The sequence below is a fragment of the Ranitomeya variabilis genome, chromosome 4 (genome assembly GCF_051348905.1).
Source record: "Ranitomeya variabilis isolate aRanVar5 chromosome 4, aRanVar5.hap1, whole genome shotgun sequence".
Classification (NCBI taxonomy): Eukaryota; Metazoa; Chordata; class Amphibia; order Anura; family Dendrobatidae; genus Ranitomeya; species Ranitomeya variabilis.
The window spans coordinates 475,366,438-475,438,526 of record NC_135235.1 but is presented as its reverse complement, the minus strand read 5'-3'; positions in this window follow the sequence as shown (position 1 = coordinate 475,438,526).

Here is a 72,089-nt window from a genome sequence, read left to right as displayed (position 1 = left end):
AACACCATATGTTAACCCAATTGCCACCACAGCAGGGCATCAGGATGATCTGTGTAAAGTGCCAGAATTGGCGAATCTAATGTGATGCGCCAATTCTGTGGAGGCTGTGGGCTTATATTTTTTGGCTCAGGATGGGCCAATAACCATGGACCGTCCCAGTCAGAAGCTCGCAGACATTGTCTGTTTTATCACTGCTGGTTTTAAAATATAGGGGGGAACCCATGCCTTTTCTTATTTATTTAAAGCACGCTGTCTCCAGGCACTGGGTGCTGACTACAACTGTCATCAGCGTTGCCTGGGCTCGCTGATCACAGGGAGACAAGGGAAGGATGATGATGACAGTTGCAGTTAGCACCCGGCACCTGATGAATAGAGCAAACGGTACTGCTTTTCCCAGCTGCAAGAGAATTTAATTCTGGTATGTGTAATGATTTTTAGGGTTGATGTCAGCTGCGTAATGTCCCTGGTGTAAGTAATGAGGAGGTGTCTATCAGACACCCCCACTACTAGCCCAGACCTGGCGAGACCCAGCGACTCTGAAGAGCGGTGACAGTAGTAACAATACCGCTCTTCACAGTCGCCGAGCTCAGCGCAAGACCCGGAATATCTGAAGAGCAGTGACGTTACTGATGTCACCGCTCTTCAGAGTCACCGGGTCTCGTGCTGCGCAGCAGAACCAAAATTGGCTGTAGGCAAAGTTTATGGAGCATCAGAATGAGGTTCTATAGCCTTTGGTGGTCTCAATCCCTTCATTATCTACGAGATCCAGTTTTGTAGGTAAAGTAGCGGCTTTTCTTGGTACTGCAACTAAAAGCAATAAATAGGACTGAGCTGTACTGCTGGATACAGCTGTGATTAAATGTTATATAGTCGTGTTACACTCCCCTCACTTCTTGTAACCTACAAGTGTACAAAGATATTATACAGTCACCATGTGACAAGTGGGCCTGTGTAACTTCAAATGCCAGGGCTGAATTTTAGTCCCAGTCCGGCCCTGCGTCCCACTGATGAGTAGTGTTGAGCATCCCGATACCGCAAGTATCGGTTATGGGCCGATATTTGCGGTATCGGAATTCCGATACTGAGTTCCGATATTTTCCATATATCGGATACCGGAATCGGAAGTTCCCAGAATTCAAAGTGCCCGAATTCAGCCAATGAGGACTGATTAGAAGTGTGGGCACATCCTGTTCTGCACGGTGGGCATGGAAGTACTGGCATGGCTGTGATTGGCTGCTGAAATGATGTCATGCTGCAGTTTAAAAGTCGCTGGTGCCATTTTGGGCTCAGTCTGCTGTGAATTCAGTTAGGGACAGAATGCTGTGTTCTGACTGAGGGCCAGTTTAGCGATTTGCGTCATTGTGCTTTACCCAGGCTAATTTAGCAACCGCTGTGTGAGAGCCTTGCTTTTGCCTTGCAGCGCTGTTCACAGCTGTCTGCAAGGTCTCTGTGTGAGTGCACATCGCTCTGTAGTCTGTGTGCAGCCACAGCCAGTTGTATTCAGCTCAGGGTGCGTCACTGCCTCATACCGTTCTATCCATTGTCCTTTTTTGCTATTAGTGCAGCCTGCTGCACTTGTTTTCAAATATTTCCTATTAGTGGCTTTCCACTCGTATCCAGCTACATTGTGGAAAAACACTACATAGGATAACATAGAGGAGGATTTTTTGGCCTTGCAGCGCCGTTTACGGCTGTCTGCACGGTCTCTGTGTGAGTGCACATCGCTCTGTAGTCTGTCCGCAGCCACAGCCGGTTGTAGTCACCTCAGGGTGCCTCACTGCCTCATACCGTTAAATCCATTGTCCTTTTTTGCAATTAGTGCAGCCTGCTTCACATTTTTTCAAATATTTCCTATTAGTGGCTTTCCACCCATATCCAATTTCCAATTGTGGAAAAACTACATAGGATTACATTGAGGAGCTTTTTTTGGCCTTGCAGAGCCGTTTACGGCTGTCTGCACGGTCTCTGTGTGAGTGCACATCGCTCTGTAGTCATTTCTGCAAAAAAAAAAAAAAGTTCACCAAACACACCACTTTACAGTTGTGTAGGCCACATTAGCTCATATTAAAGTCTAGTCCACACTTTAGAAAATTAGTGTTTCTTATACCTGTTAGGAGCTGTTCAGGAATAAGCACACTAAGCCCTTAGTACTTTTCTGCTTATCTTTATCAGTCAACCAAGATGAAAAGGGCAGGGAGTAAGGCACGTGGGCATGGGCGCAGAGCAGGGAGAGGATGTGGGGATTCTGTGCCTGCTGCGGGCACCGGTTACTCATCATCACCCAGTTTCAGCAGGGAACAGTCCTTCATGCGCAGCTTTGTAGGAGATCGCTGTGCACCGCTGCTGCGTAAAGAACAAATTGAAGCCGTTGTCGGATGGATGGAAGCTAACGCATCAACTTCAATTAGTGCCACATCCTCTCAGGCATAGAGCACTGGAGAGCACCCATCTGTCTCTTCACCACCTGCCAAATTGCCCAGGCAGTCAGAGAGCCCAGGACAGGAGCCATCTCTACTTCTGTTCTCTGAATTTCTTGGCTTGGAAACAGGGGGCCAGCCAAGCAGCATTGGAGAAATGGAAGAAGAGGCAGTGTGCAGTGATGCGCAACAGCTTTGTCTCTCTGACTCTGAAGAGGTGGGTGGGCCAGTGCCTCCGGTCACCACACCACAGTACGCATCTGATGATGAGACTCAGGTGCCACTTTCTGGTGCGTACTGTGCTGCCGAGACTACCCAGGAGGAGCAGTTGCTGGCAGAGGGTAGTGTAGATGATGAGGTCCTTGACCCATCGTGGCATAAGGTACAGGAAGATGGTGGGAGCAGCTCTGAGGAAGAGATTCCCCGAATGGGCCAAAGAGGGAGAGGGAGGGGGAAGACTGCGGTTCCTGTTGCCTCCACTTCGGCACCCGTTAGGAGCATGCCTCTTCCAAAAACCAAAACGGGCGCTCCCAAGACTTGCATTGCCTGGTCCTTTTTTGACACAGTTGCAGATGACATTTGCTTAGTCAAATGCAAGGTGTGTCATCAGAAAGTCAAAAGAGGGAAAAATGTCAGCAACCTCAATACCTCAAACATGTGGAAACATGTGCGGACCAACCACACGGTGGAGTTACAAAAACACACTGAAGACCTAGGCCAACCAACAGCGGCACCTACCACCTCTTCAGCTCGTGTTGTTGCCTCTTCCTCCAGCTCACATACAGCTGGTTCGGCTTCCTCACAGGATCGCCATGGAAGAACCTCTGGCACTGTTGTCCAGAGACCCACAGTAATTCCACCCGCAGCACCATGTTCCCAGTCATCCTCACACTCCCAGCCCAGTCTACAGCCATCGGTAGCACAGGCATGGGAGAAAAGGCGGCCATTCTCGGCAAACCACCCCCGAGCACAGGCTCTGAATGCTAGCATTGCAAAACTACTGTCCCTTGAAATGCTGTCATTCAGGCTGGTGGAGACTGACAGCTTCCGTAACTTGATGGCATTGGCAGTCCCACAATACAATGTGCCCATCCGCTTTTATTTCAGCAGGCAAGCCTTCCCTGCCCTGCACAAGCATGTGGAGGGACACATAAAACACACGCTACTGAACGCCGTCAGTAGCAAGGTCCACCTCACCACCGATGCGTGGACCAGTCACCATGGACAGGGGCGATACCTTTCCCCTCACTGCCCATTGATTTAATGTTGTTGAGTCGGGTACAGATCGTGCGAGTGGCACAGGACGTGTTCTGCCAACTCCAAGGATTGCAGGAATCCAGTCTGTACGCATTGACTCCTCCTCATACACAAGTTCCTCAGAATCATCGCTGCAGGAGCCGTCACAGTCCACCTCCACATGGACCCATGAACGTTTACCTGTTACAACCGACATGAGCACAGCTGTGGCGAAATGTCAACAGGCTGTCTTGAAATTAATTTCTTTGGGGAATCGAAGCCACACAACGCAGGAGCTCTGGAATGCCATCAAGCAGGAAAGCGACGTGTGGTTTGTGCCAGCAAATCTCCAGCCAGGCATGGTAGTGTGTGACAATGGCCGAAATCTGGTGGCAGCTCTGGCCCTAGGCAACCTCACTCACATCCCATGTCTGGCACATGTGCTCAACTTGGTCGAGTACCAAGAAACACTGGTGAATTCCATCATCTTCTCCAGTCCAAGTGAGAGCAGTGCTGCTAGTGCTTTACAAAGCAGCTCAGTGCGTCGAGGCAGTGGAGGAAGCTCTGCACAAAGAGGGAGCAGAATCAGTGCCTCAGCACAAGGCAAGACCAGTATGGCCCAACTGTGGCACAGTTTTGTGTGCCCGCCAGGGGCGGACTGGCCCGGGTTGCAGGAATGCATATGCCCCCCGGGCCGGTGCCTGAGCAGGTGCACAGGGCCGCTGGAGGACCGGCAGCGATTTTAATACATAGCGCGCCGAATCCCTCCAGCCGGCCCTTTAAAACTCAGCCAGGTCCTGTGTGCGCGCATTGCCCGAGCTGATAAGTGCCGCGGCCCGCGGCGGCCCACGCTAGTGCGCGAGCACGGCCGCGGTCCTGAGTCCTGCGCGTGCTCGTCGGCTGCCAGTGTCAGCGCGGGCAAGCAGGAGACCACGCGCGCACATGAAGATATTTGAAAAGTCCGGCGCGCATAGGGCGCCTCCACCTGACTGTCTGACGCTGGCCCGCCTGCACCAGCGTCAGAGAAGACTGCTGCTCACCAATGCCTGGAATCGTCTTCACCGCCGACGCTGGACAGGACCCGACCCACCTCAGCTCTTCATCCTCCCGACCTCCCCCCCATCTCAGGGACCTGGGTGAGTCCCAAGATGATTTTTTTAATGTATGTACAGCAGTTGCACTTATATAATGTGTATAGACTGCTATATATACATTATATAGGTGATGCTGCTGTATATAATCACTATACCACCTATATTATGTATGTATAGCAGTCTATATCTTATATAGATGACACTGCTACTGATGCGTATATACGTTATATAGGTGATACTGCAGTGTGTGTGTATATACACACACACACGTATGTATACACATATATGTACATGTATGCACAGCAGTATCACCTATATAACGTATGTACACATCAGTAGCAGTGTCACCTATATAAGATGTAGACTGCTATACATACATTACATAGGTGGTATAGTGATTATATACATCAGTATCACCTATATAATGTATATATAGCAGTCTATACACATGATATAGGCAATACCGCTACTGATGTGTACACTGATGTGTGTATATAGGTGATACTGCTGTGTATATATGTCGTTATATAGGCGATACTGGTGTGTATATACACACACAAACACGTACATATATACACAACAGTATCACCTATATATAACGTATATACACATTGGTAGCAGTATTGCCTATATAATGTATATAATATATATATATATATATATACAGTATAGACTGCTGTATACATGATATATAGGTGATACTATCATTATACAGCAGTAGCAGTATCGCCTATATAATGTGTATCCAACATTTGCAGTATCACCTGTATAATGTATAGACTACTGCATATACTTTGTATAGGTGATACTGCTGTGTAATAGTTGCACTATCTATCTGTGTCTAATTATATATATATATATATATATATATATATATATATGTATATATATGTATATATGTATATATATATATGATTATTTTTTTTTTCAGTTTCATCTATATAATGTGTGTACACCAGTCACAGTATCACATACAATATATAGGTGATACTACAACTATACACATCGGTCGCAGTATCAGCTATATATTGTATATACAGTAGTTTCAATGTAATATATATTCAGCAGTCGTGGTGTCTCCTATGTGATGTGTGCATCATAATCTTTATATATATAATTGTCGCAGCTATTAACCATGTCTGAACAACTTTTTACTATTGATGCTGCCCATGCAGCATCAATAGTAAAAAGATCTAATGTTAAAAATAATAATAATAATAATATTAAAAAAAAATGGTTATTCTCACCTTCCGACGTCGCCCGCTGTCCATGGCAGTGCAAGCGGATGCCAAGGATGCTATGCACGCAGGACCTGGAATGACGTCATGTGACCGTGACGTCATCCCAGGTCCTAAGGGCATAGCAACCCTGGGACCGGAAGCCGCCGCGTGCACCGCAGAGGCGCCAGGACTTAAAGGGGCCTTCGGAACATGAGTATATGTTTATTTTTTATTTTAATTTTTTTTTTTTACCACGCATATAGTGCCCACATTGCTATATACTACGTGGGCTGTGTTACATACTGCGTGGGCTCTGTTATATACTACATCTCTGTGCTATACACTATGTAGCCGGGCAATACACTAAATCGCTATGCTTTATACTACGTAACCTGTGTTATATACTCTATGTGAAGTGTTATATACTACTTCTATGTGTTATATACTACGTGGCTGTGCAATATACAACGTGACTGTGCAATATACAACGTGACTGTGCAATATACTACATGGCTGTGCAATATACTACGTGCTCTGTGCAATATACTACGTGCTCTGTGCAATATACTAAGTGCTCTGTGCAATATACTACGTGGCTGTGCAATATACTACGTGGCTGTGCAATATACTACGTGGCTGTGCAATATACTACGTGGCTGTGCAATATACTACGTGGCTGTGCAACATACTACGTGGCTGTGCAATATACTACGTGGCTGTGCAATATACTACGTGGCTGTGCAATATACAACGTGGCTGTGCAATATACAACGTGACGGTGCAATATACAACGTGACTGTGCAATATACAACGTGACTGTGCAATATACTACATGGCTGTGCAATATACTACGTGCTCTGTGCAATATACTACGTGCTCTGTGCAATATACTACGTGGCTGTGCAATATACTGCGTGGCTGTGCAATATACTGCGTGGCTGTGCAATATACTACGTGGCTGTGCAATATACTACGTGGCTGTGCAATATACTACGTGGCTGTGCAATATACTACGTGGCTGTGCAATATACTACGTGGCTGTGCAATATACTACGTGGCTGTGCAATATACTACGTGGCTGTGCAATATACTACGTGGCTGTGCTATATACTGCGTGCGCTGTGCTGTTATATTCTACTTGGCTCTGTTATATACTACGCAGCTATGTTATATACTTCGCCGGTTGTGTTATATACTACGTGACTGTGCAATATAGTACGTGGGCTGTGCTATATACTACCTACATATTCTAGAATACCAGATACGTTAGAATCGGGCCACCATCTAGTATAGTATAATGCTGTCCTAATTACCGTATATTGTAGAGATGTGTGTGTGTGTATGTATATATGTATATATATATATATATAGAGAGAGAGAGAGGAGAGATGTTTGTATAGTGTAGAGATGTTTGTATAGTGTAGAGATGTTTATATAGTGTAGAGATGTTTATATAGTATGGCGCTATGTATATAGTGTGGAATTCACACTATATATACACTGCTGCCACATCTCTACACTATATAATATATACACTGCTCTATATTCCTTAACACGGTATATAATATGCCGCTGTGTATTTAATAGATTGTAGTATACCGTATAAACTCGTGTATAAGCCGAGTTTTTCAGCATATTTTTTTTTGTGTGAAAACACCCCCCTCGGCTTATATACGAGTCGTTGTCCCAAAAAAATGGTGGGGGCTGTGGCTAAAGCCTGGGCCGCTGCTAAGGAGAAATGAATATTCACTGCGCTGGCAGTGAATATTCATTTCTCTTATAGCGTTCACAGCCACAGCCTTCCAGCACACATCCCACTTACCTTCCCTGCACACCCTCGCTGCATCTCGTTCCGGCGCCAGCAGTTCCTCAGGCCGAGCGATCACGTGTCTTCCGCTCATTAAGGTAATGAGTATTCACCCCTCTCCATTCCCATAGGCGTGGGTAAATATTTATTACCTTAATGAGTGGGGGACACGTGATCACCCGGCTACAGGAGCTGCTGGCACCAGAACGAGATGCTGCGCGAGGGCATGCAGGGAAGGTAAGTAGGATGTGTTTTTTTTTTTTTTTTATCGGAACCATGCATACATGAACAATGAAGGAGCCATGCATACAAGGACGGGGATAAGGAGCCATACAAGGACGGGGATAAGGAGCCATGCATACAAAAATGGGAATAAGAGGCCCATGCATACAAGGACGGGGATAAGGAGCCATGCATACAAAAATGGGAATAAGAGGCGAGGGAGCCATGCATAACAAGGACGGGGATAAGGAGCCATACATATAAGGACGGGGAAGCCATGCAGTCAAGGATGGGGATGAGGAGCTATGCATACAAGGATGGGGATAAGGAGCCATGCATACAAGGACAGGGACGGGGGAGCCATGCATACAAGGATGGGGATAAGGAGCCATGCATACAAGGATGGGGATAAGGAGCCATGCATACAAGGACGGGGATGTGGGGACAATGCATACCTGGCTTATACTCGACTCAATAAGCTTTCCCAGTTTTTTAAGGCAAAATTAGGTGCCTCGGCATATACTTGGGTCGACTTATACTCAAGTATATACGGTATATTGTGGAGCTGTGTATGCTTCTACTGTCCTGCATAAATGGTGTAATTCTCAGTATCTATTCTTATTATGTATGTGTGTATCTGTCTATCTATCACTCCGATTAATTGTGAGAAAAGTAGCGTACTCTTTATTGGCCCATGTGGCAACATTTCGGATCCATAACTGAACATTTCTCTGATATGGAAGTGAAATGTTGCCACATGGACTAATAAAGAGTATAAAAAAAAAACTGTTCCATTTTCTTCCACAAAAGTAGTCTGATTCTCCTCTCACTTGCTGTCCGTGTGCAGTAGTTTTTTTTTTTTCTCAGCAGATGTTGCAGTCTGATACACGGCGAGTCAGACCATTGAGGAGATGGAGAAATTAATTTCTCCATCTCCTCCACACCTGTGCTGCGATGGCATTGGAGCACTGACACTCGGATCACGCTCACAGCAGAGCAAGAGCCAAGTATCATTGGCAGATCACATCGGATGCCATATGCTGCTGTGATTCCACCCTAATGAGCACCTGTATTAAAGGGAACCTGTAACCCCCCAGGTGTTTTTAATTAAAAGAGCCACTTGTGCAGCACTACTGCTGCATTCCGTGAAGGTGGCTCTTTTAGTTCGGGTCCCTTCCAACGCTGAAATACTGTAATCGTTTTTAGAATTTGCCTGTCATACCTGTAGTTTGTCAGGGGGGCATGTCCTTTCCCCCCTGACACAAATGCCTTCCAGCCATCACTCAGTACTCTGCGTGCCGGGCGCCGCCTCCTCTTCCTTCATTAGCGTCCCTGGCGCCTGCGCTGTAAGTTTTTTTCGGGCATGTGCAGTTTGTGCTGCCCTTCAAACATACAGCGCAGGCGCCGGGGATGCTAATGAAGGAAGAGGAGGTGGCGCCCGGCTCCGGAGCAGAGACTGCTGGGCGGCAGGAGGAGCGCTGGTCCCCTGTGAGGGAGATGGCACCTCTGCTGTGACTCCTCTGCAGAGTGGTCACTGGGCGCTGTCCTCCTCAGTCCTCTACCATCCTCTGGGCTCTCCTCGTCCCCAGGGTGTCCCCGGCGCCTGCCTGCGGTGTAATGAGCACCATGTACATGGACCTGTGGTCGATCATGCGCACTGCGGCGCCATTCACATGTGGCTCTTCAAATAACGCCTTTAAGAGGAGTGTTGAGGGGCAGGACAAAGCATAGCAAAATTCACTGATCGGGGATGGGGAGTGTTATAGTATGTGGGCTGGTGGGATTTGTGTGGCAGGGCTGTTTTTTTTGTCCCAGTCCGGCCCTGTCTGTGTGTGATTATACAGTGTGTGTGCGTGTCATTATACAGTGTGTGTGTGTGTCATTATACAGTGGGGCTGTGTCTGTCATTATACAGTGGGGTTGTGTGTGTGTCATTATACAGTGTGTGTGCGTGTCATTATACAGTGAGGCTGTGCGTGTCATTATATAGTGGGGCTGTGCCTGTCATTATACAGTGGGGCTGTGCGTGTCATTATACAGTGGGGCTGTGCGTGTCATTATACAGTGGGGCTGTGCCTGTCATTATACAGTGGGGCTGTGCCTGTCATTATACAGTGGGGCTGTGCGTGTCATTATACAGTGGGGTTGTGTGTGTGTCATTATACAGTGGGGCTGTGCCTGTCATTATACAGTGGGGCTGTGCCTGTCATTATACAGTGGGGCTGTGCGTGTCATTATACAGTGGGGCTGTGCGTGTCATTATACAGTGGGGCTGTGCCTGTCATTATACAGTGGGGCTGTGCGTGTCATTATACAGTGGGGTTGTGTGTGTGTCATTATACAGTGGGGCTGTGCCTGTCATTATACAGTGGGGCTGTGCCTGTCATTATACAGTGGGGCTGTGCCTGTCATTATACAGTGGGGCTGTGCGTGTCATTATACAGTGGGGTTGTGTGTGTGTCATTATACAGTGTGTGTGCGTGTCATTATACAGTGAGGCTGTGCGTGTCATTAATTATACAGTGGGGCAGTGTGTGTGTCATTAATTATACAGTAGGGTTGTGCGTGTGTGTCATTATACAGTGTGTGTGCGTGTCATTATACAGTGAGGCTGTGCGTGTCATTAATTATACAGTGAGGCTGTGCGTGTCATTAATTATACAGTGAGGCTGTGCGTGTCATTAATTATACAGTAGGGTTGTGCGTGTGTGTCATTATACAGTGTGTGTGCCTGTCATTATACAGTGGGGCAGTGTGTGTGTCATTATACAGTGGGGCTGTGCCTGTCATTATACAGTGAGGCTGTGCGTGTCATTATACAGTGAGGCTGTGCGTGTCATTATACAGTGGGGCTGTGCGTGTCATTATACAGTGAGGCTGTGCGTGTTATTTTACAGTGAGGCTGTGCGTGTCATTATACAGTGGGGCTGTGCGTGTCATTATACAGTGAGGCTGTGCGTGTCATACAGTGGGGCTGTGTGTGTCATTATACAGTGAGGCTGTGCGTGTCATTATACAGTGGGGCTGTGCGTGTCATTATACAGTGGGGCAGTGTGTGTGTCATTAATTATACAGTAGGGTTGTGCGTGTGTGTCATTATACAGTGGGGCTGTGCCTGTCATTATACAGTGGGGTTGTGTGTGTGACTGTCATTATAGAGTAGGACTGTGTGTGTCAATAAATATATATATATTCGCATGCTTGCAGTAACAAGACCGCCTGTTCCCGGTGACGGCACCAGAGAATCCTCTGTGCACACGATATGAGGATTCACACATAGTGACTGTAGACATGTAAGATCCGACAACCCCTTTAAGGATGGGCCGCGACTCATGGGCCACTGCTGTGTGCTTGCCCCCCAGGCTAAAATTTGCCAGCCAGCCCCTGGTGCCCGCCACACATGTCTACACCATCACAGACGGCTCCAGTCAGCAGGAGGCAATGTTTCCGTCAGATGGTGACAGACTACATGTCTTGCCCTCTTACTGTACTCCCAGACGGCTCTTCCCCCTTCAAATTTTGGGTCTCTAAGCTGGATACATGGCCAGAGCTAAGTCAGTATGCATTGGAGGTGCTGGCTTGCCCTGCTGCTAGTGTATTATCGGAACGCGTCTTTAGTGCCGCAGGTGGTGTACTAACAGACCGTCGCATGTGACTATCCTCCGATAACGTTGACCGGCTTACTTTTCTGAAAATGAACAAGGCCTGGATCTTGCAGGAATTTGCCTCTCCTCTTCCAGATTAAATAATTGGTTGTCTACAGTATCCAGGTCTCCTGTTGTGTTCATGTTTCTACCACCTGAACTGTAATCCCTGGGCTCCAACACCGCCAGTTGATGCTCAGAAGTGCCGTCTGCACAGTCAAAACACATGACCCAGTGTTATTGGGTTTCAGTAATGTCAGCTGATCCCCAGCTGTGTAGCCGGCAATGTGTCCTGCGACCGCCACGCTGACACAACTACTGACATTTAAGGGAACCTGTCCCCCCAGGCGTTTATTACTGAAAGAGCCACCTTGAGCAGCAGTAATGCTGCACAAGGAAAAGGTAGCTCTTTTAGTTTAGCTCCTTGCACACGCAGAACTCAACACTTTCCTTCGTAATGGGACGCAGCACAGCCATCATTCCTACCCCCTTGGTGCCGTGCGCCGCCTCCTCAGCGTTGTTTGAATCTGTCCCATAGCCAGCGCTGTTATGTTATCCCTTGGCCATGCGCACTTACCGCTGCCCATTTTCTGATATCATTTGTTGTCAGGCTGCCTGCGCCTGTGCGGACGCGCTGCTCGAGATTCCACCTCGCAGTCTCTTCTGATTTAATCACACTGCGGGCCTGGGATCTATGGGCATGCGCAGTGCATATCTTCACCTCAGGCTCTCACTCATCTCCCTCCGCCTTCTTCAGACTGTGCGCCGTCAGCTGATTCCTAATAGCATGCCATGGCCATGACGCTGCACAGTCTGAAGAAGCCGGAAGGAGGGGAGTGAGAGGCAAAGATATGCAATGCACATGCCCATGGATCCCAGGCCCGCAGTGTGATTACATTAGACAACACTGCGAGGTGGGATCTCGGGCAGCGCGGCCGCACAGGCGCAGCCAGCCAGACAACAAATGATGTCAGAAGATGGGCAGCGCTAACTGCGCATGGTCAAGGGACAACATAACAGCGCAGGCTACGGGACAGATTCAAACAACACTGAGGAGGCGGCGCACGGCACCAAGGGGGTAGGAATGACGGCTGTGCTGCGCCCCATTACGAAGGTAAATCCCACCTCCGGGACAGTCTCACGGTATCAGGGGACACATTTTATAAGTGTTTAGTTCTGCGTTTGCAAGGAGCATAATTAAAAGAGCCACCTTTTCCTTTTGCATCCTTAGTGCTCCACAAGATGGCTCTTTCAGCTACAAACGCCTTGGGGGGGGGGGGTTAAAGGTTCCCTTTCAACTTCCTCCAATCAGGCTTCAGCCTACACTCTGTTCCTCTGCTCCTCCTTGATTCCCTGGGCTTCAACACCGCCAGTTGCTGCTCGGAAGTGCTGTCTGCACAGTCAACAGTTGCTCCTCTGTTATTGGGGTTCAGTAACGCCAGCTGCTCCCCTGCTGTGTTGCGGCAATACCTCCAGCCTGCTCCTCCTGCTGTCCCTGGGCTCCAACACCGCCAGTTGCTGCTCGGAAGTGCTGTCTGCACAGTCAACAGTTGCTCCTCTGTTATTGGGGTTCAGTAACGCCAGCTGCTCCCCTGCTGTGTTGCGGCAATACCTCCAGCCTGCTCCTCCTGCTGTCCCTGGGCTTCAACACCGCCAGTTGCTGCTCGGAAGTGCTGTCTGCACAGTCAACAGTTGCTCCTCTGTTATTGGGGTTCAGTAACACCAGCTGCTCCCCTGCTGTGTTGCGGCAATACCTCCAGCCTGCTCCTCCTGCTGTCCCTGGGCCTCAACACCGCCAGTTGCTGCTCGAAAGTGCTGTCTGCACAGTCAACAGTTGCTCCTCTGTTATTGGGGTTCAGTAATGCCAGCTGCTCCCCTGCTGTGTTGCGGCAATACCTCCAGCCTGCTCCTCCTGCTGTCCCTGGGCTTCAACACCGCCAGTTGCTGCTTGGAAGTGCTGTCTGCACAGTCAACAGTTGCTCCTCTGTTATTGGGGTTCAGTAACCCCAGCTGCTCCCCTGCTGTGTTGCGGCAATACCTCCAGCCTGCTCCTCCTGCTGTCCCTGGGCTTCAACACACCCAGTTGCTGCCCGGAAGTGCTGTCTGCACAGTCAACAGTTGCTCCTCTGTTATTGGGGTTCAGTAACGCCAGCTGCTCCCCTACTGTGTTGCGGCAATGTGTCCTGCGACCGCCACGCTGTCGCTGACACAACTACTGAAATTTAAGGGAATCTGTCCCCCCCAGGCGTTTGTTACTGAAAGAGCCACCTTGTGCAGCAGTAATGCTGCACAAGGAAAAGGTGCCTCTTTTCTTTGTGCTCCTTGCACACGCTGAACCTAACACTTATGAAATGTGTCCCCTCACACCGTGAAACCATCCCGGAGGTGGGACTTTCCTTCGTAATGGGACGCAGCACAGCCGTCATTCCTACCCCCTTGGCGCCGTGCGCCGCCTCCTCAGCGTTGTTTGAATCTGTCCCGAAGTTATCCCTTGGCCCTGCGCATTTAGTGCCGCCCGTCTTCTGACATCATTTGTTGTCAGGCTGCCTGCGCCTGTGCGGCCGCGCTGCCCGAGATCCCGCCTCGCAGTCTCTTCTGATTTAATCACACTGCGGGCCTGGGATCCATGGGCATGCGCAGTGCATTTCTTCACCTCAGGCTCTCACTCATCTCCCTCCGCCTTCTTCAGACTGTGCGCCGTCAGCTGATCCCTAATAGCATGCCACGGCCGTGACGCCGCACAGTTTGAAGAAGCCGGAAGGAGGGGAGTGAGAGGCGAAGATATGCACTGCGCATGCCCATGGATCCCAGGCCCGCACTGTGATTAAATCAGAAGAGACTGCGAGGCGGGATTTCAGGCAGCGCGGCCGCACAGGCGCAGCCAGCCTGACACCAAATGATGTCAGAAGACAGGCAGCGCTAACTGCGCATGGCCAAGGGATAACATAACAGCACAGGCTCCGGGACAGAATCAAACGACGCTGAAGAGGCGGTGCACAGCACCAAGGGGGTAGGAATGACCGCTGTGCTGCGTCCCATTATGAAGGTAAGTCCCACCTCTGGGACGGTCTCACAGAGTGAGGGGACACATTTCATAAGTGTCTAGTTCTGCGTTTGCAAGGAACATAATTAAAAGAGCCACCTTTTCCTTTTGCAGCATTACTGCTGTACAAGATGGCTCTTTCAGCTACAAACGCCTGGGGGGGGTTAAAGGTTCCCTTTCAACTTGCTCCAATTAGGCCTTGGCCTACACTCCGCTGCTCCTTGATTCCCTGGGCTCTAACACCGCCAGTTGGTGCTCGGAAGTGCTGGCTGCACAGAGAAAAACACACGCCACTGTGTCAGTGGGGTTCAGTAACGCCTGCTGTTCCCCTGTTGTGTAGCCAGCAACGTGTCCTGCAAACGCCACGCAGACACAACAGATATTAAACTGCCTCCAGTGCAGGCTTCGGCCTACACTCTGCTCCTCCTGCTGTCCCTGGGCTCTAACACCGCCAGTTGGTGCTCGGAAGTGCTGGCTGCACAGAGAAAAACACCCGCCACTGTGTCAGTGGGGTTCAGTAACGCCAGCTGTTCCCCTGCTGTGTAGCCAGCAACGTGTCCTGCAAACGCCACACAGACACAACAGACACTAAGCTGCCTCCAGTGCAGGCTTCGGCCTACACTCTGCTCCTCTGCTCCTCCTGCTGACCCTGGGCTCTAACACCGCCAGTTGGTGCTCGGAAGTGCTGGCTGCACAGAGAAAAACACTCGCCACTGTGTCAGTAGGGTTCAGTAACGTCAGCTTTTCCCCTGCTTTGTAGCCGGCAACGTGTCCTGCAAACGCCATGCAGACACAACAGACAATAAGCTGCTTCGGCCTACACTCTGCTCCCCCTGCTGACCCTTGGCTCCGACACCGCTAGTTGGGGCTCTAGGAAGACGATCTTGAATAGGTCCCCCTGGTTCCAGTACCGTCAGCTGGTTCTGGGCAGAGCCTTTGGCTTAGGTGCCTCCTTCTGGGTATCTGAGTTCCACCAATGTCAGGTGGTCCTTGGTAGTGCTTTCTGGCACGGGTACCTCCTGCTTAGTAACCGGGTTCCAGTAACGTCAACTGGTCCTCGGTAGTTCCATTGGTTCTTGTACCTTCGGCTACCCATCCGGGTTCCAGTACCATCAGCTGGTTCTCGGCAGTGTCTTTTGCTCTTGTACCTTCTGCTCCCCATCCTGGTTCCAGTACCGTCAGCTGGTTCCGGGCAGAGCCTTTGGCTTAGGTGCCTCCTTCTGGGTATCTGAGTTCCACCAATGTCAGGTGGTCCTTGGTAGTACTTTCTGGCACGGGTACCTCCTGCTTAGTAACCGGGTTCCAGTAATGTCAGCTGGTCCTCGGTAGTTCCATTGGCTCTTGTACCTTTGGCTACCCATCCGGGTTCCAGTACCGTCAGCTGGTTCTCGGCAGTGTCTTTTGCTCTTGTACCTTCTGCTCCCCATCCTGGTTCCAGTACCATCAGCTGGTTCCGGGCAGAGCCTTTGGCTTAGGTGCCTCCTTCTGGGTATCCGAGTTCCACCAACGTCAGGTGGTCCTTGGTAGTGGTTTCTGGCACGGATACCTCCTGCTTAGTAACCGGGTTCCAGTAACGTCAGCTGGTCCTCGGTAGTTCCATTGGCTCTTGGACCTTCGGGTAGCCATCCGAGTTCCAGTTCCATCAGATGGTTATCGGCATTTTCTCAGCCTTATTTTACCTTTTGCTACATTTCCAAGTACAAGACCCTAAAGACGACGACCCGGAAGACCGAGAAGCAGAAAAACAAGAGGCTGCAGAACAAAGAGCAGAAGAACATTAAGCATAAGACTAAACATCAGAGCAAAAGATATTATCTAAATTATAAGCAGAAGAAGACTAAGCAGTGTTTTGGGGGTGAGTCCGTTCCTCCTCGTGGTGCCCCTGGAAAAAGCCTGCTGCTGCAGTCCTAACTGAACGCGGACAAATCCTGTTGTAACTCTTTTGTGACAGGCAGAACGGAAGGTGTAATCTTCAAACTGTTATAGATTACAACTACAGGAATGCCTGTCACAAATAAGAATATGATGAAGAAGTAGAATATGAAGAAGAATAATAGTTTAATAAAAAGAATATGAAGAATGTAACAAAAAAAAATTATAGGTAGAAGATGAAGAGGAAGATGAATAAGGTGAAGAAGAAGTTGATGTCAAAGATGCTGCTGCTGAGAATGATGAAGAAGAAAGTGTCGGAGAAGTAAAAAAGAAGGTAAAGGGCATGGAAGTAGTGAAACATCAATATCTGACAAAATAAAAAAAATCTTAACATTGTCAATATCTTTGTAACTCCAAACGTCTTAAAAAAAAAATTAAAATTCCTGCTATTCTATTTGATTGGGCTAAACCTCTATGCCTTTAATGTCTCCGCCACCTCCCCCAATACATCCTACATTATTCTTAGTTGTTTTCCTTCATGTGGAATGAACCTACAAGGAAAAAAAGGGTTTATTTTAATTCCGATATTTTGGTCCCATTGACTTGCATTGGTATCGGGTATCGGTATCTGCGATAGCCGATATTTTTTGAATATCGGCCGATCCAATCCGATACCGATACTTTCCGATATCGGAAGGTATCGCTCAACACTAGTGATGAGTGCTATATTACTATACATTGTGTTCCAAATTATTATGCAAATAATATTTCCTCATATTTTCTCTAAATTACCTATCTGAATTGCAGTCATTGTTATTTTCCAGTCATCTACTATTCTAGTATAATTGCAATCTTTTGGAACAAACTGCCTATGAAAACAGTATCTTTTAAAAAAAAAATAAACACTCAATATGCATGTTCCAAATTATTATGCACAGCAGAGTTTTCAACCTTTTTTTTATTTTGAACCAAAAAATGGTCAATTGTGAAGTTATAAGCATTATCAGCTTATTACAAAATGAAATCAAACAGTTTTCAAGTGAAAACTTTATTCTAGGTGATGTTACATTTGCACATAGGACCTCTTGTTCGAAAGAAGCTTCTGAACTCTCTCGTCCATTGAATTTGTCGGTTTTTGGATGGTTTCTGCTTCAATTGTTTTGCATGTGGACAGAATACCCTCCCAGAGCTGTTGCTTAGATGTGAACTGCCTCCCGCCATCATAGACACTCCTTTTGATAATGCTCCAGAGGTTCACAATGGGGTTGAGGTCAGGGGAAGATGGTGGCCACGCCATAAGTTTGTCCTCTTTTATGCCCATAGCAGCCAGAGATGCAGATGTGTTTTTTGCAGCATGAGACGGTGCATTATCATGCATGAAAATGATCTTGCTGCAGAAAGCACGCTTCTTCCTCTTAAACCATGGCAGGAAGTGTTCTTTTAGAAACTCCACATAGATTATGGAGTTCATCTTTACCCCTTCAGGGATCATAAAGGGGCCGACAATCTCTCTCCCCATGATTCCAGCCCAAAACATTACTCCACCTCCTCCTTGTTGGCGCCTTAGCCGTGTTTTCATGGGGTGTCCATCAACCAGCCATCCTCCACTCCATCCATCTGGACCATCGAGCATTGCACGGCACTCATCAGTGAACAAAACAGTTTGGAATTCAGTCTTCATGTATCGTTTGGCCCACTGGAGCCGTTTCTCCTTGTGTGCAGTGGATAGAGGTGGTCGACAGGATGGCTTACGCACAGCTGCAAACCTCTGAAGGACCCTGCTTCTTGTTGTTCTGGGGACGTTGGAGGCACCAGCAGCTTCAAAAACTTGTCTGCTGCTATGACAAGGCATTTTTGCAGCTGCTCTTTTAACCTTACGCAATTGCCTGTTGGAAAGAGTCCTCAGTTTTTCCTTATCAGCACGCACACGTGTGTGCTGGGACTCAGCTACATACTTCTTGATTGTGCGATGATCACGATGAAGTGTCTTGGCAATGTTGATTGTAGTCATGCCTTGACCTAAATACTCCACAATTTGTTGCTTCTCAGCAGCCGACACATCCTTTTTCTTTCCCATTTTGGCAAAAAATGTAGGCTGCTTAATAATGTGGAACAGCCTTCTTAAGTAGTCTTGCCTTTATTTGGACACACATGCCAAACTAATTTGCACAGGTATCTGCAATTGCTTTCAGTGATGTAAAGAGCCCTGACACACATCACCATCAATGAGTTTAAATGACAAACAAAAAAATTCTAACCTCATCACTCCTAAACTCTTTGTGCATAATAATTTGGAACACAGTGTAGTGCCACTATCTGCTCTTATAATAATTCATGGATCCATCCTGATACCCAGAATTACTACTTGATTTTAGTAAACTCTCCTCTCCATCCCTGTGCAGGAATCTGCTCCTTTGCAAGTCACACCACTGGCTAAATCCTCCACACACACATTTTACACTAATTGACTCCGTTTATACTTTTCAATCTCCCCTGACAACATCCTGATGCCAAGAAAATACCGGGCAATCACCAAGCTACTGTGACGGATCTCATTGTTTACTCCGTTTCCTTCCACCCTTATAAACAGAAACATATAAATTGACTCCTCAAACCAAGAATGTCTGTTACCCCCCAAGACTTACACACTTCACAGCGTGCCACTGCCCATTTATCCTTCTCCCAATCTTAAACTCAAACCCTTCTACCATCATTTCTTCTGCATCCTCATCTTCTTCTCTTGCTTACTGTGCTGCACCCTTTCCATACAGTCTGGCACCTGTTGTGAATTCTGCTTTTGGGTTCCCTCCGGTGGTAGTAGGTGGTAATGCAGTTGCCCCTGAGTTGCAGTCCTGGTCAGGTGTGTCTGCTGATTGCAGTTCTGACTGGGGTATTTAGGTGTGCAGGATTCATTAGTCCTTGCCAGTTGTCAATTGTTGTTGGGAGGTGTAGGACCTCTGCCTGGTTCCTCCTGCCTTTCTGCCAAATCAGCAAGGATAAGTGTCTGGTTTTTTTTTCCTGTGGCACACATGCTGTGTGCTTCACAATTCAGTGCTATTCTTTGTGTTTTCTTGACCAGCTTAGATTGTGTCAGTATTTTCTCAGTCTTGTTGGATTCTCTGGAGTGGCAAATATACATTCCATATCTTTAGTTAGATTGTGGAACTTTTTGTATTATCTGTTGTGGATATTTTTGGAAGGGTTTTAATACTGACCGCCTAGTAATCTGTCCTATCCTTTCCTATTTAGCTAGAGTGGCCTCTTTTACTAAATCCTGTTTTCTACCTGCGTGTGTCTATTCTTCTCCTACTCACAGTCATTATTCGTGGGGGGCTGCCTATCCTTTGGGGGTCTGCTCTGAGGCAAGATAGCATTCCTATTTCCATCTATAGGGATATTTAGTCCTCCGGCTCTGTCGAGGTGTCTAGGGTTTGTTAGGCACACCCCACGGCTACTTCTAGTTGCGGTGTTAGTTCAGGATTTGTGGTCAGTACAGGTTCCACCGACTCCAGAGAAAGTTTTCATGGGGCTCCAAGGTCACCAGATCATAACAGGCACCCTCACAATCCCTTCACTACTTCATGCCTATACACAGAGTAAATCAGATGGCTCCCTGCGGATTTATTCTCCAATTCATTGTGCTTTTCCACTTCAGAAGAACAAACTGCGCTTATCTAATTAGATGTGAAATTAACTTTCTAATAGCATACAGCACCAGTTTAACCTAACCAACGTTCATTAATTTAACCCCAAAGTGATTTTCTGTAGCCAGCCACTTTCTTCTTGTAGAAAAGCAGAGAATCTGACAGATAGGGGTTTTGCAGTAGATCTAGAAATAGATATGTCATCAGGATTTAACAATTCTGGGTAACTATATGTACCTGATGCACCCACAGGGCAGTGGGGTACTCGGTACCGGGTCCAGTCGCAAAGGGGGATGTCACGGTGGCTGCGACACGGTCCGTGGCCCTGGGCATCAACGTTAAAGGGGTTAATGTTCAAAGTTTGTTGTGACGCCACCTGTGGAGTTCGGTCAATAGGGGGACCGACGCTGCATTAGAGGGGTCCCCTGGGGGATGTTGCGGCAGCCCAGAAGTTACACTTCCCACAGGTGAAGCGGGGTCTCCAGGGGTCCAATGGTGTGTGGCGTAGATGGTGTAGCCGGTGAATAAATGGAGGAGACAAGTGATAAGTCTTTACCTGGTTTACTTGTGGGTGACAGGCCACAGTCCAGGGTACAAGGCACGGGTGATGGTGGTCCAGCCGACTAAGAGGCAAGTGAAAGATCTCCTTTCCCAGTAGAGGTCCATGAGCCTTTCCTACTAGCACCTTTCTAAGTGAGGTCCCTGCTACTTTAGGCTTCCTACAAGGTCCTCCAGTTTCCCCCTGTCCTGGGACAGGTACCTGCACGACGGGCAGCTTGAGCCTTTTTATAGGGACTCTTAGATGCCCTGGGCTCCTCAGGTGCTGCTGCGTCTCAGGCGTGATGCGGGCAGGTGACTGTTGTGAATTCTGCTTTTGGGCTCCCTCCGGTGGTTGTAGGTGGTAATGCAGTTGCCCCTGAGTTGCAGTCTTGGTCAGGTGTATCTGCTGATTGCAGATCTGACTGGGGTATTTATGCTTGCAGGATTCATTAGTCCTTGCCAGTTGCCAATTGTTGTTAGGAGGTGTAGGACCTCTGCCTGGTTCCTCCGGCCTTTCTGCCAAATCAGCAAAGATAAGTGTCTGGTTCTTTTTCCCTGTGGCACACATGTTGTGTGCTTCACAATTCATTGCTATTCTTTGTGTTTTCTTGTCCAGATTAGATTGTGTCAGTATTTTCTCAGTCTTGCTGGATTCTCTGGAGTGGCAGATATACATTTTTTATGTCTTTAGTTAGATTGTGGAACTTTTTGTATTATCTGCTGTGGATATTTTTGGAAGGGTTTTAATACTGACTGCCTAGTTATCTGTCCTATCCTTTCCTATTTAGCTAGAGTGGCCTCTTTTGCTAAATCCTGTTTTCTACCTGCGTGTGTCTATTCTTCTCCTACTCACAGTCATTATTCGTGGGGGCTGCCTATCCTTTGGGGGTCTGCTCTGAGGCAAGATAGCATTCCATCTATAGGGGTATTTAGTCCTCCGGCTGTGTCGAGGTGTCTAGGGAGTGTTAGGCACACCCCACGGCTACTTCTAGTTGCGGTGTTAGTTCAGGATTGCGGTCAGTACAGGTTCCACCAACTCCAGAGAAAGTTTCATGCGGCTCCAAGGTCACCAGATCATAACAGGTGACGTATAGTGTAGTGCCCTCCGGTTCTGCTCCGTGTCCTAGAGTCCACGAAAGCCTCGGGCTCCCGGTTCCCGGATTACTGCGCTTTAGCGCTGAGGGTGTCCTGCCACAGTTCCCCTCTGAGCTCTGTCTCTCTCCTGTGCTCCTTCCCCTCTGGCTGCTACACATGCAACCCAACAGGTTACTCCTTCCCAGAGGCTGCAGCTCCACGTGGCTGCCAGGCCTCTCACGTCTGCTCCTGACGTTCTTCTCCCTCTGTGTCTCTCCCAGACTAAACTAACTCCTCCTCCTGGTCAGGAAACATAAAGCATAGGGAAGCTCCCCTGAATCCAGGTCTTGAGCTCCCCCTCCTGGCCTGGATTTAGAATGTGGTGCATGTGTGTGCCTTACCTGGTGAAGAGAACTCCTTTGCCTCTGAGCATGACATCACATTCCCCGAAGGAAAAGCAACATCACTGCAGCAACCGGTTACCTGGGGTGCTGCATACCACACATTATTCAATAACATGGCATTTCCTTGGGCTGATAGATGGGTAGATCGATCAACAATCCTACAAGTTGCTGCAATTTATCATAATAAATAAAGGTGTATGCAAATTGCCTCTTCAGAGAAAAAGAGGACTTGAACTCTATAGCGCCACCTGTTGGAAGTAGCGATCCTACACGTCACAATCAACCCTTTAACGAGTCTTGCAATATGACTTACCGTATATACTCGAGTATAAGCCGACCCGAGTATAAGCCGACCCCCTAATTTTGCAACAAAAAACTGGGAAAACTTATTGACTCGAGTATAATCCTAGGGTGGAAAATGCAGCAGCTACCGGTAAGTGTCAAAAATAAAAATAGATACTAATAAAAGTAAAATTAATTGAGACAGCAGTAGGTTAAGTGTTTTTGAATATCCATATTGAATCAGGAGCCCCATATAATGCTCCATACAGTTCATTATGGCCCCATAAGATGCTCCATACAAAATAGGCCCCATATAATGCTCCATACAGTTCATTATGGCCCCATAAGATGCTCCATATACAAATATGCCCCACATAATGCTCCATGCAGTTCTTTATGGCCCCATAGATGCCCCATATAATGCTCCATGCAGTTGTTTATGGCCCCATAGATGCTCCATATAATGCTCCATGCAGTTCATTATGGGCCCATATAATGCTCCATGCAGTTATGTCCCCATAGATGCCCCATATAATGCTCCATGCAGTTATGGCCCCATAGATGCTCCATATAATGCTCCATGCAGTTCATTATGGGCCCATGTAATGCTCCATGCAGTTATGGCCCCATAGATGCCCCATATAATGCTCCATGCAGTTCTTTATGGCCCTATAGACGCTCCACACAGCATTGTGCCACATGTAATGCTGCTGCACTAAAAAAAAAATGACGTACTCACCTCTCGTCGCTGCCAGCTGTTCCTCAGTGTCCCGTCTCTCCGCATTGACTGTTCAGGCAGAGGGCGGCGCGCCCACTAATACGTCATCGTGCCCTCTGACCTGAACAGTCACTGCAGAGGACGCGGAAGACGGAGCGTCGGTGGAACGCGGAAAGGTGAACATGACATACTCACCTGCTTCTCGCGCTCCTGGCGTGGTCCCTGCATGTCCCACGGTCTTCGGGAGCGGCAGCTTCTTCCTGTAGTGGGCGGTCACATGGTACCGCTCATTACAGTAATGAATATGCGGCTCCACCCCTATGGGAGTAGAGTCCATATTCATTACTTTAATGAGCGGTACCAGTGACTGCTGAACAGGGGAAGAAGCTGCCGCGCCCCAAGACCGTGGGACATGCAGGGACCGCGTCAGGAGCGCCGGAAGCAGGTGAGTATTTGACAGGCGTCGCTCCCCCTCACCCGCTGACCCCCCCGCCTTCCATGACTTGAGTATAAGCCGAGAGGGGCACTTTCAGCCCATTTTGGGCTGAAAATCTCGGCTTATACTCGAGTATATACGGTAGGTTAAAAGCCAAATCAGTAACTCAATTCGCAGACACGGTGTTTCGGGCTGTTCGCCCTCATCAGTGCAAAGCATGAGAACTGATTTGGCTAGGTGAGAGGCTCTGTACTGGGGTCTAAGGAGTAAGGTTTCTCCTTATGGAGAGTCACATACTGGCTGGCTTGTCAAGGTAAGGAGGCTTATTCGCCGTGCAATGCTCCTCTTGGAAATGTAATATGCAAATTGCCTCTTCAGAGCAAAAGAGGACTTGAACTCTGTAGCGCCACCTGCTGGAAGTAAATAAATCTGCTCATCCTAAAGGGTTTCTTTCATCACCATAAATGGTTAAAATTGCAAAGTGCCTGTGTGAAGATCTGAGTTTGTGGGTTATAAAAATCACCTAGGCAGGTTAACAATGCAACTATTTTTATTCCATACATCCATGGTTATACAGCTCTGGCAAAAATTAGGAGACCACCACATCAAAACCGTGTCATGGGCAGCCCAATCTCCAGATCTGAACCCCATTGAAAACCTCTGGAATGTAATAAAGAGGATGATGGATAGTAACAAGCCATCAAAGAAGAACTGCTTAAATTTTTTGCGCCAGAAGCAGTGTGAAAGACTGGTGGAAAGCATGCCAAGATGCATGAAAGCTGTGATTAAAAATTATGGATATTCCACAAAATATTGATTTCTGAACTCTCCCTTAAAACAATAGTATTGTAGTTTCTAAATGACTAGGAACTTGTTATATTTGCATTATTTGAGGTCTGAAAGCACTGGGGTTTTTTTTAAATTTTGACCATTTCTCCTTTTCAGAAAAAAAAAATACAACATTTATTGCTTGGAAATTCGAAGACATGTCAGAAGTTTATAGAATAAATGAACAATTTACATTTTACTGAAAAATATACCTATAAAGTGAAAAATAAGACAAACTGAACATTTTGCAGTGGTCTCTTAATTTTTGCCAGAGCTGTACAACAAATCCATGTAGATGGCCAAAATACAATGTCCTCAGTCCATAAGTTCCCAATCTGAGATCGGTAGTTCCACTGGCCCCATTCCAGGTGATACCCACTGTCTCACAACTTTTGGTTGGCCCACAGCTTTTGGTATCTCCAGCCGGTATATTGTGCAGTCACAGCCTATGTTCCTCCAGACAATGGTTATCACGACTGTAGCTCATGGATACCCCTCCAGCCGGCAACTGATCTCCAAAACTCCATAGACTATCCATCCCAGCTTGGATCCTCTCACTTCGAAGTCACACAAATCCTGCTCCTAGATTGTTTACCAGCAACATATCTACTGGTAGGTGCCGCATTACTCCTACATCCACCATTCCATGATTGTGATCCCAGTCTAAATGTAGTCGGGCCCTCCAAATGTTCAGAGAGTCTCCTCCGGCTACGTTGACTAACATCCGGCTGCCGGGAACAATACACTGGTCCCCTACTAGATGTTTCTTGATCAATGTAACAGAGGATCCAGAGTTACGGAGCCCCACAGCCCTCTACCCAGACCAGCTGCAGGTGCCCATTCATGGTCGCTGAGGTGTCCCATCTAGTCCGGGTCACTTGTCCTTTGTGCCACATATGCCTCTTTCTCTTTCGGTCAGGGTAGTGGGATCCTCTCTTTTTCAGCATTCCAGCCCCATTGTAGCACAGTGTTCACTGGTTGGGGACGTGGATGATGTGGTCTAAAACATTTCCGGCATTCCCTGGCAAAGTGTTCCAAGTGTCGACAGTTATGGCAGCTTAACCATCCTTGCCCTGACGTGGACCACACTGGGGGGCTTGTGAAACATCCCTCTTTGTGAAGTCCGAAATCACCTCAGTTCCTCCTCTTGCCAGTTCACAGGTCTCGCTCCATGTAAGCTCCGCTTTGCGCCTCGTTGGGGCTGTACTTACACAATGCCCGGGTTGATTAGCAGACCGATGATCATCCAATCTTGCAGGCTCATCCAGGCTGAGTGGTTTTCTATCCGCCACCCATTCTTTTAAGTCACCTGGGAGCTTGGACATAAATTGTTCCAGCAGGAATATATCCAAGACATGTTTTGCTTCCCGAGCCCCCAGTTCTTCTATCCACTGGGTACATGCCAGTATTAGCAAACTGTTGATGCATGTGTGTGCAGGGCCTGTCAGTATCCTTAAACTTCCTGCGGTAGGGTTCAGGTGTGACGGCATCTCTCTAGTAATGCGCTGCGAATGGTAGAGTAACATCTCTGATCCCAAAAGACAATTTATTAAAAGCTTCTCTTGCTTTTCCAGTTAAGCCAAAGCTCAAAAATCAGTCACTGACGCCTCATGCAGCAGGCAGAGGTTCTCAAATAACCAGAGATATTCATCAATATCCTAGGTGTCATTGAACTGTGGTATATCCCTGTACCTTAAAGATGGGGGCCCATCTCTCCTGTAATCCACTGTCCTCTGTGTGGGGGCTGGTGGGGGTACTGCCACATGCACACCCAGATATTGGCTTAACACTGCCACCCGCTCTATCTCCATGGCCCACTCTCCTAGCATGTCTAGCATCCGCCTCAGCTCAGTCGGTCAATACTCCGCCATCTGGATGTCAGCCCTAAGCTGTGATCCCTCCTCATGTGGTTGTTCACGGTCCCAGTCATCCAAGCATTGTATTAGGGTTGCCCGGTTGTCCTCCAGCAACCACTCTAGCGCTTTCTCAGAGCAAAGCGCTCTCAGCTCCTCCTTCTTGAGCCTCTTGTAGATGGAGTCTGCCATCTCTTCTGCCAAGTCACCGATCAGTAACTTTCCCTGATATGCTGTATACTGTCCAAAAATAGGTGATCCCACCAGCTGCCACCACTTGTGAAGATCTGAGGTTGTGGGTTTTAAAAATCACCTAGACAGGTTAACAATGCAAATATTTTTATTCCATACATCCATGGTTATACAGCAAATCCATGTAAATGGCCAAAATACAATGTCCTCAGTCCATAAGTTCCCAATCTGAGATCAGTAGTTCCACTGGCCCCATTCCAGGCGATACCAACTGTCTCCCAACTTTTGGTTGGCCCACAGCTTTTGGTATCTCCAGCCGGTATAGTGTGCAGTCACAGCCTATGTTCCTCCAGACGATGGATATCACGACCGTAGCTCATGAATACCCCTCCAGCCAGCAACTGATCTCCAAAACTCCATAGACCATCCATCCATCCCAGCTTGGATCCTCTCACATCGAAGTGCCCCCAACAACTGCCTGATTCAACTTCATGTCTTTTTCTCCCTCCCCCTTAAACATTTTCCTTTAGCTCACAGAACAAAGCATATTCCATCAACTTTGACTGTATGTGAGACCTCACGTGGTGACTAGGGTTGAGCGAAACGGGTCGGCCATTTTCAGAAGTCGCCGACTTTTGGCAAAGTCGGGTTTCATGAAACCCGACCCGACCCCTGTGTGGGGTTGGCCATGAGGTCGGCGATCTTCTGAATCTGGTATCGGAATTCCGATACCGAGTTCCGATATGTTTGCGATATCGGAAATCGGTATCGGAATCCACATTTAAGTGTAAAATAAAGAATTAAAATAAAAAATATTGATATACTCACCTCTCCGACGCAGCCTGGACATCGCCGCTGGTAACCGGCATCTTCCGTTCCTAAGAATGGCGCTTGAAAGACCTTTCGATGACGTCACGGACGCGCCCTGCTTCTTTCCGGCAGCCTTCCTTCTTAAGAATGAGCGCGTGAAGGACCTTTCGATGACGTCACGGCTTGTGATTGGTCGCGGCGGCCCACGTGACCGCTCAGCGACCAATCAAAAGCCGTGACGTAATTCTCATGTCGTAAATTCCTAGAATGAGGAATTTAGGACCTGAAAATTACGTCACGGCTTTGTGATTGGTCGCTGAGCGGTCACGTGGGCGGCCGCGACCAATCACAAGCCGTGACGTCATCGAAAGGTCTTTCAAGCGCCATTCTTAGGAACGGAAGATGCCGGTTACCAGCGGCGATGTCCAGGCTGCGTCGGAGAGGTGAGTATATCAATATTTTTTATTTTAATTCTTTATTTTACACTTAAATATGGATCCCAGGGCCTGAAGGAGAGTTTCCTCTCCTTCAGACCCTGGGAACCATAGTATCCCATTGCACTGCATTGGGTTTTGTGTTTCGGCCGACCCCGACCCCGACTTTTTTATAGGATCGGCCGATTTCACTCGACCCGACTTTTGAGAAAGTCGGGTTTCGTGAAACCCGACCCGATCCTATAAAAATAAAAGTCGCTCAACCCTAGTGGTGACAGCTCACCTGGGTCTACTATCACACAATGAGCCTAGGTTTGGGAGTGCAATGGGAGGGATATCTTGATAGAGATGAGATTGGTAGAGTCTGGCATTAGGTTTAAATAAGATCTAGCCTGCTTGTGTAGAGGGGCACATTAGAGCTAGAGAATAGGATAGATAAGAGTATTAGTTTAGGCACACACAGCAAGGAGTTAAGTAGATGGGAGGGGCACAGAGCAGAGCAGCACAGAGCAGGGAGATATAGAACAGACACTTCCTGGTTCTGTCAGACACCCGGGCAGTCTGCCCAAGGGGCAGAACGCATACAGTGAGACAGTTACAGGCTGTGTGAGATAAGTCTGCAGATGGCAGTAAGGGGCTCCCCGGCTAAAGAATAGTGCAGTCGGGCACCAGCTCAACAGGACCAACCCCAAGAAGGATCCGGGGTCTACGACCGTGGCGGAAGCAGCTGAGATGGCGTTCCTAGCAGCTTTCCCAATTGGAACCAGACAAGGGGCTGACAGGGAGCTGATGATGCTGAAGGCACAGATGGGACACAAACTGTCCAAAGATGCTGCCCGGATGGCAGAGGAAAGGGAAGCACAGACAAGACAGAGTATGGCTGGAGGTACGGCCATGAATGCCGAGCGTAAAGAGAGAGAAATGACAGAGATACTAGAGTCTGCCCGTATGAGGAAGGGAAAGTACAGGAAACTTTGCCCTGGGTGAACTGTGCTGCTGATGTGAAGAATGCAGACAATAAGATGTCTCTGTGTTTGAACTGTGCTGTTTGTGAGATGAATACGCTGCTGTCTAGTAAAGTTAAGCTGTTGGAAAAAGACCTCATCTCTGAAGTGATTTGTGGAACTCATGAATGCGGAGCCGGCATGGCAGCAGCTGAGGGGAATCTGACAAAGCCTGTGAGTGTGCTATGGTGCATGCTGCACATGCAGTACAAGGGACTTTGTTTATCTTTTCATGTACAAGGTGCCGTGGTGCTCACTGACTGTTGCTTAGGAAACTCGCCCACGACTACCACCCCGTGCCACCTTGTTACACTTGGCATACTCGACAGGATCGAATCCAGAAGCCCTGCAGCTACAGGACTAGTGGGGAAGACACCTGGGACTTGTGGACTTTTGACTGAGTTGCAGTCCAAGATGGTGCCGAACACTGACAAGATGGCTGTCTGTGGCTTGAAGGCTGAGAGCGGTACCACCCACCGTGGGCATCCTAAGAAGAAAAGGGTGCGAAGATGGAAGAAACAGTGGCCTGAGCCGAGGCCACATCCCACTGTGACTGGTGCCCACCTGAGATGGGCATGGCAGAAAAAGAAGCTCGGACCCCTAGAGAAGAGTCTTGAGGAACAGGTGGGGAAGCCGGAAGTAACTCCACCTATGAACAGGTTGAGCTCAGAAGAGCAAGACTGCATGCCCAGAAGAGAGACGCCATTGCCAAGTGACATACCTGTCCAAATGCAGCAGCGGAGTATGTCATTCAGTGGAAGAACCAGCCCGCCGCAAGAAGTAATCGAGAAACCAGAAGTCGTGGAGAGGGGGACCGTCGCAGCCGTAATCCCAAGTTCGCGCGGCTGCAGTGGACCGTCGCAGCTGGCTGAAGTTGCAGTGAGTGTGACACCAACCCTCACCCCTGTCCCTGCATCTCCCCACGGTGGCTACCAAGATGAATCCTGGGCCCCAATAGCATAAGAAGCTCGGTGGGTAGCGGGAGTGATTGAACAGAAGAAATGGCAGGAGCGCCGAATTTTAAAGGAGTTGCAGTGCCCCGGCAGAGGAACCATGTCCGGCCAGATGACGCACGGCCCCTACAAAAAGCTGGAGGAACAGTAATGAGTCGTCCTCAAGTGGGTTTTTAGGCCACAGTGTGGCCCACTATTCCGGCCGCAAAGGGGTGAAAGCGGCCCTGTATTGACTAGTGAGGACCCCTTTAAGTGGGAAGAGTTGTTCTGGTTGCACTAAATGAGAGACTGTTCCACATCTCCTGAAGGTCAGGGAGCCCTGGCTGAATATCAGGACTGAGTGTCGGTGGTGACCAAAATGGTCACGGATAAAAGACTGTTGTTTTTGTTTTCCCCCTTCCTCATCCAAGTTTCATTTGAGCCCGTTTGCGCCTCCCCTACTAGATTGTGGGACTGCAACCCTGAAAGGGTTAATCACTATGGACTGTGTGTGCGGATGCTTTAAGGACTGTGTTATTTTAACCCTACATCTTACCTGCATTTGCCCCAAATTTTACCTGTCTTAACCTTGTACTGTCCCTTGATAAAGCTGCCCGCGTGTTTTTAAGAGCCCGTGATCCTCTAAAGGAAGGAAGGGGAGAAACTTATGGAGGAGGACCTGAGGAGCGAGCTGGGTCAGGACTAAATGGACTGTTGCTAAATGGGCCACGGGGCCATGTGTTTCAAGTAACTTCCTGTGTTTGGCTACCCGGCGCAGGAAAGGATTGGCCTTAGGCCTAAACTGTTGTTGTTTTGTACAGGTCCAGCGTCAGTTGGACCCATGTCAAAGGAACTTGAACTGTTTTGTTCCAGAGCTCCAACTGAGTGGAGCCAGGGTCACAGTTGACCCACAAGAGACTGTTTTAATTGTAAATTTTTATTTTTAATTCTAACAGTGTTAAGTTTACATGTTCCGCCATGGTCGGTGATGACCATAATTTAGGAGGGAGGAGTGTAAGGAGGTGGCAGTGACCCTCGTGTGCTTCCTTTCTCCTGAACACTGAGCACATGTCACGTGCGGGACCCTGACACTTATTCATGTTCACTAATGCTAATGTATTGACACCCCTGCAATTCTGTCAGATAATACTCAGTTTCTTCCTGGAAATGATTGCAAACACAAATTCTTTGTTATTATTATCTTCATTTAATTTGTCTTAAATGGAAAAACACAAAAAGAATTGTCCTAAAGCCAAATTGGATATAATTCCACACCAAACATAAAAACGGTGTGGACAAAAGTATTGGCACTGTTCGAAAAATCATGTGATGCTTCTCTAATTTGTGTAATTAACAGCACCTGTAACTTACCTGTGGCACCTAACACGTGTTGGCAATAACTAAATCACACTTGCAGCCAGTTGACATGGATTAAAGTTGACTCAACCTCTGTCCTGTGTCCTTGTGTGTACCACATTGAGCATGGAGAAAAGAAAGAAGACCAAAGAACTGTCTGAGGACTTGAGAAACCAAATTGTGAGGAAGCATGAGCAATCTCAAGGCTACAAGTCCATCTCCAAAGACCTGAATGTTATTGTGTCTACCATGAGCAGTGTCATCAAGAAGTTTAAAGCCCATGGCACTGTGGCTAACCTCCCTAGATGTGGATGGAAAAGAAAAATTGACAAGAGATTTCAACTCAAGATTGTGCGGATGTTGGATAAAGAACCTCGACTAACATCCAAACAAGTTCAAGCTGCCCTGCAGTCCGAGGGTATAACAGTGTCAACCCAGGAGACCCAGGAAGATCCCACTTCTTACCCCGAGACATAAAAAAGCCAGGCTGGAGTTTGCCAAACTTACCTGAAAAAGCATAAAACGTTTTGGAAGACTGTTTTCTGGTCAGATGAGACAAAAGTAGAGCTTTTTGGGCAAAGGCATCAACATAGAGTTTACAGGATAAAAAAAGAGGCATTCAAAGAAAAGAACACGGTCCCTACAGTTAAACATGGCGGAGGTTCCCTGATGTTTTGGGGTTGCTTTGCTGCCTCTTGCACTGGACTGCTTGACCATGTGCATGGCATTATGAAGTCTGAAGACTACCAACAAATTTAGCAGCATAATGTAGGGCCCAGTGTGAGAAAGCTGGGTCTCCCTCAGAGGTCATGGGTCTTCCAGCAGGACAATGACCAAAAACACACTTAAAAAAGCAATAGAAAATGGTTTGAGAGAAAGCACTGGAGACTTCTAAAGTGGCCAGCAATGAGTCCAGACCTGAATCCCATAGAACACCTATGGAGAGATCTAAAAATGGCAGTTTGGAGAAGGCACCCTTCAAATATCAGGGACCTGGAGCAGTTTGCCAAAGAAGAATGGTCTAAAATTCCAGCAGAGCATTGTAAGAAACTCATTGATGGTTACCGGAAGCGGTTGGTCGCAGTTATTTTGGCTAAAGGTTGTGCAACCAAGTATTAGGCTGAGGGTGCCAATACTTTTGTCTGGCCCATTTTTGGAGTTTTGTGTGAAATGATCAATGTTTTGCTTTTTGCTTCATTCTCTTTTGTGTTTTTTCATTTAAGACAAATTAAATGAAGATAATAATACCAAAGAATTTGTGATTGCAATCATTTTCAGGAAGAAACTGAGTATTATCTGACAGAATTGCAGGGGTGTCAATACTTTTGGCCACAACTGTATACTGGGTGTAAGCTTAGGGACAGTATAGGACCATAGGGGGATTAGAATAGAGGGGGCATATTAGAGATAGAGAATAGATTAGATAAGAGTATTAGTTTAGGCACAGGCAGCAAGGAGTTAAGGTACCTTCACACTAAACGATATCGCTAGCGATCTGTGACGTTGCAGCGTCCTGGCTAGCGATATCGTTTAGTTTGACACGCAGCAGCGATCAGGATCCTGCTGTGATATCGCTGGTCGTTGAACAAAGTTCAGAACTTTATTTGGTCGTCAGACCGGCGTGTATCGTCGTGTTTGACACCAAAAGCAACGATACCAGCGATGTTTTACACTGGTAACCAGGGTAAACATCGGGTTACTAAGCGCAGGGCCGCGCTTAGTAACCCGATGTTTACCCTGGTTACCAGTGTAAAATGTAAAAAAAACAAACAGTACATACTCACCTTCGCGTCCCCCGGCGTCCGCTTCCCACACTGACTGAGCGCCGTAAAGTGAAAGTGAAAGTACAGCACAGTGGTGACGTCACCGCTCTGCTGTTAGGGCCGGCGCTCAGTCAGTGCAGGAAGCGGACGCCGGGGGACGCGAATGTAAGTATGTACTGTTTGGTTTTTTTACATTTTACGCTGGTAACCAGGGTAAACATCGGGTTACTAAGCGCGGCCCTGCGCTTAGTAACCCGATGTTTACCCTGTTTACCCGGGGACCTCGGCATCGTTGGTCGCTGGAGAGCGGTCTGTGTGACAGCTCTCCAGCGATCAAACAGAGACGCTGCAGCGATCGGCATCGTTGTCGCTATCGCTGCAGCGTCGCTTAATGTGAAGGTACCTTTAAGTAGATGGGAGGGGCACAGAGCAGGGAGATATAGGACAGACACTTCCTGGTTCTGTCAGACACCCGGACAGTCTGCCCAAGGGCAGAAGGCATAGAGTATGTTTCCACGGTCAGGAAACCTTCAGGATTTGTTGCGGATTGGATGCTGCATACAGCCGCAGAATCCAATCCGCAGCATCCCAATGTTATAGCATAGTGGAGGGGATTTTATGAAATCCCGTCTCCACTATGTGTGCAGAGCCGCATCCGACGGCCCTGTGTAACCGGACATGCGGCACGTCTTTATAGACCGCAGCATGTCTATTTATCTTGCGGAGAATCACCGCATGTACAATAAGGGGCGGTGCTTTGGGCGGAGCGGGGTATCCGCTGCATTTATAGCACAGGGATTCCGGACAGTTGAAACATACTCATACAGTGAGACAGTTACAGGCTGTGGGGGATAAGTCGGCAGATGGCAGTAAGGGGCCCCCCGGCTTAAAAATAGTGCAGTAGGGCACCAGCTCAAGAAGGATCTACGACCAGGGCAGGAGCAGCTGAGATGGCGTTCCCAGCACCTTTCTCTATTGGACCCGGACAAGGGGCTGACAGGGAGCTGGTGATGCTGAAGGTACAGATGGGACACGAACTGTCCAAAGATGCTGCCCAGATGGCAGAGGAAAGGAAAGGGCAGACAGGACAGAGTCTGGCTGTGAACGCCGAGAGTAAAGAGAGAGAAATAACAGAGATAGTAGAGTCTGCGCATATGGCAGAGAAAAGGAAAGTGCAGGAAACGTTGCCCTGTGTGAACTGTGCTGCTGATGTGAAGAATGCAGATAAGAAGATGTCTCTGTGTTTGAACTGTGCTGTTTGTGAGATGAATACGCTGCTGTCTAGTAAAGTTAAGCTGTTCTAAAAAGACCTCGTCTCTGAAGTGATTTGCGGAGCTCATGAATGTGGAACTGGCATGGCAGCAGCTTAGGGGAATTGGACAGAGCCTGTGAGTGTGCTGTGGTGCATGCTGCACATGAGGTACAAGGGACTTTGTTTATCTTTTCATGTACAAGGTGCCGGGGTGCTCACTGACTGCTGTTTAGTGAACTTGCCCACAACTACCACCCCGTGCCACCCTGTTACAGTAGTAGTAGTGTTCTGCTGTTGAAGAAGTTGATTTACTCAGTGGTAGAAATCAAATATAATCCATTGATGGAACAAGATTTTTGGTGTCCGTATTGAACAGTCCCAGGCCGATGGTCGCTATTTGCAATTTTTAGACAATGCAGAGAAAAATGGTAATAGATCATATTGGTAGGTCATTTTTAGCATTTGGTGAACATGGTAAAAAAAAGTCCCCAAAAATGTTGTGGAATTGCACTTTTTTTTGCAATTTCACCACACTTGAAATTTTTTTTCCTTTACCACAATATGGTAAAACCAATGGTGTCATTCAAAAGTACAAGTCCCGCAAAAACAAGCCCTCCTATGGCCATGTTGATGGAAAAATGAAAAAGTTATGGCTCTGGGAAGAAGGGGAGCGAAAAACAGAAATTAGAAACTAAAAAAGGGCAGGGTCTTTAAGGGGTTAAAGTTGTCTGAAAAAGTGTTTGTCCCCTTCCTCATTTCCTATGCTTTGGCAAGTTTGCACAATTAAATGTTTCAGATCACCAAATATGCAAATTGCCTCTTCTGAGAAAAAGAGGACTTAACTCTTTAGCGCCACCTATTGGAAGTAGCGATCCTACAAGTCACAATCAACCCTTTAACGAGTCGTTAAAGGGTTGATTGTGACTTGTAGGATCGCTACTTCCAACAGGTGGCGCTATAGAGTTAAGTCCTCTTTTTCTCAGAAGAGGCAATTTGCATATTTAATTTCCCAGAGGAGCATTGCACGGTGAATAAGCCTCCTTACCTTGACAAGCCAGCAGGTATGTCACTCTCCATAAGGAGAAACGTTATCCCTTAGACCTCAGATCACCAAATAAATTTAAATATTAGACAAACATAACACAAGTAAATGCAAAATGGTCTTAAATTAAGGTCTTTATTATTAAGGGAAAAAAGAAATTCAAACCTACAGGGACCTGTGTGAAAAAGTCATTGCCTCCCCCTTTAGGCAATGTGCACATGCTGCGGATTTTGCTGCGGTTCCGCAGCAGTTTCCCATGTGTTTACAGTACAATGTAAACCTATGGGAAACGCAATCCACAGTGCCCATGCTGCGGAAAAAACGCGCAGAAACGCAGCGGTTTATATTCCCCAGCATGTCAATTCTTTGTGCGGATTCCGCTGCGGTTTACACCTGCTCCTCAATAGGATTCCGCAGGTGTAAAACCGCAGTGGAATCCGCACTAATTCAGCAATAAATCTGCAGTGATTCCGCAGGAAATCCACAGGTAAAACGCAGTGCCTTTTACCTGTGGATTTCACAAATCTGCTGCGGAAAAATCCGCAGAACTCCAAAATATATGTGCACATACCCTAAGACATAAACTACAATTAATTTATCACATCTTTGGGAAGTTGAGCTCAAATTCTCTAGCCACAGCCAGGTCTGATTACTCATGTTCTCAGTCAAGAAATCACTTAAATAGGACCTGCCTGACAAAGTGAAGTAGACCAAAAGATCCTCCAAAGCTAGAAATTATGCCACAAGGTAAAAAAAAATTCTGGGACAAATATGAAAAAAGTAATTGAGATCTATCAGACTGGAAAAGGTCTAAAAGCCATTTCAAAAGTTTTGGGACTCCAGCGAACCATAGTGAGAGCCATTATCCACAAATTGCAATAACATGAAACAGTGGTGAACCTTCCCAGGAGTGGCCAGCTGTCCAAAATTACCCAAGAGAGCAGCACGACTCATTCAAGAGGTCACAAAAGTCCCACAACAACATCCAATTAGCTGCAGGCCTCACTTGCCTCAGTTAAGTTCAGTGTTTGTGACTCTACCATAAGAAAGAGACTGGGCAAAAATAGTCTGCATTGCAGAGTTCCAAGATGAAAACCACTGATGAGCAATAAGAACATAAAAGCTTGCCTCAGTTTTGCCAGAAAACATCTTGATGATCCCCAAGACTTTTGGGAGAATACTCTGTGAACTGACAAGACAAAGGTTAAACTTTTTGGAAGGTGTTTTTTCCCCATTATATCTGGTGTAGAAGTAATACAGCATTTCAGAAAAGTAACATCATCCTCATACCAATAGTAAAATGTGGTGGTGGTAGTGCGATGGAATTGGGCTGTTTTGCTGCTTCAGGACCTGGAAGACTTGCTATAGTAAATGGAACTATGAATTATGCAGTCTACCGAAAAATCCTCAAGGAGAATGTCTGGCATCTGTTCATGACCTCAAGCTGAAGTGCACTTGGGTTATGCAGCAGGACAATGATCCAAAACACACCAGCAAGTCCACCTCTGAATGGCTTAAGAAAAGCAAAATTAAGACTTTGGAATGACCTAGTCAAACTCCTGACCGTAATACAATTGAGATGCTGTGGCATGACCTTAAAAAAAACGGTTCATGCTCCGAAACTCTCCAATGTGGCTGAATTACAACAATTCTGCAAAGATGAGCAGGCCAAAATTCCTCCAGAAAGTTGTAAAAGACTCAATGCCAGTTATCACAAATACTTGATTGCAGTTGATGCTGCAAAGGGTGGCCCAACCAGTAATTAGGTTTAGGGGGCAATCACTTTCTCACAGAGTCCTGTAGAGTGGCTTCAGTGGTGCATCCATGGAGACAATTAGGGGCCACCTGGGGAAACAATTTATGTTGCCTAGAAGGGACCATGTACCATCTCGTAAGAACTGTTGGCCTCTGTGAGACATTAATACTCATCTTCAAGTGGTGGGATATGCGTTATGCCAGTCTTGTACAGAAAAGATTTTATCCCTTGCCCAAAATATTCTGAAAGATAACAGTAGAGATAGGAGATAAGCTGCTTGACGCCGGAGTTTGATATGCACAAATTCTCAAGGTGTGTGAGTGATCAGGTCCGCATCTGGAGATTTTTAGGCATCATGTGGATGTCCCAAAAGTAAGACAACGGTCGTACCTCCAAAACGATATAAGAAGTTACCAATACGATATAGATTGCAGTCGGACTGGCCTTGGGCCCACCAGAGGAAATAATTCTTGGGGTCCACTATGTACAGTAGATTCATAGAAATAAATACAAGACCACTAATTGTGTGGTAAAACACACTAATATCAGGTTATAATTTAAGGTAGTACATGTCTTAATGATATAGCATGGGTTGGGGTAGCACGCTTCATAGAATATAATGCAGCCCCCAATATAGTATAAAGCAGCCCCCTCATAGAATATAAAGTATCATCTCTCATAGAATATAAAATAGCCCTCCCATTAGAATATAATGCAACCACCCTAATATAATATAAAACAGCTCCCTCACAGAATATAATACAGCCCCCCCAATAGACTGTAATGCAGCCCCCCATAGATTAGAATGCAGACCCCATATAATATAATCTAGCCCCCTCATATAGTATAATGAAGCCCCCCATATAATATAATATAATATAGCCCCTCATAGGGTATATTGCAGCCCCCATAGAGTACAATGTAGACCCTCATACAGTATAATGCAGCCCCCCCATAGACTATAATGTAGCTCCCTCAAAGGGTATAATGCAGCCCCCTCATAGGGTACAATGCAGCTCCCCTATTGAATATAATATAGCCACCTCATAGGGTATAATACAGTCCCCATAGAATATAATGTAGACCCCTCATAGGGTATAATGCAGCCCCTCATAGAATATAATATAGCCACCTCATAGGGTATAATACAGTCCCCATAGAATATAATGTAGCCCCCTCATAGAATATAATGCAGCCCCCCAAAGAATATAATGTAGCCCCCTCATAGGGTATAATGCAGGCCCCCTCATATAGTATCATGCAGCCCCCATAGAATATAATGTAGACCTCTCAAATAATATAATGCAGCTGTAATAATTATAGGGGATAACTCAGGAGACTCTTTGCGTGGAACAAGACAACTACAGGACACAGTTTTATAAGTGGTAAAGTCTATATTATCACACGGTGATTCAAACAGGTGCAGAGAGGAACTCAAGTCCACAACACTTGGTGCAAATAATAAACGCAGCTTAGCAGTCTATAGGAAACTTCAGAGGAAAATGCAATCAAGCAGAAAGTCTATGAAGCACAGTTATTCTTGAGGATACTTGACACGAATAAATCATTGTCTTCGTCCAGGCACAGATAGATATGCTTATTAGGCAGTTCAAATCATATCTTAGCTCAACCAGGGAGGCCTGGTTAATAGTCTCAGGTTATTGCAAAGCAGCAACAGCTTACATGACCAGCAAATGCAGATGGAAGTAAACACGAACAGCAGATGAAGGAGGATTACTGGAAACTTGTGTATGCAGCAGGAACTCAGAGCAGAGTAGCAGGATCACCACACAGGTTCACAGGAGCAGGTGTATAGCCAGGGAGTAATCAGAGGTCAGGAGCTGGATGCAAGGCAGAATACTTTAGCACAGACTGAAGGCTGGGGTGGAGTGTTATAGCAGGAGACACAGTGCACATGAGACCAAAGACACCATCTTGGAAAAGGGCAGTAATGCACAAAAGGTAAAAAATGTTCAGAGTCCTGACATTACTCCCTCCTTAGAAGCGGCCTCAGGACAATCCTGGACCTGGTTTCTCAGGGAATCTCTGATGAAAACGAGAAATCTTCTGTTGGGCATTGATGTTTTCCACAGGTTCCCGAGTCTTCCTCAGGGGGATATCCCTGCCATCTCATCAGATATTGGAGCCGATTCCTGCGAATCCTGGAATCAATAATTTCCTCCACCACGAATTGTTCTTGCCCATCTATCACCACAGGCTGCGGAGGTAGCACAACACGTCCCTGGAAGGTATTAGGAGATACAGGCTTTAGTAAAGATACATGAAAAACTGGGTATACCTTCATTGTTCTAGGCAGCTTCAGCCGGCAGGCCACAGAGCTCACAATACCGTTGATCTTGAAAGGGCCAATGAATTTCTGTCCAAGTTTTTGTGAAGGAATATTTAACTTCAGATTCTTAGTTGCTAACCACACGGAATCTCCTACCTTGCACATGGGTGCAGGTTTACGGAATCTATCAGCCGATCTCTTATAACGTTCTTGAGCTGTGGTCAGGGATTCCTTCAGAACCTCCAGATTCTGTCTTATCGCAGTCAGCCTTTCCTCCACTGCCGGAACCGGAGAATTAATTGGAGACCTAGGTAAAATACACGGATGATAACCCAGATTGGCAAAGAAAGGTGTAAATTTAGTGGAGGCGCTCTGAGAATTATTATATGAAAATTCGGCTAACGGCAACAACTCCAACCAATCATCCTGGAGATGGCTGACATAACATCTTAGATATTGTTCCAGCATCTGGTTGATACGCTCAGTCTGACCATTTGTCTGGGGATGGTAAGCGGAAGAGAGACAGACATTAATATTGAGTGCAGAGCAAAACCCCTTCCAGAATCTTGAAGTGAACTGTACTCCATGGTCAGTGATGATCTCATCCGGAACCCCGTGCAACCGAAAGACATTCTGTATAACCAAGTTCACTGTATCTTTAGCTGAGGGGAGGCCGGTGCACGGAACAAAATGAGCAGCTTTAGTCAGGCGATCAACTACCACCATGATTGTATTCATGCCCCCCGATGTAGGCAGCTCCACAATAAAGTCCATTGATATAGACCCCCAAGGGCGGGACGGAACAGGTAATGGTTGCAGAAGACCCGTAGGTGCCACATGAGGAGTCTTGTAACGGGCACATACCTCGCAAGAGAGAACATAGTCCTTGGTATCCTTCAGGCAAGTTGGCCACCAGAAGAATCGGCTCAGGAACTCTTGTGTCTTCTGTACCCCCCTGTGACCAGCCAACTTGGAGTCATGTACCAACTTGAGGACCTGCAGACGGTCGACCTCCGGGACGTAGATACGTCGATCTCTGAACCACATGCCACCCTTAAAGACAAGATTAATATCCACAGGTGGGTTGGCCAGAAATACATCACCTTCATAGGCCTCCCTGCACTCCTTCCACAAGTCCTGATCGTGGATAACTCTGATGAAATTGGCATCAGATAGAATGGTCTTGGACGGGGCTCCAGGTACAGAATCCGCAGCATGGATTCGGGATAAAGCATCAGCCTTCCCATTACGAGAACCTGGACGGTACGAGATAACAAAGTTAAATTGATTTTAAAATAAGTTCCAACGAGCCTGACGAGGAGAAAGACATCTAGCGGATCTAAGGAACTCTAGACTGCGATGGTCAGTTAGCACTATGATCTGTTGTGCAGCTCCTTGCAGATGATGCCTCCATTTGAAAGCCGCAATAATAGCCAGCAATTCCTTGTCTCCCATGTCGTAATTCTTCTCTGCTGAGGTTAGTCTACGGGAAAAGAAAGCACAAGGATGTAGCAGACACTTCTCTCCAGTTCTTTGGGAGAGAATAGCCCCCAAAGCATTATCAGAAGCATCCACCTCCACAATGAAAGGAAGTGTTGGATCTGGGTGTATCAACAGCGTTGCTGATGTGAAACAGACTTTAAGCTGATCAAAAGCTTCTTGAGCCTGTGATGACCACTTAAAGGGCTGTTCCTTCTTTGTCATGGAAGTAATGGGACGGACAATATCAGAAACATTTTGAATGACAAGAGGTAGGCAGGCACAACTATTAGGGATCACCTAAAACATGCTACAAAGACACAGGATAATGAACAAAAGAAAGAAGAGTAGCATGCAAACAAAAGGGATCACCAAGACAATGGTTTTACCAAAAAGTATACATAAATTTTATTACACCACAATATTGAAACACCACATACCAAGGTTAAAAACATTTAAAATTTGCAAAGACATAGCAAAGAATAAATATGACCAAGACCAGTAATATGATCAAGCCACAATGCCACCCGCCAGACCATCCAGGGAACCGTAATGAAAGGTCCCTAAGTGGCTATAAATGACCACACTATATAGTGACCTATACTACCTGACAGAGTATAGCAGGCTTCCAAGGTAGCATCCCCATGGGTCAATCAGGGCAATAGAAAGTAGTAAGTAAGGCAGATGGATAAATGAATGAAGCAGGTGGCACCGGGCACAGATGCCCAACGCGTATCGCCAGCAAAGCTGGCTTCCTCAGGGGCAATAGCAGTGGTGTCCCGCAAGCGGTGATTATATATCTTACTTATGATCAGCAGATCGGGATCAGCTGGAGACAGAGAGGGTCCGGACCGGAAGCGGTATGTGTACGGGAAACCGGAAATGATCTGTGGCACCAGCAGCTGCAGTATGGAGAGGGCTCCGATGTTAGTGCGCACGCGTGAGAGCCACGCTTGCGTATAGTATCTAGTGCGCAAATACAGCAAGTGGGCGGGACCGTGACCCGTACACCCGCAATTGCGCAGTATAGCAAAAAACTATGCATGCGTGGTGTAATATGTGCGAGTAAGCAGAAGGTGGGCGGGCCGGTAAACTGTGCACCGGGATTGCACAGTACAGCGCATGAAGTCACGGTCCTCCGTCCCAAAGCGCCTGCCCCGGGCCCCAGGCGCATGCGCAGGGGGGCAAGGACAGGCAACAGAGAGACAGACGAACCGGAGACAATGTCAAAAACAAACCGGATACAAAAAAAGGGGGGGGGGGTGAAGGCAGTACCTAGAACATACATATATATACATATATACATGGCAGGGAGAAGAGGAGGGGAGGAGCCTAGTCCCACAAGAAAATATACATACACACATATATATATATATAAAAGTTCCATGCATGTACATGAAGCAGGCACAAATCAAACCCCACATAGACAATCAGAACCCCACATATTATGTCATTTGGACTAAGCAGGGTGTTAATAGAGCAATATATGCAAAAGGTATAATACCAAACTCAAAATCCCCAAATATGTACTTCGGAAGCGAGTCCACCAAGAGAATATAGGTAATAGTGCATAAATGAGCACATTGTAAAGGAAAACCATGGTTTTCAACGGATAGAAACTAGTTCATCCGTATAGGATAACAGAAAAAGTAAAGAGAAGGTGGAACAAGAAAAAGGAAAAATCAAGGAAAAATCAGACGAGCTGCAGGAGGGAAAAAGGTTAGTATAAATCAGATGGAAAATCCATACCAAATCCCTGTTCCCCCAATAATACAAGTTCCAATTTTATAACTGTTTATAATAACCCGTAAAAAGCAGCTCCTCATTTAGTCCATGTGGGGCGAGGGTGTTCAGATTGTGGATCCATTTTGATTCACATCTTAGCAGTTTCCGTACCACATCACCACCTCGAATGTTCTGTGGGATGCCCTCAAGTCCCATAATCTTCAGACCCCTGGTCCGTCCTTTATGAAAATCCAAAAAATGTGCGGCAACGGAAGAAAGACTCCTGCCCTTTTCACGGTCCCTGTATGCCGTAGCGATATTAGACAGGTGTTGCTGTGATCTTTTTCGCAGTTCCTGCGTAGTCTGACCTACGTAGACTTTCGGACACTCACAAATCAAGGCATAAACCAACGAATGTGTCTTACAATTGAAGAAGGTCTTTTTTGGTGCAATCTGAAATGGAGAAGTCGTGAGTGTAAAGCCATCTTGCGCCACCATATATTGGCAAACACTACAGCCCCCACATGGGTAAGTTCCACAAGTCCTAAACCCCCTGTTTAATCTCGAGAGTGGTCGTGTAAAATGACTGTGGCACAGCATATCCTTCAAATTCTTTGCCCTGCGGGCTATCAGCTTGGGAGTAGACGAAATATGCTGAAGAAGTCTGGGTTCACTCAATAGAGTGCCCCAACTACGGTCAAGAATTTTATAAATATCCCGCCACTGATTGTTAAAGGTGGTCACAATTCCCAATGGGGCATCCAACTCACGTGTTTGCCTCTGTAGTAAATCTGGGCGTATGCTGGTCCGGGCCCTCTGATATGCCGTGGAGATGATCTTCTTGGGGTAACCACGAGATCGAAAACGATCAGTGAGTGCCCTTGCTTCATGCTGGAAATCCGGAGCCATGCTGCAATTCCTCTTCAAACGCAGAAATTGTCCAGTCGGGATACCATTCTTAAGGTGCCTAGGATGGAAACTTGAGTAGTGTAACAAACTATTCGTCGCTGTCGGCTTACGATATAGATTAGTGACAATATTTGAATCCACTATGCTTACTTGCAAGTCCAAAAACTCTACCGAAGTATGCGATATACATGATGTAAGCCTGATGTTGAAAGAGTTCTCGTTTAGATCAGCAATAAACCGATTGCAATCCTCCTCGGTGCCTGTCCAAAACATCAAGATATCGTCGATAAAACGAAACCATTTAAGACACCTCTCCTGGAATGCCTCATGTTTGTACACTACTAGCTCCTCCCACCACCCTAAAAATAAATTTGCATAAGAAGGTGCGCATCTAGCCCCCATGGCGGTCCCTTTTACTTGTCTATAAAAACTCCTATCAAAGACAAAGTAATTTTTATCAAGGACAAAAAACAGGAGGTCAAGGAGGAATTGATCATGTTCCCTATCCCCTGTAGTATTAAGATCTAAGAAGAAACCGACCGCTCTCAAACCAACATCATGATTGATGTTGGTATAAAGGGACTCCACATCCAAGGTAATCAAGATAGTGCCAGGTGGTATGTGGAGATTCTGAATTAACTGGATGAGATGTGAGGAGTCCCTAAGAAATGATGTCAACCCCATGGCCAATGGTTGTAGGAAAAAATCAAGATATATGCAAGGTTTTTCAAATAGGCCATTAATGCCAGACACTATTGGCCTACCTGGGGGCTTTTCCAATGATTTGTGCACCTTCGGAAGAAGGTAGAGAGTCGGCACGACGGGGAAATCCGTCGTAAGAAAATTAATCTCCTTTTTACTCAAAATACCACGACCAGCTGCTTGTCCAATGAGTTGGTCCAACTTCTCTTTAAAAAAGTCCGTCGGATCTGCTGGAAGATGTGAATAACAAGTTAGGTCACCAAGCTGTCGCCCCACCTCCTGTGTATAGAGAGAGTGGGGCCACAGAACAATATTGCCCCCCTTGTCCGCTTCACGAACAAGGAATTCTTTATTGCCCTGTAGTCCACTGAGTGCCCTGCGCTCAGCCAAGCTTAAATTGTTGTTTCTGTTACCATCAATGTTAAGGGCCTGGATCTCCCTGCACGTTTGATTAAAGAAGATTTGGACCGCCGGGAAGAGTGAAAAGGAAGGAGTGGCCTGTGAGGGAAGTCTTTTGTCAAAGCGTTTTCTAGTAGGTGCCATTTCATTTTCATGGAGAAGATCCATAAGGTCCCGGAGAACCTGCCGTTCATCAACCGGAAGCTGATCTAATGAAGAAGGATGATGATACAAGAGTTTAAATGTTAGTTGGCGGCAAAATAGATAGACATCTTTTATCAGAGTGAACTTATCCAGGACATGCATAGGGGCAAATGAAAGACCCTTCTCCAAAACACGTTTTTCAACCGGAGTCAAAACATATGTAGATAGATTGATAATTTGTAGATTACCCGCATCCCCATGCAGAGTTGATTGTTCAAGGGCGGGCTGAGAGGTCTGGTCTACCGTTTCCTGTAGTTGTACCTCGTTTCCCGTTTGTATGCCGGTGACGGGTTCTTGAAGCCCCTGATGCGTTTTCTCATTGTTCTTCCTGGTCTTACGTCTACCCCGCCTGCAGCCCCTTCTAGATCGCTTGGATCTGATGATAAAAAATCACTAGAGGAAACTTCCAATCTAGTGTGGGTACTGGTGTGAGTGTTTGCCTCAGGGGGTGCAACTCTTCTATTGCCCCGATGGCCCCATTTATAAGCACGGCCACTCGTAAAATCGACCTTATCTCTATAGAATTTACGTCGTTTACCCTCAGTGATTTCTTTTTCAAACTTGTCAATCATATTTTTGAGTTGCTGTTTAAAGGCAGCTACCGTGGGTCCCTCAAAAGTGGCCAGTAAGGCCTCCCTATCCTTTATATCCTCTTTAAGTTTAATCAGGAGTGACTGGTCATGGGCTATCAACATATCCATTAATATGGATGAGCACTTCATTAGACCAGATTCCCAAGTGTTTTGGAAAGAGGTATCTACCTCCCACGCAGGGAAGATCTGCACCCTCAGACCACGAGGAACAAAGCCTGTTACCTTGTATTCTTCCAAGCTTCTAATGTTCCACCATACCTTCGTAAGTGTTTTATGTAAATTAATCAATTCATTGGAGACTTTAGAGAAACCCCCATCATTATTACTTGGTTCAATGACACAACCACCACCAGAGTCAAAAAGTCCTTGAGCCCTCTGGCTCCAAGCAGTCTCCCGAGTCTGCAAATCCATGTCAAACAAGAATCCAAAAGCAATAAATATATATACAATTGTACTAAATTTGAGGAACAGTGTGCCACACGCCAAGAAAAGAGGGACTAAAAAGAGCCCTCAAAAATACAATATAGGCGACAAGAGGTAGGCAGGCACAACTATTAGGGATCACCTAAAACATGCTACAAAGACACAGGATAATGAACAAAAGAAAGAAGAGTAGCATGCAAACAAAAGGGATCACCAAGACAATGGTTTTACCAAAAAGTATACATAAATTTTATTACACCACAATATTGAAACACCACATACCAAGGTTAAAAACATTTAAAATTTGCAAAGACATAGCAAAGAATAAATATGACCAAGACCAGTAATATGATCAAGCCACAATGCCACCCGCCAGACCATCCAGGGAACCGTAATGAAAGGTCCCTAAGTGGCTATAAATGACCACACTATATAGTGACCTATACTACCTGACAGAGTATAGCAGGCTTCCAAGGTAGCATCCCCATGGGTCAATCAGGGCAATAGAAAGTAGTAAGTAAGGCAGATGGATAAATGAATGAAGCAGGTGGCACCGGGCACAGATGCCCAACGCGTATCGCCAGCAAAGCTGGCTTCCTCAGGGGCAATAGCAGTGGTGTCCCGCAAGCGGTGATTATATATCTTACTTATGATCAGCAGATCGGGATCAGCTGGAGACAGAGAGGGTCCGGACCGGAAGCGGTATGTGTACGGGAAACCGGAAATGATCTGTGGCACCAGCAGCTGCAGTATGGAGAGGGCTCCGATGTTAGTGCGCACGCGTGAGAGCCACGCTTGCGTATAGTATCTAGTGCGCAAATACAGCAAGTGGGCGGGACCGTGACCCGTACACCCGCAATTGCGCAGTATAGCAAAAAACTATGCATGCGTGGTGTAATATGTGCGAGTAAGCAGAAGGTGGGCGGGCCGGTAAACTGTGCACCGGGATTGCACAGTACAGCGCATGAAGTCACGGTCCTCCGTCCCAAAGCGCCTGCCCCGGGCCCCAGGCGCATGCGCAGGGGGGCAAGGACAGGCAACAGAGAGACAGACGAACCGGAGACAATGTCAAAAACAAACCGGATACAAAAAAAGGGGGGGGGGGGTGAAGGCAGTACCTAGAACATACATATATATACATATATACATGGCAGGGAGAAGAGGAGGGGAGGAGCCTAGTCCCACAAGAAAATATACATACACACATATATATATATATATATAAAAGTTCCATGCATGTACATGAAGCAGGCACAAATCAAACCCCACATGGACAATCAGAACCCCACATATTATGTCATTTGGACTAAGCAGGGTGTTAATAGAGCAATATATGCAAAAGGTATAATACCAAACTCAAAATCCCCAAATATGTACTTCGGAAGCGAGTCCACCAAGAGAATATAGGTAATAGTGCATAAATGAGCACATTGTAAAGGAAAACCATGGTTTTCAACGGATAGAAACTAGTTCATCCGTATAGGATAACAGAAAAAGTAAAGAGAAGGTGGAACAAGAAAAAGGAAAAATCAAGGAAAAATCAGACGAGCTGCAGGAGGGAAAAAGGTTAGTATAAATCAGATGGAAAATCCATACCAAATCCCTGTTCCCCCAATAATACAAGTTCCAATTTTATAACTGTTTATAATAACCCGTAAAAAGCAGCTCCTCATTTAGTCCATGTGGGGCGAGGGTGTTCAGATTGTGGATCCATTTTGATTCACATCTTAGCAGTTTCCGTACCACATCACCACCTCGAATGTTCTGTGGGATGCCCTCAAGTCCCATAATCTTCAGACCCCTGGTCCGTCCTTTATGAAAATCCAAAAAATGTGCGGCAACGGAAGAAAGACTCCTGCCCTTTTCACGGTCCCTGTATGCCGTAGCGATATTAGACAGGTGTTGCTGTGATCTTTTTCGCAGTTCCTGCGTAGTCTGACCTACGTAGACTTTCGGACACTCACAAATCAAGGCATAAACCAACGAACGTGTCTTACAATTGAAGAAGGTCTTTTTTGGTGCAATCTGAAATGGAGAAGTCGTGAGTGTAAAGCCATCTTGCGCCACCATATATTGGCAAACACTACAGCCCCCACATGGGTAAGTTCCACAAGTCCTAAACCCCCTGTTTAATCTCGAGAGTGGTCGTGTAAAATGACTGTGGCACAGCATATCCTTCAAATTCTTTGCCCTGCGGGCTATCAGCTTGGGAGTAGACGAAATATGCTGAAGAAGTCTGGGTTCACTCAATAGAGTGCCCCAACTACGGTCAAGAATTTTATAAATATCCCGCCACTGATTGTTAAAGGTGGTCACAATTCCCAATGGGGCATCCAACTCACGTGTTTGCCTCTGTAGTAAATCTGGGCGTATGCTGGTCCGGGCCCTCTGATATGCCGTGGAGATGATCTTCTTGGGGTAACCACGAGATCGAAAACGATCAGTGAGTGCCCTTGCTTCATGCTGGAAATCCGGAGCCATGCTGCAATTCCTCTTCAAACGCAGAAATTGTCCAGTCGGGATACCATTCTTAAGGTGCCTAGGATGGAAACTTGAGTAGTGTAACAAACTATTCGTCGCTGTCGGCTTACGATATAGATTAGTGACAATATTTGAATCCACTATGCTTACTTGCAAGTCCAAAAACTCTACCGAAGTATGCGATATACATGATGTAAGCCTGATGTTGAAAGAGTTCTCGTTTAGATCAGCAATAAACCGATTGCAATCCTCCTCGGTGCCTGTCCAAAACATCAAGATATCGTCGATAAAACGAAACCATTTAAGACACCTCTCCTGGAATGCCTCATGTTTGTACACTACTAGCTCCTCCCACCACCCTAAAAATAAATTTGCATAAGAAGGTGCGCATCTAGCCCCCATGGCGGTCCCTTTTACTTGTCTATAAAAACTCCTATCAAAGACAAAGTAATTTTTATCAAGGACAAAAAACAGGAGGTCAAGGAGGAATTGATCATGTTCCCTATCCCCTGTAGTATTAAGATCTAAGAAGAAACCGACCGCTCTCAAACCAACATCATGATTGATGTTGGTATAAAGGGACTCCACATCCAAGGTAATCAAGATAGTGCCAGGTGGTATGTGGAGATTCTGAATTAACTGGATGAGATGTGAGGAGTCCCTAAGAAATGATGTCAACCCCATGGCCAATGGTTGTAGGAAAAAATCAAGATATATGCAAGGTTTTTCAAATAGGCCATTAATGCCAGACACTATTGGCCTACCTGGGGGCTTTTCCAATGATTTGTGCACCTTCGGAAGAAGGTAGAGAGTCGGCACGACGGGGAAATCCGTCGTAAGAAAATTAATCTCCTTTTTACTCAAAATACCACGACCAGCTGCTTGTCCAATGAGTTGGTCCAACTTCTCTTTAAAAAAGTCCGTCGGATCTGCTGGAAGATGTGAATAACAAGTTAGGTCACCAAGCTGTCGCCCCACCTCCTGTGTATAGAGAGAGTGGGGCCACAGAACAATATTGCCCCCCTTGTCCGCTTCACGAACAAGGAATTCTTTATTGCCCTGTAGTCCACTGAGTGCCCTGCGCTCAGCCAAGCTTAAATTGTTGTTTCTGTTACCATCAATGTTAAGGGCCTGGATCTCCCTGCATGTTTGATTAAAGAAGATTTGGACCGCCGGGAAGAGTGAAAAGGAAGGAGTGGCCTGTGAGGGAAGTCTTTTGTCAAAGCGTTTTCTAGTAGGTGCCATTTCATTTTCATGGAGAAGATCCATAAGGTCCCGGAGAACCTGCCGTTCATCAACCGGAAGCTGATCTAATGAAGAAGGATGATGATACAAGAGTTTAAATGTTAGTTGGCGGCAAAATAGATAGACATCTTTTATCAGAGTGAACTTATCCAGGACATGCATAGGGGCAAATGAAAGACCCTTCTCCAAAACACGTTTTTCAACCGGAGTCAAAACATATGTAGATAGATTGATAATTTGTAGATTACCCGCATCCCCATGCAGAGTTGATTGTTCAAGGGCGGGCTGAGAGGTCTGGTCTACCGTTTCCTGTAGTTGTACCTCGTTTCCCGTTTGTATGCCGGTGACGGGTTCTTGAAGCCCCTGATGCGTTTTCTCATTGTTCTTCCTGGTCTTACGTCTACCCCGCCTGCAGCCCCTTCTAGATCGCTTGGATCTGATGATAAAAAATCACTAGAGGAAACTTCCAATCTAGTGTGGGTACTGGTGTGAGTGTTTGCCTCAGGGGGTGCAACTCTTCTATTGCCCCGATGGCCCCATTTATAAGCACGGCCACTCGTAAAATCGACCTTATCTCTATAGAATTTACGTCGTTTACCCTCAGTGATTTCTTTTTCAAACTTGTCAATCATATTTTTGAGTTGCTGTTTAAAGGCAGCTACCGTGGGTCCCTCAAAAGTGGCCAGTAAGGCCTCCCTATCCTTTATATCCTCTTTAAGTTTAATCAGGAGTGACTGGTCATGGGCTATCAACATATCCATTAATATGGATGAGCACTTCATTAGACCAGATTCCCAAGTGTTTTGGAAAGAGGTATCTACCTCCCACGCAGGGAAGATCTGCACCCTCAGACCACGAGGAACAAAGCCTGTTACCTTGTATTCTTCCAAGCTTCTAATGTTCCACCATACCTTCGTAAGTGTTTTATGTAAATTAATCAATTCATTGGAGACTTTAGAGAAACCCCCATCATTATTACTTGGTTCAATGACACAACCACCACCAGAGTCAAAAAGTCCTTGAGCCCTCTGGCTCCAAGCAGTCTCCCGAGTCTGCAAATCCATGTCAAACAAGAATCCAAAAGCAATAAATATATATACAATTGTACTAAATTTGAGGAACAGTGTGCCACACGCCAAGAAAAGAGGGACTAAAAAGAGCCCTCAAAAATACAATATAGGCGACAAGAGGTAGGCAGGCACAACTATTAGGGATCACCTAAAACATGCTACAAAGACACAGGATAATGAACAAAAGAAAGAAGAGTAGCATGCAAACAAAAGGGATCACCAAGACAATGGTTTTACCAAAAAGTATACATAAATTTTATTACACCACAATATTGAAACACCACATACCAAGGTTAAAAACATTTAAAATTTGCAAAGACATAGCAAAGAATAAATATGACCAAGACCAGTAATATGATCAAGCCACAATGCCACCCGCCAGACCATCCAGGGAACCGTAATGAAAGGTCCCTAAGTGGCTATAAATGACCACACTATATAGTGACCTATACTACCTGACAGAGTATAGCAGGCTTCCAAGGTAGCATCCCCATGGGTCAATCAGGGCAATAGAAAGTAGTAAGTAAGGCAGATGGATAAATGAATGAAGCAGGTGGCACCGGGCACAGATGCCCAACGCGTATCGCCAGCAAAGCTGGCTTCCTCAGGGGCAATAGCAGTGGTGTCCCGCAAGCGGTGATTATATATCTTACTTATGATCAGCAGATCGGGATCAGCTGGAGACAGAGAGGGTCCGGACCGGAAGCGGTTTGTGTACGGGAAACCGGAAATGATCTGTGGCACCAGCAGCTGCAGTATGGAGAGGGCTCCGATGTTAGTGCGCACGCGTGAGAGCCACGCTTGCGTATAGTATCTAGTGCGCAAATACAGCAAGTGGGCGGGACCGTGACCCGTACACCCGCAATTGCGCAGTATAGCAAAAAACTATGCATGCGTGGTGTAATATGTGCGAGTAAGCAGAAGGTGGGCGGGCCGGTAAACTGTGCACCGGGATTGCACAGTACAGCGCATGAAGTCACGGTCCTCCGTCCCAAAGCGCCTGCCCCGGCGCAGTACAATTGTATATATATTTATTGCTTTTGGATTCTTGTTTGACATGGATTTGCAGACTCGGGAGACTGCTTGGAGCCAGAGGGCTCAAGGACTTTTTGACTCTGGTGGTGGTTGTGTCATTGAACCAAGTAATAATGATGGGGGTTTCTCTAAAGTCTCCAATGAATTGATTAATTTACATAAAACACTTACGAAGGTATGGTGGAACATTAGAAGCTTGGAAGAATACAAGGTAACAGGCTTTGTTCCTCGTGGTCTGAGGGTGCAGATCTTCCCTGCGTGGGAGGTAGATACCTCTTTCCAAAACACTTGGGAATCTGGTCTAATGAAGTGCTCATCCATATTAATGGATATGTTGATAGCCCATGACCAGTCACTCCTGATTAAACTTAAAGAGGATATAAAGGATAGGGAGGCCTTACTGGCCACTTTTGAGGGACCCACGGTAGCTGCCTTTAAACAGCAACTCAAAAATATGATTGACAAGTTTGAAAAAGAAATCACTGAGGGTAAACGACGTAAATTCTATAGAGATAAGGTCGATTTTACGAGTGGCCGTGCTTATAAATGGGGCCATCGGGGCAATAGAAGAGTTGCACCCCCTGAGGCAAACACTCACACCAGTACCCACACTAGATTGGAAGTTTCCTCTAGTGATTTTTTATCATCAGATCCAAGCGATCTAGAAGGGGCTGCAGGCGGGGTAGACGTAAGACCAGGAAGAACAATGAGAAAACGCATCAGGGGCTTCAAGAACCCGTCACCGGCATACAAACGGGAAACGAGGTACAACTACAGGAAACGGTAGACCAGACCTCTCAGCCCGCCCTTGAACAATCAACTCTGCATGGGGATGCGGGTAATCTACAAATTATCAATCTATCTACATATGTTTTGACTCCGGTTGAAAAACGTGTTTTGGAGAAGGGTCTTTCATTTGCCCCTATGCATGTCCTGGATAAGTTCACTCTGATAAAAGATGTCTATCTATTTTGCCGCCAACTAACATTTAAACTCTTGTATCATCATCCTTCTTCATTAGATCAGCTTCCGGTTGATGAACGGCAGGTTCTCCGGGACCTTATGGATCTTCTCCATGAAAATGAAATGGCACCTACTAGAAAACGCTTTGACAAAAGACTTCCCTCACAGGCCACTCCTTCCTTTTCACTCTTCCCGGCGGTCCAAATCTTCTTTAATCAAACGTGCAGGGAGATCCAGGCCCTTAACATTGATGGTAACAGAAACAACAATTTAAGCTTGGCTGAGCGCAGGGCACTCAGTGGACTACAGGGCAATAAAGAATTCCTTGTTCGTGAAGCGGACAAGGGGGGCAATATTGTTCTGTGGCCCCACTCTCTCTATACACAGGAGGTGGGGCGACAGCTTGGTGACCTAACTTGTTATTCACATCTTCCAGCAGATCCGACGGACTTTTTTAAAGAGAAGTTGGACCAACTCATTGGACAAGCAGCTGGTCGTGGTATTTTGAGTAAAAAGGAGATTAATTTTCTTACGACGGATTTCCCCGTCGTGCCGACTCTCTACCTTCTTCCGAAGGTGCACAAATCATTGGAAAAGCCCCCAGGTAGGCCAATAGTGTCTGGCATTAATGGCCTATTTGAAAAACCTTGCATATATCTTGATTTTTTCCTACAACCATTGGCCATGGGGTTGACATCATTTCTTAGGGACTCCTCACATCTCATCCAGTTAATTCAGAATCTCCACATACCACCTGGCACTATCTTGATTACCTTGGATGTGGAGTCCCTTTATACCAACATCAATCATGATGTTGGTTTGAGAGCGGTCGGTTTCTTCTTAGATCTTAATACTACAGGGGATAGGGAACATGATCAATTCCTCCTTGACCTCCTGTTTTTTGTCCTTGATAAAAATTACTTTGTCTTTGATAGGAGTTTTTATAGACAAGTAAAAGGGACCGCCATGGGGGCTAGATGCGCACCTTCTTATGCAAATTTATTTTTAGGGTGGTGGGAGGAGCTAGTAGTGTACAAACATGAGGCATTCCAGGAGAGGTGTCTTAAATGGTTTCGTTTTATCGACGATATCTTGATGTTTTGGACAGGCACCGAGGAGGATTGCAATCGGTTTATTGCTGATCTAAACGAGAACTCTTTCAACATCAGGCTTACATCATGTATATCGCATACTTCGGTAGAGTTTTTGGACTTGCAAGTAAGCATAGTGGATTCAAATATTGTCACTAATCTATATCGTAAGCCGACAGCGACGAATAGTTTGTTACACTACTCAAGTTTCCATCCTAGGCACCTTAAGAATGGTATCCCGACTGGACAATTTCTGCGTTTGAAGAGGAATTGCAGCATGGCTCCGGATTTCCAGCATGAAGCAAGGGCACTCACTGATCGTTTTCGATCTCGTGGTTACCCCAAGAAGATCATCTCCACGGCATATCAGAGGGCCCGGACCAGCATACGCCCAGATTTACTACAGAGGCAAACACGTGAGTTGGATGCCCCATTGGGAATTGTGACCACCTTTAACAATCAGTGGCGGGATATTTATAAAATTCTTGACCGTAGTTGGGGCACTCTATTGAGTGAACCCAGACTTCTTCAGCATATTTCGTCTACTCCCAAGCTGATAGCCCGCAGGGCAAAGAATTTGAAGGATATGCTGTGCCACAGTCATTTTACACGACCACTCTCGAGATTAAACAGGGGGTTTAGGACTTGTGGAACTTACCCATGTGGGGGCTGTAGTGTTTGCCAATATATGGTGGCGCAAGATGGCTTTACACTCACGACTTCTCCATTTCAGATTGCACCAAAAAAGACCTTCTTCAATTGTAAGACACGTTCGTTGGTTTATGCCTTGATTTGTGAGTGTCCGAAAGTCTACGTAGGTCAGACTACGCAGGAACTGCGAAAAAGATCACAGCAACACCTGTCTAATATCGCTACGGCATACAGGGACCGTGAAAAGGGCAGGAGTCTTTCTTCCGTTGCCGCACATTTTTTGGATTTTCATAAAGGACGGACCAGGGGTCTGAAGATTATGGGACTTGAGGGCATCCCACAGAACATTCGAGGTGGTGATGTGGTACGGAAACTGCTAAGATGTGAATCAAAATGGATCCACAATCTGAACACCCTCGCCCCACATGGACTAAATGAGGAGCTGCTTTTTACGGGTTATTATAAACAGTTATAAAATTGGAACTTGTATTATTGGGGGAACAGGGATTTGGTATGGATTTTCCATCTGATTTATACTAACCTTTTTCCCTCCTGCAGCTCGTCTGATTTTTCCTTGATTTTTCCTTTTTCTTGTTCCACCTTCTCTTTACTTTTTCTGTTATCCTATACGGATGAACTAGTTTCTATCCGTTGAAAACCATGGTTTTCCTTTACAATGTGCTCATTTATGCACTATTACCTATATTCTCTTGGTGGACTCGCTTCCGAAGTACATATTTGGGGATTTTGAGTTTGGTATTATACCTTTTGCATATATTGCTCTATTAACACCCTGCTTAGTCCAAATGACATAATATGTGGGGTTCTGATTGTCTATGTGGGGTTTGATTTGTGCCTGCTTCATGTACATGCATGGAACTTTTATATATATACTAGCTATTGAACCCGTTCTACGCCCGGGTGGCGAGCATTTATATTGGTATATGGTCACCATCCTGTCATGTGCTGCTCCATCCTGCAGCCCCATCCTGTCATGTGCTGCTCCATCCTGCGTCCCCATCCTGTCATGTTCTGCTCCATCCTGCGGCCCCATCCTGTCATGTGCTGCTCCATCCTGCGCCCCCATCCTGTCATGTGCTCCTCCATCCTGCACCCCCATCCTGTCATGTGCTGCTCAATCCTTCGTCCCCATCCTGTCATGTGCTCCCATCCTGCGCCCCCATCCTGTCATATGCTGCTCCATCCTACACCCCCATCCTGTCATGTGTGTGCCCCCATTCTGTCATGTGCTGCTCCCATCCTGTCATGTGCTCCCATCCTGCGCCCCATCCTGTCATGTGCTCCCATCCTGCACCCCCATCCTGTCATGTGCTGCTCCCATCGTGCGCAATCATTCTGTCATGTGCTGCTCCCATCCCGCGCCCCCATTCTGCCTGTTCCTGTTTCCATTCTGCCATATGTTGCTCCCATCTTTCTCTCTCCGGCTCTACTGCCCGAGTGCGGCTGTGCTGAGTGCGGGCGGCTGTGCGTGGCTCTGCTGAGTGCGGGCGGCTGTGCGTGGCTCTGCTGAGTGCGGGCGGCTGTGCGTGGCTCTGCTGAGTGCGGGCGGCTGTGCGTGGCTCTGCTGACTGCGGGCGGCTGTGCGTGGCTCTGCTGACTGCGGGCGGCTGTGCGTGGCTCTGCTGACTGCGGGCGGCTGTGCGTGGCTCTGCTGAGTGCGGGCGGCTGTGCGTGGCTCTGCTGAGTGCGGGCGGCTGTGCGTGGCTCTGCTGAGTGCGGGCGGCTGTGCGTGGCTCTGCTGAGTGCGGGCGGCTGTGCGTGGCTCTGCTGAGTGCGGGCGGCTGTGCGTGGCTCTGCTGAGTGCGGGCGGCTGTGCGTGGCTCTGCTGAGTGCGGGCGGCTGTGCGTGGCTCTGCTGAGTGCGGGCGGCTGTGCGTGGCTCTGCTGAGTGCGGGCGGCTGTGCGTGGCTCTGCTGAGTGCGGGCGGCTGTGCGTGGCTCTGCTGAGTGCGGGCGGCTGTGCGTGGCTCTGCTGAGTGCGGGCGGCTGTGCGTGGCTCTGCTGAGTGCGGGCGGCTGTGCGTGGCTCTGCTGAGTGCGGGCGGCTGTGCGTGGCTCTGCTGACTGCGGGCGGCTGTGCGTGGCTCTGCTGACTGCGGGCGGCTGTGCGTGGCTCTGCTGACTGCGGGCGGCTGTGCGTGGCTCTGCTGACTGCGGGCGGCTGTGCGTGGCTCTGCTGACTGCGGGCGGCTGTGCGTGGCTCTGCTGACTGCGGGCGGCTGTGCGTGGCTCTGCTGACTGCGGGCGGCTGTGCGTGGCTCTGCTGACTGCGGGCGGCTGTGCGTGGCTCTGCTGACTGCGGGCGGCTGTGCGTGGCTCTGCTGACTGCGGGCGGCTGTGCGTGGCTCTGCTGACTGCGGGCGGCTGTGCGTGGCTCTGCTGACTGCGGGCGGCTGTGCGTGGCTCTGCTGACTGCGGGCGGCTGTGCGTGGCTCTGCTGACTGCGGGCGGCTGTGCGTGGCTCTGCTGACTGCGGGCGGCTGTGCGTGGCTCTGCTGACTGCGGGCGGCTGTGCGTGGCTCTGCTGACTGCGGGCGGCTGTGCGTGGCTCTGCTGACTGCGGGCGGCTGTGCGTGGCTCTGCTGACTGCGGGCGGCTGTGCGTGGCTCTGCTGACTGCGGGCGGCTGTGCGTGGCTCTGCTGAGTGCGGGCGGCTGTGCGTGGCTCTGCTGACTGCGGGCGGCTGTGCGTGGCTCTGCTGACTGCGGGCGGCTGTGCGTGGCTCTGCTGACTGCGGGCGGCTGTGCGTGGCTCTGCTGACTGCGGGCGGCTGTGCGTGGCTCTGCTGACTGCGGGCGGCTGTGCGTGGCTCTGCTGAGTGCGGGCGGCTGTGCGTGGCTCTGCTGACTGCGGGCGGCTGTGCGTGGCTCTGCTGACTGCGGGCGGCTGTGCGTGGCTCTGCTGAGTGCGGGCGGCTGTGCGTGGCTCTGCTGACTGCGGGCGGCTGTGCGTGGCTCTGCTGACTGCGGGCGGCTGTGCGTGGCTCTGCTGACTGCGGGCGGCTGTGCGTGGCTCTGCTGGGGGCCTGAGCAGGCGGGGACACCGGCGCGCTGTGGGGGTCAGGTGCCGGAGTCGCCGCTAGCTCAGGACCCCGGCACTTGCTATATTTACCTGTCCTCCCGTTCCACTGCTGCGCGCGGCTCCATCTTCCGGGTCCTGTCCTCTGGCTGTGACTGTTCAGTCAGAGGGCGGCGCGCATTAAGCGCGTCATCGTGCCCTCTGAACTGAACGTCTCAGGCAGAGGATGTGGAGGACGGAGGCTCGCGCGCAGCGGTGGAACGGAGGACAGGTAAATATACTCACCCTCCTGGCTCCGTGGCTCGTCCCCGCTTCTCCGTTGGAGATCGCGGTGTGCGTTCAGCGCTTACGCATACCGCGATCTCCTGGGAGCGTCACTCTGTGGGGTCCAGACTGCGCCGGCGCTTGCGCTTGCGCAGTCTATAAAGGCTTCGGACAGAGTGACGCTCCCAGCGTTATATTATAGATATATGTGTGTATGTATATTTTCTTGTGGGACTAGGCTCCTCCCCTCCTCTTCTCCCTGCCATGTATATATGTATATATATGTATGTTCTAGGTACTGCCTTCACCCCCCCCCCCCTTTTTTTGTATCCGGTTTGTTTTTGACATTGTCTCCGGTTCGTCTGTCTCTCTGTTGCCTGTCCTTGCCCCCCTGTGCATGCGCCTGGGGCCCGGGGCAGGCGCTTTGGGACGGAGGACCGTGACTTCATGCGCTGTACTGTGCAATCCCGGTGCACAGTTTACCGGCCCGCCCACCTTCTGCTTACTCGCACATATTACACCACGCATGCATAGTTTTTTGCTATACTGCGCAATTGCGGGTGTACGGGTCACGGTCCCGCCCACTTGCTGTATTTGCGCACTAGATACTATACGCAAGCGTGGCTCTCACGCGTGCGCACTAACATCGGAGCCCTCTCCATACTGCAGCTGCTGGTGCCACAGATCATTTCCGGTTTCCCGTACACATACCGCTTCCGGTCCGGACCCTCTCTGTCTCCAGCTGATCCCGATCTGCTGATCATAAGTAAGATATATAATCACCGCTTGCGGGACACCACTGCTATTGCCCCTGAGGAAGCCAGCTTTGCTGGCGATACGCGTTGGGCATCTGTGCCCGGTGCCACCTGCTTCATTCATTTATCCATCTGCCTTACTTACTACTTTCTATTGCCCTGATTGACCCATGGGGATGCTACCTTGGAAGCCTGCTATACTCTGTCAGGTAGTATAGGTCACTATATAGTGTGGTCATTTATAGCCACTTAGGGACCTTTCATTACGGTTCCCTGGATGGTCTGGCGGGTGGCATTGTGGCTTGATCATATTACTGGTCTTGGTCATATTTATTCTTTGCTATGTCTTTGCAAATTTTAAATGTTTTTAACCTTGGTATGTGGTGTTTCAATATTGTGGTGTAATAAAATTTATGTATACTTTTTGGTAAAACCATTGTCTTGGTGATCCCTTTTGTTTGCATGCTACTCTTCTTTCTTTTGTTCATTATCCTGTGTCTTTGTAGCATGTTTTAGGTGATCCCTAATAGTTGTGCCTGCCTACCTCTTGTCGCCTATATTGTATTTTTGAGGGCTCTTTTTAGTCCCTCTTTTCTTGGCGTGTGGCACACTGTTCCTCAAATTTAGTACAATTGTATATATATTTATTGCTTTTGGATTCTTGTTTGACATGGATTTGCAGACTCGGGAGACTGCTTGGAGCCAGAGGGCTCAAGGACTTTTTGACTCTGGTGGTGGTTGTGTCATTGAACCAAGTAATAATGATGGGGGTTTCTCTAAAGTCTCCAATGAATTGATTAATTTACATAAAACACTTACGAAGGTATGGTGGAACATTAGAAGCTTGGAAGAATACAAGGTAACAGGCTTTGTTCCTCGTGGTCTGAGGGTGCAGATCTTCCCTGCGTGGGAGGTAGATACCTCTTTCCAAAACACTTGGGAATCTGGTCTAATGAAGTGCTCATCCATATTAATGGATATGTTGATAGCCCATGACCAGTCACTCCTGATTAAACTTAAAGAGGATATAAAGGATAGGGAGGCCTTACTGGCCACTTTTGAGGGACCCACGGTAGCTGCCTTTAAACAGCAACTCAAAAATATGATTGACAAGTTTGAAAAAGAAATCACTGAGGGTAAACGACGTAAATTCTATAGAGATAAGGTCGATTTTACGAGTGGCCGTGCTTATAAATGGGGCCATCGGGGCAATAGAAGAGTTGCACCCCCTGAGGCAAACACTCACACCAGTACCCACACTAGATTGGAAGTTTCCTCTAGTGATTTTTTATCATCAGATCCAAGCGATCTAGAAGGGGCTGCAGGCGGGGTAGACGTAAGACCAGGAAGAACAATGAGAAAACGCATCAGGGGCTTCAAGAACCCGTCACCGGCATACAAACGGGAAACGAGGTACAACTACAGGAAACGGTAGACCAGACCTCTCAGCCCGCCCTTGAACAATCAACTCTGCATGGGGATGCGGGTAATCTACAAATTATCAATCTATCTACATATGTTTTGACTCCGGTTGAAAAACGTGTTTTGGAGAAGGGTCTTTCATTTGCCCCTATGCATGTCCTGGATAAGTTCACTCTGATAAAAGATGTCTATCTATTTTGCCGCCAACTAACATTTAAACTCTTGTATCATCATCCTTCTTCATTAGATCAGCTTCCGGTTGATGAACGGCAGGTTCTCCGGGACCTTATGGATCTTCTCCATGAAAATGAAATGGCACCTACTAGAAAACGCTTTGACAAAAGACTTCCCTCACAGGCCACTCCTTCCTTTTCACTCTTCCCGGCGGTCCAAATCTTCTTTAATCAAACGTGCAGGGAGATCCAGGCCCTTAACATTGATGGTAACAGAAACAACAATTTAAGCTTGGCTGAGCGCAGGGCACTCAGTGGACTACAGGGCAATAAAGAATTCCTTGTTCGTGAAGCGGACAAGGGGGGCAATATTGTTCTGTGGCCCCACTCTCTCTATACACAGGAGGTGGGGCGACAGCTTGGTGACCTAACTTGTTATTCACATCTTCCAGCAGATCCGACGGACTTTTTTAAAGAGAAGTTGGACCAACTCATTGGACAAGCAGCTGGTCGTGGTATTTTGAGTAAAAAGGAGATTAATTTTCTTACGACGGATTTCCCCGTCGTGCCGACTCTCTACCTTCTTCCGAAGGTGCACAAATCATTGGAAAAGCCCCCAGGTAGGCCAATAGTGTCTGGCATTAATGGCCTATTTGAAAAACCTTGCATATATCTTGATTTTTTCCTACAACCATTGGCCATGGGGTTGACATCATTTCTTAGGGACTCCTCACATCTCATCCAGTTAATTCAGAATCTCCACATACCACCTGGCACTATCTTGATTACCTTGGATGTGGAGTCCCTTTATACCAACATCAATCATGATGTTGGTTTGAGAGCGGTCGGTTTCTTCTTAGATCTTAATACTACAGGGGATAGGGAACATGATCAATTCCTCCTTGACCTCCTGTTTTTTGTCCTTGATAAAAATTACTTTGTCTTTGATAGGAGTTTTTATAGACAAGTAAAAGGGACCGCCATGGGGGCTAGATGCGCACCTTCTTATGCAAATTTATTTTTAGGGTGGTGGGAGGAGCTAGTAGTGTACAAACATGAGGCATTCCAGGAGAGGTGTCTTAAATGGTTTTGTTTTATCGACGATATCTTGATGTTTTGGACAGGCACCGAGGAGGATTGCAATCGGTTTATTGCTGATCTAAACGAGAACTCTTTCAACATCAGGCTTACATCATGTATATCGCATACTTCGGTAGAGTTTTTGGACTTGCAAGTAAGCATAGTGGATTCAAATATTGTCACTAATCTATATCGTAAGCCGACAGCGACGAATAGTTTGTTACACTACTCAAGTTTCCATCCTAGGCACCTTAAGAATGGTATCCCGACTGGACAATTTCTGCGTTTGAAGAGGAATTGCAGCATGGCTCCGGATTTCCAGCATGAAGCAAGGGCACTCACTGATCGTTTTCGATCTCGTGGTTACCCCAAGAAGATCATCTCCACGGCATATCAGAGGGCCCGGACCAGCATACGCCCAGATTTACTACAGAGGCAAACACGTGAGTTGGATGCCCCATTGGGAATTGTGACCACCTTTAACAATCAGTGGCGGGATATTTATAAAATTCTTGACCGTAGTTGGGGCACTCTATTGAGTGAACCCAGACTTCTTCAGCATATTTCGTCTACTCCCAAGCTGATAGCCCGCAGGGCAAAGAATTTGAAGGATATGCTGTGCCACAGTCATTTTACACGACCACTCTCGAGATTAAACAGGGGGTTTAGGACTTGTGGAACTTACCCATGTGGGGGCTGTAGTGTTTGCCAATATATGGTGGCGCAAGATGGCTTTACACTCACGACTTCTCCATTTCAGATTGCACCAAAAAAGACCTTCTTCAATTGTAAGACACGTTCGTTGGTTTATGCCTTGATTTGTGAGTGTCCGAAAGTCTACGTAGGTCAGACTACGCAGGAACTGCGAAAAAGATCACAGCAACACCTGTCTAATATCGCTACGGCATACAGGGACCGTGAAAAGGGCAGGAGTCTTTCTTCCGTTGCCGCACATTTTTTGGATTTTCATAAAGGACGGACCAGGGGTCTGAAGATTATGGGACTTGAGGGCATCCCACAGAACATTCGAGGTGGTGATGTGGTACGGAAACTGCTAAGATGTGAATCAAAATGGATCCACAATCTGAACACCCTCGCCCCACATGGACTAAATGAGGAGCTGCTTTTTACGGGTTATTATAAACAGTTATAAAATTGGAACTTGTATTATTGGGGGAACAGGGATTTGGTATGGATTTTCCATCTGATTTATACTAACCTTTTTCCCTCCTGCAGCTCGTCTGATTTTTCCTTGATTTTTCCTTTTTCTTGTTCCACCTTCTCTTTACTTTTTCTGTTATCCTATACGGATGAACTAGTTTCTATCCGTTGAAAACCATGGTTTTCCTTTACAATGTGCTCATTTATGCACTATTACCTATATTCTCTTGGTGGACTCGCTTCCGAAGTACATATTTGGGGATTTTGAGTTTGGTATTATACCTTTTGCATATATTGCTCTATTAACACCCTGCTTAGTCCAAATGACATAATATGTGGGGTTCTGATTGTCTATGTGGGGTTTGATTTGTGCCTGCTTCATGTACATGCATGGAACTTTTATATATATATATATATGTGTGTATGTATATTTTCTTGTGGGACTAGGCTCCTCCCCTCCTCTTCTCCCTGCCATGTATATATGTATATATATGTATGTTCTAGGTACTGCCTTCACCCCCCCCCCCCTTTTTTTGTATCCGGTTTGTTTTTGACATTGTCTCCGGTTCGTCTGTCTCTCTGTTGCCTGTCCTTGCCCCCCTGCGCATGCGCCTGGGGCCCGGGGCAGGCGCTTTGGGACGGAGGACCGTGACTTCATGCGCTGTACTGTGCAATCCCGGTGCACAGTTTACCGGCCCGCCCACCTTCTGCTTACTCGCACATATTACACCACGCATGCATAGTTTTTTGCTATACTGCGCAATTGCGGGTGTACGGGTCACGGTCCCGCCCACTTGCTGTATTTGCGCACTAGATACTATACGCAAGCGTGGCTCTCACGCGTGCGCACTAACATCGGAGCCCTCTCCATACTGCAGCTGCTGGTGCCACAGATCATTTCCGGTTTCCCGTACACATACCGCTTCCGGTCCGGACCCTCTCTGTCTCCAGCTGATCCCGATCTGCTGATCATAAGTAAGATATATAATCACCGCTTGCGGGACACCACTGCTATTGCCCCTGAGGAAGCCAGCTTTGCTGGCGATACGCGTTGGGCATCTGTGCCCGGTGCCACCTGCTTCATTCATTTATCCATCTGCCTTACTTACTACTTTCTATTGCCCTGATTGACCCATGGGGATGCTACCTTGGAAGCCTGCTATACTCTGTCAGGTAGTATAGGTCACTATATAGTGTGGTCATTTATAGCCACTTAGGGACCTTTCATTACGGTTCCCTGGATGGTCTGGCGGGTGGCATTGTGGCTTGATCATATTACTGGTCTTGGTCATATTTATTCTTTGCTATGTCTTTGCAAATTTTAAATGTTTTTAACCTTGGTATGTGGTGTTTCAATATTGTGGTGTAATAAAATTTATGTATACTTTTTGGTAAAACCATTGTCTTGGTGATCCCTTTTGTTTGCATGCTACTCTTCTTTCTTTTGTTCATTAAACATTTTGAATGAAGCGTCTGTAGAAATTTGCAAAACCAATAAAACGTTGGACCTCCTTAACGTTCTTGGGTACCGGCCAGTCAAGGATAGCCTGAATCTTGCCAGATTCCATATTCAGCCCCTGGGGAGAGATGACATAACCTAAGAACTGTATCTCAGAACGATGGAACTCGCATTTCTCCGGCTTAATATACAGATGGTTCTCTTTCAGACGTCTTAAAACAGTTTTGACATGTTCTTCATTTTCCTGTAGAGAATCAGAAAAGATTAGTATATCGTCCAAATAGATCACTACAAACTGGTCCAACAAATCTCTGAAAATGTCATTAGCAAGGTGTTGAAATGTTGCAGGGGCGTTACAAAGCCCGAAGGGCATCACAAGAGATTCAAAGTGTCCATACGCGCATCTGAATTCTGTCTTCCACTCATCCCCTGGACGAATACGCACGAAGATCCAGTTTAGAGAACACCTTAGCATGGCGGACTCTTTCCAGTAATTCGGGAATCAGAGGCAAAGGGTAACGGTTTCGTATGGTTACCTTATTGAGTTGTCGATTATCAACACAGGGTCTCAGGGTCCCATCCTTCTTCTTTACAAAAAAGATAGGTGCCCCTGCTGGTGAGGAAGAAGGACGTATGAAGCCTTTGGCCAGATTTTCATCAATATACTCTTTTAAGGCTTGAAGCTCAGGTGCCGCTAAAGGGTATACGTTACCAAAAGAAATGGCTGCCCCGGGAAGCAGCTCAATGGGACAGTCATAATGCCTGTGTGGAGGAAGCTGATCTGCATTCTTCTTGTCACAGATGTCAGAGAACTCTTTATAAGCTGGAGGTAAAGAAAATACCTGTACATGTGGTTCCGTAGCCGTGGACTCAGGGACAGCTTCTGTTAACGCTGAGTTGCTCCTTGTTGGGAAGATAATCTCCTTGGTCTCCCAGTTGATAATTGGGTTCTGAGAACGCAACCAAGGAATGCCTAAAATCACAGGAAAATGAGGAGAAGAAATTAGCAAGAAAGAAAGTTGCTCCTGATACTTAGGCTCCAACAAAATTTCAAGGGGTACGGTCTCCTGATCCACAGGCCCAGAGATTAAAGGTGACCCATCCACTGTTTCCATGGTAATTGGAGAGGCTCTTTGCTGAATTTTAATACCATGTTTCTTGGCAAATGCGATATCCATGAAATTGCCACCTGCACCAGAGTCAATCATAGCTGAACTGGAAATCCACTGTCCTGAACACAGGATCTTATTAGGGAGAGAACAGTGAGAGTTCTTTCCTTCAGCTCCTTGGGGGGTGAAGTCATAGAAAGTGAATGGAATACAGCGTTTAAAGGCAGGCTACATTCAGAGATGTCAGATTCATCATCACAGTTGTCATACTCCCCTATTGCTGCTAGCACCTTGTTAGGCCGTCTAGGACACTTAGGACAATTGATCAAGAAGTGGTCAGACTGGCCGCAGTAGAAACATAGACTTTCCCGCAGGTGATGCTCCCGGCGCTCATTGATCTCGCGCCTCTGAACGGAATCAATTTGCATGGGCACCTCCTCCACCTCCCGAGAGATTTTACCTGCAGGCTCTTTGGAAGGAAGGGAAAAGTTAGAAACATGGTTATATGCAGCAAATTTCTCCTGCCTACGCTCAGTAAGGCGAATGTCTATGCGCACACAATGCTGTATAAATGTCTCTAGCTCTTGTGGTGACTCAGAGCGGGCTAGTTCATCTTTTACAATACTAGACAGACCTCTTTTAAAAATAGGCAATTGTGCATAACTGTCCCAATTGGTATCTACCGCCAATCTCCTGAATTCAGTGGCATACTCAATAACAGAATGTTTAGCCTGGCATAAAGACAACAAAGCAGATTCAGCAGTTGCATGGCGATTAGGGTCATCAAACATTAATGCCATAGCGGCCAAGAAATCATCCAAGTCATTTAACCATGGGTCACGAGACTCAATCATCGGATTCGCCAAGGCGAGCGCTCGTGAGGTCAGTAGCATTATTACACACAATACTTTGGATCTATCAGTAGGAAAACGGTCAGCATGCACATCAAAATATAGCATACATTGATTCACAAAGCCATGAAATTTGTCGCGATCACCATTAAATCTGAATGGGGGCAACTTAGGTGGGCCAGCTGGTGGCGGTTGCCCAGAGGGTAAAGTCACTTGTGCAGCTATTTGTGTGTTTATGTCCTGAAAAGCCCGTCCATACTGGAACTCTATGCCAGCAAGTTTTTTTTCCTGGGCTGCCATGTGGTTGCTCAAGTCCTGCAAAGTTTGTCCAAACACTTGTTGATTGTGTTCAAAGCTTCCAAACTTCTTTTGCAGACCTTCCACATCTTTCTGCAGGGATCTAATGATGGAAAACACCTGCTCTAATTTGCTTTCTGCAGTCATTGTTCCAGCAGTCTCCTTTTTTTTTTTTAGGCTAGAGTATCCTGTAATAATTATAGGGGATAACTCAGGAGACTCTTTGCGTGGAACAAGACAACTACAGGACACAGTTTTATAAGTGGTAAAGTCTATATTATCACACGGTGATTCAAACAGGTGCAGAGAGAAACTCAAGTCCACAACACTTGGTGCAAATAATAAACGCAGCTTAGCAGTCTATAGGAAACTTCAGAGGAAAATGCAATCAAGCAGAAAGTCTATGAAGCACAGTTATTCTTGAGGATACTTGACATGAATAAATCCTTGTCTTAGTCCAGGCACAGATAGATATGTGTTGTGAATTCCGTTCTCGAACTCCCTCCTGTGGTCATGAATGGTACTTCGGTGAGTTCTGTCCGTGATCTCCCTCTGGTGGCTGTGAGTGGAGCTGCTGGTTCTGAGATTCCTTCCCCACCTGCCCTCGTTTAGGGCTAGGCTGGATTCTCTATTTAACTCCACTCAGATCGTTACTCCATGCCAGCTGTCAATGTTCTAGTACTGGTTCAGATCTCTCCTGGATATTTCTGAGGACCTGTCTACTCCAGCGAAGCTAAGTTCCTGCTTGTTCATTTGTTACATATGGTTTTTCTTGCTACGTTCTAGTCCAGCTTGCTATCATGAAACTGCCTGGCTAGCTGGAAGCTCTGGGGGTGCAGAGTGGCACCACCGCACCGTGAGTCGGTGCGGGGGTATTTTTTGCACACTCTGCGTGGTTTTGTAGTTTTTTGTGTTGACCGCAAAGATCCCTTTTCTATCCTCAATCTGTTTAGTTAGACTGGCCTCCCTTTGCTAAAGCCTATTTCATCCTGTGTTTGTGATTTCCTCTTAACTCACAGTCAATACTTGTGGGGGGCTGCTTTTACCTTTGGGGAAATTTCTCTGAGGCAAGTGAGGCTTTGTTTCCTTTCTTTAGGGGTAGTTAGCTCTTAGGCTGTGAAGAGGCGTCTAGGCAGAGTCAGGCACGCTCTACGGCTATTTCTAGTTGTGTTGATAGGAGTAGGGTTTGCGGTCAGCAGAGTTCCCATTTCCCCAGAGCTCGTCCCGATTCCGTGTTTAACTATCAGGTCATTCCTGGTGCACCTAACCACCAGGTCCATAACAGTACAGCTGGCCCACAAAGTGTTAATGCATCTCAATAGAGGGAAAAGAGAAGTTCTGAGACCATTTTTTTTTCTCTGCAGTGTGTTTTGCCTTTCTTTTCCCCTTAAACTCTGGGTGGTTCAGAACTCAGGTGTGGATATGGACATTCAAGGTCTGTCCTCTAGTGTAGATCAACTCACTGCAAAGGTACAAAACATTCAAGATTATGTAGTTCAGAATCCTATGTTGGAGCCTAGAATTCCAATTCCTGATTTGTTTTCTGGGGATAGATCTAAATTTCTGAATTTCAAAAACAATTGTAAACTGTTTCTTGCTCTGAAACCCCGCTCTTCTGGTGACCCTATTCAGCAAGTAAGAATCATTATTTCTTTGTTGCGTGGCGACCCTCAAGACTGGGCATTCGCCCTGGTGCCAGGAGATCCTGCATTGTGTAATGTAGATGCATTTTTTCTGGCGCTGGGATTGCTTTATGATGAACCGAATTCTGTGGATCAGGCAGAGAAAATTTTGCTGGCTTTGTGTCAGGGTCAGGATGAAGCGGAGGTATATTGCCAGAAGTTCAGAAAGTGGTCTGTGCTTACTCAGTGGAATGAGTGTGCCCTGGCAGCAATTTTCAGAAAGGGTCTTTCTGAAGCCCTTAAGGATGTTATGGTGGGGTTCCCCACGCCTGCTGGTCTGAATGAATCAATGTCCTTGGCCATACAGATCGATCGGCGCTTACGTGAGCGCAAAACTGTGCACCATTTGGTGGTATCCTCTGAGCAGAGGCCTGAACCTATGCAATGTGATAGGACTTTGACCAGAGCTGAACGGCAAGAACATAGACGTCAGAATGGGCTGTGTTTTTACTGTGGTGACTCCACTCATGCTATCTCTGATTGTCCTAAGCGCACTAAGCGGTTCGCTAGGTCCGTCACCATTGGTACTGTACAGCCTAAATTTCTTTTGTCCGTTACTCTGATTTGCTCTTTGTCATCCTATTCTGTTATGGCATTTGTGGATTCAGGCGCTGCCCTGAATTTGATGGACTTAGAGTTTGCCAGGCGCTGTGGTTTTTTCTTGGAGCCCTTGCAGCATCCCATTCCTTTGAGGGGAATTGATGCTACGCCTTTGGCCAAGAATAAGCCTCAGTACTGGACCCAGTTGACCATGTGCATGGCTCCTGCACATCAGGAGGATATTCGCTTTTTGGTGTTGCATAATCTGCATGATGTGGTCGTGTTGGGTTTGCCATGGCTGCAGGTCCATAATCCAGTATTGGATTGGAAATCAATGTCGGTGTCCAGTTGGGGTTGTCAAGGGGTACATGGGGATGTTTCATTGTTGTCAATTTCTTCCTCCACTCCTTCTGAAGTCCCTGAGTTTTTGTCGGATTACCGGGATGTATTTGATGAACCCAAGTCTAGTACCCTACCTCCTCATAGGGATTGTGATTGTGCTATTAATTTGATTCCTGGTAGCAAGTTCCCTAAGGGACGACTTTTCAATTTGTCTGTGCCAGAACACGCCGCTATGCGGAGTTATATAAAGGAGTCCTTGGAGAAAGGGCATATTCGCCCGTCGTCGTCACCATTGGGAGCAGGGTTCTTTTTTGTGGCCAAGAAGGATGGTTCTCTGAGACCTTGTATAGATTACCGCCTTCTTAATAAAATCACGGTCAAATTTCAGAACCCTTTGCCTCTACTGTCTGATTTATTTGCTCGGATTAAGGGGGCTAGTTGGTTCACCAAGATAGACCTTCGAGGGGCGTATAATCTCGTGCGTATTAAACAGGGCGATGAATGGAAAACAGCATTTAATACGCCCGAGGGCCATTTTGAGTACCTGGTGATGCCATTCGGCCTTTCTAATGCTCCCTCTGTGTTTCAGTCCTTTATGCATGACATCTTCCGAAAGTATCTGGATAGATTCATGATTGTATATTTGGATGATATTTTGGTCTTTTCGGATGATTGGGAGTCCCATGTGAAGCAGGTCAGAATGGTGTTCCAGGTCCTTCGTGCTAATTCCTTGTTTGTGAAGGGATCTAAGTGTCTCTTTGGAGTTCAGAAGGTTTCCTTTTTGGGTTTCATTTTTTCCCCTTCTACTATCGAGATGGATCCTGTTAAAGTCCAAGCTATTTATGATTGGACTCGGCCTACATCTGTGAAGAGCCTTCAGAAATTTCTGGGCTTTGCCAATTTTTACCGTCGCTTCATCGCTAATTTTTCTAGTGTTGTTAAACCGTTGACTGATTTGACCAAGAAGGGTGCTGATGTGGTGAATTGGTCCTCTGCGGCCGTTGAGGCTTTTCAGGAGTTGAAACGTCGTTTCTCTTCGGCTCCTGTGTTGTGTCAGCCAGATGTTTCGCTCCCTTTTCAGGTCGAGGTTGATGCTTCTGAAATTGGAGCAGGGGCTGTTTTGTCTCAGAGAAGTTCTGATTGCTCTGTAATGAAGCCATGCGCTTTCTTTTCAAGAAAGTTTTCGCCTGCTGAGCGTAATTATGATGTTGGCAATCGGGAGTTGTTGGCTATGAAGTGGGCATTCGAGGAGTGGCGACATTGGCTTGAAGGAGCCAAGCATCGCGTGGTGGTCTTGACAGATCACAAGGATCTGACTTATCTCGAGTCTGCCAAGTGGTTGAATCCTAGACAGGCTCGTTGGTCGCTGTTTTTCTCCCGTTTCAATTTTGTGGTTTCGTACCTTCCGGGTTCTAAGAATGTGAAGGCTGATGCCCTTTCAAGGAGTTTTGTGTTATGATCCTTAGTGGCTGAGGATCACAGAACTGACTAGCTAAGTTACTGAACATAGAACGAGCTCTAGGGAGGTGGTAACTGGACTGACCGCAATTCTGATCCTAACCGAACACACTAAAGGTAGCCGGTGAACGTGCCTGAATTCCTAGACGTCTCGACGCAGCCTGAGAAACTAGCTACCCCTAGAGTGAAAGAAAGTAAGACCTCACTTGCCTGAAGCATGAAACAGATTCAGCAAATGAGGCCCGCTAATACTAGATAGCAGAAGACAGATAGGAAACTGTGCGGTCAGTAGAAAACCCTATACAAAATATCCACGCTGAGAATTCAAGAACCCCCACACCAACTAACGGTGTGAGGGGAGAAACTCAGCCCCCTAGAGCTACCAGCAAGCGAGGAAATCACATATTAGCAAGCTGGACAAAGACAGATAATAAACCAAGAAACATATTGAACACTGATGATCAAAAAATGAACAAACAGAAACAGCTTCTCTTGGAGAGACTGATAACGAAGGTAGTCAGGAGGGATCAAAATAGCACTAAATACATTGACAGCAGGCAACAACTGAAAGTCCAGGTGAGCTAAATAGGAAACCAACCAGCAGATAACGAGACAGCTGATCCCAGCCACAGACCTGCAGAATGACAAAAAGAGCCACCAGAGGGAGCCCAAAGATAGCACTCACACAGTACCACTTGTGACCACAAGAGGGAGCCCAAAAACAGAGTTCACAACAGTTTTGTGCCTGATTCTCCTGGGGTTCCTGAGCCAGCTGGTATTCTCAGAGAGGGGGTAGTTCTGTCTGCCATCTCCCCTGATTTGCGGCGGGTGCTGCAGGAGTTCCAGGCTGATAGACCTGACCGTTGTCCAGCGGAGAAACTGTTTGTCCCTGATAGATGGACTAATAGAGTTATCTCTGAGGTTCATTGTTCGGTGTTGGCTGGTCATCCTGGGATTTTTGGTACCAGAGATTTGGTGGCTAGGTCCTTTTGGTGGCCTTCTTTGTCGCGGGATGTGCGTTCTTTTGTGCAGTCTTGTGGGACTTGTGCTCGGGCTAAGCCCTGCTGTTCCCGTGCCAGTGGGTTACTTTTGCCCTTGCCGGTCCCGAAAAGGCCCTGGACGCATGTTTCCATGGATTTTATTTCAGATCTTCTTGTTTCTCAAAGGATGTCGGTCATCTGGGTGGTTTGTGATCGCTTCTCTAAAATGGTCCATTTGGTACCCTTGCCTAAATTGCCTTCTTCCTCTGATTTGGTTCCATTATTTTTCCAACATGTGGTTCGTTTGCATGGCATTCCGGAGAACATCGTGTCTGACAGAGGTTCCCAGTTTGTTTCAAGGTTTTGGCGTTCCTTTTGTGCTAGGATGGGCATTGATTTGTCTTTTTCTTCGGCTTTCCATCCTCAGACAAATGGCCAAACCAAACGAACCAATCAGACTTTGGAAACTTATCTGAGATGCTTTGTTTCTGCGGATCAGGATGATTGGGTGACCTTCTTGCCATTGGCTGAGTTCGCCCTTAATAATCAGGCCAGTTCGGCTACTTTGGTTTCGCCTTTTTTTTGTAATTCTGGTTTTCATCCTCGTTTTTCTTCAGGGCAGGTTGAGCCTTCGGACTGTCCTGGTGTGGATTCTGTGGTGGATAGGTTGCAACAAATTTGGACTCATGTGGTGGACAATTTGACCTTGTCCCAAGAGAAGGCTCAACGTTTCGCTAACCGCCGTCGCCGTGTTGGTCCCCGACTTCGTGTTGGGGATTCGGTTTGGTTATCATCTCGTTATGTTCCTATGAAGGTTTCTTCTCCTAAGTTTAAGCCTCGTTTCATTGGTCCTTATAAGATTTCTGAAATTCTTAATCCTGTATCATTTCGTTTGGCCCTTCCTGCTTCTTTTGCCATCCATAATGTGTTCCATAGGTCGTTGCTGCAGAGATATGTGGCGCCTATGGTTCCCTCCGTTGATCCTCCTGCTCCGGTGTTGGTCGAGGGGGAGTTGGATTATGTGGTGGAGAAGATTTTGGATTCTCGTATTTCGAGACGAAATCTTCAGTACTTGGTCAAATGGAAGGGCTATGGTCAGGAGGATAATTCCTGGGTTGTTGCCTCTGATGTCCATGCTGCCGATTTAGTTCGTGCCTTTCATTTGGCTCGTCCTGATCGGCCTGGGGGCTCTGGTGAGGGTTCAGTGACCCCTCCTCAAGGGAATTCCGTTCTCGAACTCCCTCCTGTGGTCATGAATGGTACTTTGGTGAGTTCTGTCCGTGAACTCCCTCTGGTGGCTGTGAGTGGAGCTGCTGGTTCTGAGATTCCTTCCCCACCTGCCCTC